Here is a 72,089-nt window from a genome sequence, read left to right on the forward strand (position 1 = left end):
CGGTCGGCACACTCCAACAACCGACATCGGCATATCAGAAACCGTCAGTGCAAAAAGTGCATAATGGTCACATACTATGATCAGTAGTGGGTATAACCGTCCATCCCACGATTATATAATACCAAATAAGTGAAACCCACGTGTCTGACCGTAACAAATGATTACCAACAACTCGTCTATAAAAGAAGGTAAATAAACCACATTGGTAAAATACTTCTAGGCTAAGACTCTACCTCTCTGAAAATTTTATCTACTGTTCATCACTCTCCACTGATTTAAGCATCAGAGGGTCTCCGTCGAATACAATTTCAGTTAGTGCGGACTTCTTTTGCAAGTGTTCTTCTCCGACAACAGTCTCAACAGGTGATTGGTCGTAATAGATTGGTGCGTTGGGCAGGGAGAAATAATAAAAAATTATGACAAAAATTAAAGCTTAAAACAACTCCACAGGATCTGCAAGACAATCATTCTGTCGGAAAGATCTCCCTCCTTCACTTCCAATGGTAGAGCCCAGTTCTTTGCATCCTGTAGTCATTAGAGACGTACAAATTGTTGCTTTAATGCAGCAAATAAAAGTATTGACGGAGATGGTACATAGTCTCCAATAACAACAAATGCAACAACAGCAGCCATCGGCATCGGAAGAATCAGCACCGTGCCAAATGCCATCAAGGCACAGTCACCGCACCGTGATGATCACCTTCTCTACCCCCTGAACAATGATAGGCTGGACGATTCTGTGTCAGCCTTAGCCATCCCGACACTCCAGCATGCCAGACACAAAGAGCGATGATCTCCTCCCTCTCACCATCATAGTGCAAAGAAGGGGAAGCGTCCTCGCTCATCACCAAGTTCTTTCCCTTCAAGTTCTTTTGAAGAAGATTCTGCGCCAGGAGCATCCCAACGATAATGACTCGACGACTATGAGCGTAGACTAAGGGAGTTCGACCATTGACTTACACAGATCCAAGTGGAGGGCCATGGGTTCTCCAATGACCTAGGCATCCACTTGACGTCGCCTTTCACCCTACGTATTGAAGATGAGCTTATTCCAGTTCGTTTCAAGATGCCGCGGGTGAAGCCATATGATTGCTCCACCAACCCCATCGACCATCTGAAGAGCTATAAGGTTCTCATGATGATCCAGGATATGACCAACACCTGACTTTGCAGGGTCTTTCCGACAACTCTTTGGAAGGCAGCCCGAGCTTGGTACACAGGACTTGGTCCGAAGAGCATCCACACGTTTGACCAATTAAGTTAACAGTTCACAGTGCACTTTCGTACTAGTAGAAAGATGCCCCGCACTTCTGCTAGCCTCTTCTTCATCAAGCAATGAGAAGGGGAATCTCTTAAAAACTATGTGGCGTGTTTCAACGCCGCCACATTAGATGTCTACGACCTGAACCAGGACACAGCAATAGCGGCTGCGAGCAAGGGACAACACCGATCACACTCACTTATTCCCATGCAAGGGACAACACCGATCACACTTCACTTATTCCCTTCACTTATTCCCTGTACAAATACATCTTGGCAGAAGAAGCGGTCGCTGCCCGAGATGATAGGGAAGGTAGAGGAACTTCCAAGAAAAAGAAGACCGACGAAGGATCGGATCAGTGATGATTCCAAAAAGAGCCTTCTCGATAATGATCGATGTCTGGTACGAGGAATCCAAACTGCAAGTACGACAACTATACTCTGCTTGTGGCTCCTCGATCTTAAATCCTCATGGAGATCGAGAAGGAAAGCTATCTCTGAGGCCTCCATCGAAGCGGGCTCCATCACATTCCCACAATCGGAATAGATATTGTCAGTTCCACTGTGACCACGGATATGACATCGATGAATGCATCCAATTGAAGGATGAAATTGAGGCCTTCATCTACAGAAGGTATCTTAAGAAATTTATCCAAGGTTGACAACTTAAAATTATTGCTAAGCAACCCTTGCCACCGATTGAAGAAATTGTCAATCGACCAACTGCAAGGGAATTCACATGATCTCAAGCTGACAAAGAAACTAGGGGGCAAGTTTTGGAGAGGCATCATTTACAAACGGTCCACCCGATCCACATGCCCGATCGTGGATCACCCGATCCACTGTGGACTGAAAAAAATAGGCTCCCAGCGGCACCTGGGCCTGGGCCGCACCCCGCACGCCCGGGCCTGGGCTGGCCTGCGTGCCTGGGCTTGGGCCGCACCTCACGCGCTTGGGCGCCACGTGCTAGGCCACACCCTGCCATGCACAGCTGCACGCTGCCGCACCCTGGGCCACCGCCGCCGCTCCGTCGGCCCGCCACCGATAGCCGGCGGTCCTCCACTGCCCCGGATTCTATGCTGACTTCTCTCGTGCATATCTTGACCATCCGGACTCCGTTTGAGATGATCTTGGTCTCGTTGGACTCTATTTTTCTTCGCAACCTCACTGTGGGCTCAATATGGATCGAATCTCGAGATATCAAATGCTAACAATCACTATCTCGATTCGATATTCAGCCTCCTCCTAACTCCGAGAGCTTCTGGATCTTGTCGTCCCAATGTCCTGGGGCAATCGTCTGCTGATCATGGATAGACAAACATGAGAGTCGAGTCAGGCCACTCGATTCCATCTTCATCGTATACTGTGCTCCTTCTGACCTAAGACCTACTCGGGGTATCATCCTGCGGTAATAGGAATCTCACCTTGTGGCGTCGCTTTTTCTCCTCTCGAGTCTCCTATCTCGTGTCCGATCCACCTCCACCTGGAGCTCCACCTCGCTCTGGGCTCCGTCTGCCTCTTGAAGCTCCACCTCGCTCGGGGCTCCGCTTGGCTCCTGAAGCTCTCCGTCAGGTAATAATATCCTCTCCTTTCCTTCTTTCCCTCCAGAGCAATCCTATCACCGCGTAGCACCTTCAGGATTCCTCCACCAGCTACCATCCTGTAGCTTCTCAAATCCAGTCTGCTCAGTGAGATAAGATTTACCTGAAATTGGATATGTATCAGACCTCTCCCAATCTCCTCACTGCACCATTATGTGTCCTCCAACTGACTGTCATGATGCCTCTGATCGTACAGCTCGATCCATCCGATAAATATACAATGCCCTCACTGTTCTTCAGAGAGTCAAACTGCTCCTCTCTACAACATACATGATAGGTGCATGCAAAATCTAAAATTCAATGCTGGAAAGAAGTAGATACCTCGTCAGATATCTTTAGGACATCTCCCTTTGAATCGCTACTAGCCATCGTCACAGCAACCATCGTCCGATCTTTGAGTTGAGAGCAGTCTCTGGCTAAATGCCCCAACTTGTCACTCCGATAATACCTGATTTTGCTCAAGTCCCTCCTAGACTTGGACCGCCCTTGTCGCGATCTCCCGTCGCTTCGTCTACCGCCTCCTGCTCCTCCAAAAACCTCCAAAGCTGAGCTACCATCACCCAAACTCGAAGCCAGGTTCTCCCTCCTGAGAACTTCATTCTGGAGTATCGCCACGATGATCTCGTCCATCTTGATGGTACACTTTCAAACTAAAAAAGCAGTCATCAAGGACTCGTACGAAAGGAGAAGCGATGCCAGAAAAATCAGCATCCTGATTTTCTCCTCAACATTCTCACCAATGCTAAGGAGGTCGGTGAGGATCTTCTGAAAGTGACTTAGATGCTCCTGCACGCTCTGTCCCTCAGCCATCCGCAGCTGATAAAACTGCCTCTAGAGAAAAAGAGTATTGATGAGAGATTCGTCATATACAACTCCTCGAGCTTCGACCACAGTACCGTCAGAAAAATCTTGCTAAGCACATGAATCACCACCCCATCCGCTAAATACATACGGATGGTACTCACCGCCTATATCTGTAGCTGTTTCCAATCCTGCACCTCCATAGTAGTCGGCTTCTCCTCGCACAAGAGAGTATCAATCAACCCTTGTTAGATGAGCACATTCTTCACTCTTGCCTGCCACAAGGAAAAATTACTCTTTCCATCAAACTTGTTGATCTCCATCTTGATTGATCCTGTCTTCTCCATCTTTAGTCTTGCTCACCACCACTGCAATCTGCATCCTTATACCGCCTCGCTCTGATGCCATTTATTTATGGATGTTTGGCCAAGACACCATTTTTCAAGACCTTTTCAGTACCACGCGATGCAGTAGGAAGAAATAAGAAATAAGAAATAAAATAGAAAACAATCAAATATGTGGATCAGCCAAAAAAAGGCTCGCCTCCACAGACATGCAAACTTCACTATGAGAAAAAGAAATATTACAAGAAGAAATCTCACTCTCAACCCTCGTACACCTAATTTTTTTCTCACAAAAAGTTCTCCCTCACAAAAGCTCTCACTCTAGGAAGACTCCCTAAACCCCTGAAGCGACCACTGTCCGCTGTCCAGGAGCCTCCTGCTCCTTCTTCTCTCAGCGTTTCAGCATGTCTCTCCCTTTCTCCATGGGTTCGGGCTCTTCTCTGCTGAAGCCCATGCACGCCGCACACAAGAAACCAAGCCACCACCCTTCTATTTCATGATCACAGCCTTTTAAAGGCCTTAAGGAACATGATAGATTAGGCTTAGGAGTCCTAACAAGCCCTGGACCGTCGGATCAATACCGCAAGCCTCCAAAGCTATCTGATCGCGATCGGTCTATGGAATAGTACCATGGATTGTAAAAAACGTATAAAAAATATTCACGCAATCCATGCACCCAGCTGTGGACCGCCCGATCCACCGTGGATCGGGAAAAACGAGCTCCCAGCGGTGTCTGGGCCTGGGCCGCGCCTGCGCGCCTAGGCCGGGCGACGGGTGCTGGGCTACGCCTTGCCGCACCCCAGGCCGCACGCAGCCGCACCGCCGCCGCTCCACCGGCCCGCCGCCAACTGCCGGCAGTCCTTCGCCGCCTCGGATTCCGTGCTGACTTCTCTCACACATATCTTGGCTATCCGGACTTCGTTTGAGATTATCTTGATTTTGTTGGATTCCGTTTTTTATCGTGAATCTCATTGTGGGCTCAATATGGATCGATTTTCAAAGCATCAAATCCTAACAAATTAATTCATGATGCTTAAAATATAGTTTAAATAATCCAAAACAAATTACTTTCTGCAAATAACTAATTCATCTTGGAACATCTCCGTTAGCTTGTTTTCATGCATGTATAGTTTGCACAGGCAATCTTACTTAATGCCTCAAGTAAGCTAACACCTTGTGCCTTAAGCTTGCGCTAGACACTGCAGAATTTTCCAAGATCTTGAAGCCAGTATTGTATCAAACAACAATGGCATTGTACCAAATCTTACCAAAAAGAAAAAATGACATTGTACCCAAAAAAAGAAAAAAAAAACACCAATGACGTTGCACCGCATGACATAATGGGTGTGCAGGAAAACTTTTAATGTGACAGTCCTACGTCCTCCGGTATTTGCCGACCATCACTCTCGTAAATACCGGACCATCACTCTTGTCGGTCAAAACAATTAATGGACCAAACATGTCCCCTGGCTGAGGTGACTGTACGAAGATGCCCGGAATTAAATGTACCATTTTTTTTTTTGGAGACTGAATTAAATGTACCAAATGCTTGTAAGGATTGTAGATTAATAAGTTTTGGAGGGCAAAACCTTTAATTCCAAGATTTTTTTTAACCGTGCTGTCGGTTGAAAGAAATAAAATATAAAAAATCTGATAGTTAGATAAAAGAGAGCCGTATTTGAATTTTTCTGGAGAAAATGACTGCTGTTTAATATCAGCGATCCACCATGGGAAGGAGAACAAAAGAAAGATTGGGTAGATAGGTGGTCGAGAAGAGATGAATATAGCAGAAGAAGAAAACGGACGCGGTTCTTCTTTTATATTCTTTTTCACCAATGTCAGTGAATCAAATAACTATCGGTGGTTAAATCCAGTCCATCGGGCCAAAGATTAAATGGATCAAAGCCCAAAAGGACCACGGTCCAAAGACATTTCTTAAATCGTTACTCGTTAGTTGAAAAAAATATATAGATGCACAATCCATTGGCTCTCTTTAATTAATAAAAAGCGGTCCCAGGGGTGAGACCATGTGCTCGAAAAAAATCATAAATATGTTCTAACCGATCATGGAACACAAGATAAGAAGACATTTAATTATAGACAGCCCCTTCTATATTATCACGTACTAATTATCAAAATCTACATTGCAATTGTTCAGTTCGAACCACTCTCAGTAGTCTAATTATGAGACAACTGAATTAAATGCCATCTAGCAGCTGGTGGATGCCATTTCTATGATGGTTCGGTACCGTCAATAATGATGAGAGGAGCCTGCGAAAAGTTGGTATATGTCATCACTATTCTCAACGGCTCCAACATCGCCCGGCAAGGGGACCCAAAACGATCATCACCTGGATTACTGGCCCATTGATAGATCATGTTGATGCTGATCCTATTTTGGTGGACCCCAACCCCCCACCCTCTTTTTTCTTTTTCTTCTTCTTTTTTTTTTGTTTGAGGGTATGAAAGAAGCACTTTACTCATATAATAAGAGGATACAAGCTAGACCACGTAAGCAGGCTACGATAGGCACAAAATGAAGACAAAGGAGAAACAAACGAAGACAGATAATACATAATTTACAGAGGATACGTCACCCAAAATGAAAAACTTAACAGGCGTGAAAGCTATACAATTTGAACGACTGTGAATCAAACATGATCTGTCGATATTGCTTTTGTGCTTTGGTATCATTTTGAAGCATGAAGTGATGCTATGGTTAAGTATGGAACAAAATTTGAAGTATGTGTAGTTGAAGTTGCATAGGCATGAGAAAGAAACATGTAGCATATATGTTGGAGCATGCTGCAGTTGCCTCTCAAGCTTGGCTCCATGAGGATAATGCTTATCCCAGTAGTTGAGTACAAAAGAGGAACCAAAGTTTAAGATTAAATCTTGCATAAAACCTTGCAGCAGTTGTGGAGAAATAGGTTGAAAGATGAAGAGTATGCACTGCAGTGAGAAGGAGGTTGTACACTTTGAAGAAAGGATAGCCAGCCAAAATAGTAATGGCCCAGTGAACCGTATGGAGATGAAAGACAGATGAAGGACCTTGAAACAGATTGTAAGAAGAACAAGCCTGAATGTCAAACATCCTTTTTCTAAAAGCTCCTGGCAGCAGATCCATGCTCACATAATGTAGTATTAAAGCCCAAAGTGTCTGATGAAGTAAAATGACCATGAGGAGGCTGTGAACATAAGTTCTGACACCTATTCTCCAGATTAGTAGGCAGCAGCATAAGGGCAATAAATACATCCAGAAAACCACTTCAATCAGTGACCTTTGATTGCAGGAGAGCATGTAATAAAGAAACAGTAACCGTGAAATATGGTTAAGAAGAGTGGCAACCTTATAATTAGACTCAATAAGAGTAAAGTACTGAATTCCCATGTAATTGAAAGTGGGGACCGTATAACAGCAGAAGCACTGTGTACTAGGTGATGTAAAATGAATCTGACTTTGGGCATAAACCTCTTGCTGCTCCCACTAAACGAACCTTCATTTCTGCAACGTACAGCATATAACACATATAACAGAAGGAAACAACCGTAGGAACTCGCAGAAGCTGTATAAAGAGGCTTGTCTAGCTTATGTATGTCTAGAGAATCCAATACCATAATCATCTGCATGAATTAAATGAAGACAGACAGCATCAAAATCGGCTACAGTGGACTTGAGAAAAGTAAGTTATGTGCTGAAATTTTTCGAGGCAACTCATGTGTATAGAGAGGCGAATAATGCTGTAGACAAAGTGCCATCCGACATGGCTAATTATATGAGTTCAATGATTTGGGAGTCAGCTTGGATGGTACCATCTCAGTTTAAAGACTTATACTCCGATGCTACAATTTGTGCTTATAATAGAGCCATGTAATTGTACCATCCCGCAGAAAGAAAAGAAAAGAAAGACAACCAAACTACACAATTTCAATGAAAACCAAAATAATTTGATAAAATAATTTAGAAAAGAAAATATATAGGGCCGCATATTTTCATCGCAAATATACACTATAGCAACATAGTAATTTGATAGCCTTGTATGGTGTTATTGTGGATCTCATAAAATTTTGGAATACTTGATTTAAATCATTAATAGTGTCTCCAATTTTCTAAAATATTTTGTAATAATATTTTTTCAAATTTTATTAAATTATAATTATGATAATTTAGATTTCATCTAAAAAAAAGACTGACGAAGAATATTATTTGGATTCTTTGCCTCTATATAAATAATCAAGATCTTCTTAACAAATAATTGACTTGAAACTAAATGCATGCTTACATAATAATGATTAGTCCATGATTAGTCCTAATAAACCCATGTAGCAGTATCATCAGTTTACATAGACCGTGGGCTGGATTAGCTTTAATATCATTTATCACAATTTAATTTTTTTTTAAAAAAAAATAATTGAAAAATATTATTTGAATTTTTTGATTCTATATAAATATCTAAAATCTTTCTAACGAATAATCGATGTAAGATTAACTATATATTCGCACGGGTCCTCAAAATAACTGTTTGTATGACAAAATCAAAGGTGAAATGAACAACCTATTTTATTTCATGTTATCAATTTTCAAATTACTAATTAGTCAGGCTAAATAATGACAGTTGGAGAAAGCAAAGCATTACCAGTTCTTATGCTTCAATTGAATCAATTCAATGGCCCTAAGCTCTAAGGAGACATTAGATGGCTCCATAATAGCTTCAGGCATACGGAGTTCAAGTACACCCGGTGTCCAATTCTTGGCAAACTGAAAAGAAGAAAGCGACACTAAATAATGGCATCTCCATACTCAGAAAGCTAATATGCTGGGCATGTTATTTTAACGTGTCGAAATTTTGGAAGAATCTTTAAGAGATTCCTAAACTGCATGAGTTCCAAAACTATTAGCCACGTTTCTCCTATGACCCTTTACCAAATACCTAAATTTTAATTTCAATAAAAAAATCATATTAATTCTTTCTATGGAACAACTTGGAAATCTTCAATCTACTTTTTTTTCCAAATTTTCTTTGTGAAAAGAATATGAATGGGAATTTATAACCAACTTCTTCATGCAACCATAACCTGATTGCTCTAACCTCTGCCTGTTGGGTTCGTAGGTCAAGTGCAGGCCGGTCAATCTAAACTCATCTGTATGTTGGGTCGGATTTGATCGAATTAATTAGGGTTTCTCTACTCATCAGGTTATAGAGGGAGTTACATAAAATGTACTTATGCATGTGTATTAAAAAATTGTGAAAGTATGAGTTGACGCTTCATTGATCTAATGGCATAGAACTAAAAAGAGAGATGACTATCCAAAAAAATCGCCCAGCCTCTTATATAAAGCCTCTTATATAAAGCCCAAACTAAATGGGCTTGGATGTTAGACAGCTCAGCAGGTTGGGACCAGTTGATTGGTTGACTATTGTAGATCGAGTTCAAAAGATGGGTCAGGTTCACGTCAAGACTATCAAACTTTATATATGAGGTCAACCAGAGCAACACTGCATGCTAATTGTCACCCTAAGGAAGAGACGATGTATTAGAGCTGGCAAAAGATGCTTGACTTGTGTTTGATCTATCTTAAGCAAGTTTAAATTTGGCCTAAACTATTTGAGTCATAAACGGATCAACTTATTTAATCTATATAATTATTTGAGTCGGCTTTGAGATTTTATTTTTGATCTATTAATCAGTTTATTAAATAGATTGGGCCAAATTATAAAAGCCCATCTAAAGCCTACCTAAGGCTCCAAAGGCCATCATACGCTGAATCCAATTTAAAATTTGAAACCAGTATGCATATTTATGTGCACATGGTCCACGACTGCAGATTCGTGACTCACAATTTTGATCCAGACTCTAAGTTTTGAGAGTTTTTGATCTCTCATTCTTTATCTTTTTTTTTTTTTTGTTTGTTTGTTGAGTTTCAGAGTAAAAGGCAGTAGAATCATCGGACAGGCCAAAAGGCTTGAGATCCAATTAGAGGAGCGATGCCCCATCAAGAAAGCCAAGATAGAGCCGAAGACTTGCTTGTATTTATTGTTGAGAGTTTAGAGATGTCGAATGAGTCAATTAGTCAAGAATAAGACCAAACTGTCAGAGAAGAAATTCGTGCTAAGGGCAATTAAGCAAAGGTTAGAGTAGAGAAAGGAGTTTAGAATGGAGATGACGATGTGGCTGAAGATGAGGGAGAGCTCCACGAGATAGAGAGTGGTTGAGAGAGAGGTTGAGGTGGTTGGAGAAGTCGAGCGACTTGTTGTGGGGTCATCAAAAGCTACAGTGATGACATAGTCACTTGAATCGAAGATTTTTAGAAGTCACGACGGATCTCCAATGAAGTCCTCCCCCTTCTCCATATTTTTTCTCTATATTTTTTTTTTTATAGCAGATCTGATCAAATTAAGTAAATTGATTATCTATTTTATAAATAGGTTAAACGATCGGATCGAGTAATCTATTTATGAAATAGATGGGTTCAAATTTCAAAATTGATTTTTTAATAATAAATCATGTTCAGTTTTGAATTAATTTTCTAATTCAATCTGTATCTAATCCAATCTATTCATATTCGATCCATTCGATTGCCATCTTATACTATGCATAGAATATTATTGGTGCCTACAAGCCTTCTGTTTTTCTGGAAAACTTGATAAGGAAAATGCTTCGTGTGTCTCAAAACCTCTCAGAAACTCGTTCGGGGATTTATCACCAAGTGTTTTCTGAGATGGTATCATTCATTTTTCATTTGAGCATGGAGTTCGATTTTGGTTCGACGATCCAGAGGATGACCACTATTGCTTCGCGTGCCCCTCGCGTAACGCTCGCAAGCGCCGGGCCGGATTTTGTCCACGATACGCGGAGGTAGATGATGGATGGAGAATTTTGTTGCCTGTTTTATTCGTGGTAGTAGCTTGCGATAAAATTTAAAAAAAAATGGTGTAGGGTGGGCTAAAAAGATACACGAGCCAGCTGCATGACAGCGACTAGACATGACAGTGACTAAATTATCTTATAAATTTAGTAATGATATTTTCATGAAATAGCTCTCCCACAGGGGAACTGTGTTCGCTGCTACAACTTTTTGCTGTTCATCCAGTCAAAGAATAAAGTGACATCACTACATTTTTAAATTTTACATAAATTAAAAAATATATGAAAACATCAATATAAATAATTAATGTCATTTATTTTATTATAATTTCTTTTTATTTTCCTTTATGATAGGTAGTCATGGCTTTTATATATATATATATATATATATCACACGTTACTTTTATTTCAAATTTCAAAAGCCTGGGGGTCCATGTGCAAATTGAACATGCCGGAGATCACCAACGGTAGGTAATGGGTTGGAGCAAGTCGACTGTTGGGTTATTGGTGCTGCTAATGCTGATGTAGTGACGATGTCATGAGATCCATGTCGCAATTATCGTGAGAAATTACATCTCCAATCTAAACCTGCTCTCACCAACCTCACGTCTGCTACGATCTACCATGATGACTTGGCTCCAACGGATGCTGGCCTGGCCCGCATCCGGAGGTCGGATCCTTCGCCCGACAACAACCATATCCGCCACCGATCAAACGGAGAAGGATCGGATCTAATGGCAAGATGAGTGGTTAAGCAAGTCCGACGACAACGATGCCATTATTGTATGCATTATCCGGTCCAGTTGTTCTGCCTAACGAGCATTAGACCATGATCCCAACTGCTCCATACAACAATCTGTTAATATGTAATGATTCTACCACCTAGCAGTCCTGATTGTTCCACTTAGTTTTTTTTTTAGAAACAGCATATTTTTATGGCTAATGAATGGAAAATCTTTCCCCTATAGTATATGAATTAAATGTTTCATTTCATTTTCTCAGTCTAATTTTTTTGAGAAATACACTACACCATTGGTCTTGTTCTAAGGTACAAGGTAACGAATTTGGATCCTCTCTAATTTGAGAACCTAAATTGGTGATCTAACTTGCAAGCATGGCCATCCGTGTATTGCAGGATCGATTCTGATGTATCAAAACTTGTGCAGGTAGGAGCGCTTATTATGTAGAGGATGAGTCCCGTTGCATCATGGGCCATCCCATATACATGAACAACCCTGATTTGCTGAACCAGACGTTGTACCTCGGTACCTTCTATTTGTTAAGAATACGGGTTACATCCAGCCCGTTCTCCGTTGCATAATTTGGCTGTCGCCTACTTACCAGAAGCTGGGAGATGATTCATTCCTTTCACGAAGGAAAAATCTGCAAACCGTGATGTGAGCTGAGAATTATACGTGGCATTTGTCTGAATGGTTTTTGTACGCCTCAAACTATGCCGTGGCTTTGTTACATGGCCGATTTTGATTCGCCTAAAAGGAATCTAGGATCCGGTCTTTGTTTTGTTCCATTTGCGGTCAACATTTGCATGTCCAATAAAATTCGCCAAGTGTTCTAAATTTTTAGAATTTATTTCGATGATTTTTTTTTTTTTGGAATTTTCTACGACGGATTTGCAGATCATGTGGTCGCGCTCGCACAGCGGACAGGCTGAGTCCCTTCGGCTGCTAAGAGTACATACATAACATACATACATATAGAGAGAGAGAGAGAGAGAGAGAGAGCGCCAAAAAAAAAAAAAATGTTGACCAAATATGAAGTGGGCGGTTGGTGGGTGGGCTCGGGTTCAAGGAACTGGTGGTGGGGACCGGCGGCACTGCTATTGACTCAAGGCTCACCAACCCTGGTGGTGGGACCCAGCCGGTTGGTGAGGCCGAACCCACCCAGACTGCCTTGCCTTCCGAGTTCCAACCTGTCCAATTTCAATTATATTATATATACCCCGCCGGATGAGCTTCCCCACCCAAACACCAGGAAAGGAAATCGCTGGGGGAAGAAAAGAGAGGAAGAAGGAGAGCAATCAGCAATTAATGGCCACCACCGAGAGCCAGACCCAGAGCCAGAGCCAGGGCCAGCATGGGCAGGCGGGCAGGCATCAGGAAGTGGGCCACAAGAGCCTCCTCCAGAGCGACGCCCTCTATCAAGTAAGCAAATCGAGACATGGATCTCTTTCTAGATCTCTTCCGGCCGGACCTCAGATCAGATCTGACACTTGCTGTTTGATTGCAGTACATACTGGAGACGAGCGTGTATCCTCGGGAGCCCGAGTGTATGAAAGAGCTCCGCGAGATCACCGCCAAGCACCCCTGGTTGGTTACCCCTCTCTCTCTCTCTCTCTCTTTGTTCTTTCTGTGTTCTATATATATATAAATATATATATAGATCGATGTATAAAACGAAGCAGAAATTAATTAAGACGCCGGTATGATCGATACAGGAACATCATGACCACCTCCGCCGACGAAGGGCAGTTCCTCAACATGCTGCTGAAGCTGGTCAACGCCAAGAAGACCATGGAGATCGGCGTTTACACCGGCTACTCCCTCCTCGCCACCGCCCTCGCCCTCCCCGATGACGGCCAGGTATACATACATACATACATCTAGATCTGCATTTCGCATCCTTAATTTAAATTTTCTCCTTGTTTCGTTCGTTTTTGATCCTCGATTATAATACAATATTAATCGATTGAACAAATAAAGATCTTGGCGATGGACATCAACCGGGAGAACTACGAGCTGGGGCTGCCGGTGATCCAGAAGGCGGGGGTGGCCCACAAGATCGACTTCCGCGAAGGCCCCGCCCTGCCGGTGCTGGACGCATTGGTGGAGGACGAGAAGAACCACGGTTCCTTCGACTTCATCTTCGTGGATGCCGACAAGGACAACTACCTCAACTACCACAAGCGCCTGCTGGACCTCGTCAAGCTCGGCGGCATCATCGGCTACGACAACACCCTCTGGAACGGATCCGTGGTGGCGCCGCCCGACGCCCCACTCCGCAAGTACGTCCGCTACTACCGGGACTTCGTGCTCGAGCTCAACAAGGCCCTCGCCGCTGACCCCCGCATCGAGATCTGCCAGCTCCCCGTCGGCGACGGCATCACCCTCTGCCGCCGGGTCAAATAGATTCCTCTCTCTCTCTCTCTCTCTCTCTCGCTTATTGCTCTTCTTTTTAGAAGAAGGAAGAAACAAGGGAAAAACCCCATCCATCATCCATCATAATTATTAATCATTCCATCTCTTCTCCCGCTCCTTCCCCGCTCTCTCTCTCTCTGCGCTTTCTTTCTTTCTTTCTTCTTCTCTTTATTTACTTGTCGTTGATATTTTTTTTACTTGTCTTTTGTTTTTAATTGAAAGCATGTAAACATATAAAGCCACCGCACCGTTGACATGTTATGAACGGTGGATGGCCAGCGCAAAAAGTTTGGTATCCTTTAAATAGCAGTTAAATGAATGATTCGCAAGGAGGTTCTCTGCTTTTTTGTCGTTATCCCCCACTCTCTCTCTCGCCTGTAGACCACTGGCCTTTTCTGGACCGTGTCATTCCGCATTACCGAAGCTGATGGCCGCAACCAGGAGGCGGTGGGTAAGCCGACAACAACCATTAAGAACTGGAATTACTGGCCAAATCTTATCGTAACGGTCGTTTACATAACGTTATAACGGTTTTCGTCTGTATCAGGGTTAGTTCCGTAATTGCAACGGGCCTTAGAAGCCCATCTCATGGAGATGGAGATAATAAATGATAACCACATGTTCTCGGAAAACATTGTTGTCAAGTGGGCAGGTTGGACGTCCTCGTCCGCTGCCAGCATTCGGTACAACAACCCATTATTATGTGGAAGAAAGATCTAGTCAAAAGATGGGCCGGGATAAATTTAGCAACGTCCCTTGATGAAGCTTCTAGGTTGTGGTCCTCAGAGCGCGCCCTCTCTCTAATTCACCCAAAATGGAAAAAGAAAAAATACCAACGTTATTTTTTTTTGTTGCTATGGCTCGACGGTCAGCTTGGACGGTCATCATTCACATAGGGTCGATATAGTTAATTAATCCATGATGCCTAAAATATGGCTCCAATAATGCCGAACAAGGTCACTTTCTGCAAATAATTAATTCATCTTGGAACATGCCTATTAGCTTATTTTTTGCATAGGCAATCTTACTTAATGCCTCAAGTAACCTAACACTATGTATCTTAAGCTTGCGCTAGACACTGCACAATTTTGCAAAGACATAATTCAGACAACTGTACCAAAAAAAAAAAAAAGACATAATTCAGACAAATATTAATGCTGCAATATGCCTTAGTCTGCTATCAAAGGGCTGCTCTGATCCATAGGATTCATGAAATGGGTGCGATCTAGAAGCCAGTATTCTATCGAACACCAATGACATTGCACCGCATGACATAATGGGTGTGCAGGAAAACTTTTAATGTGACAGTCCTACGTCCTCCGGTATTTGCCGACCACCACTCTTGTCGATCCAAATAATTAATGGACCGAACATGTCCACTGGCTGAGGTGACTGTACGAGGATCGATGCATGGAATTAAATGTACCAAATGCTTGTAAGGATTGTAGCTTGATAAGTTTTCGAGAGCAAGACCTTTAATTCCAAGATCTTTGTTAACCGTACGTGCTTCTCGTTGGAAGAAATAAAACATAAAAATCTGATATTTGATGAAAGAGAGACGTATTTGATTTTTTCTGGAGCTTTGGAGGCTCGAACTAGAGAGAAAATGACTGCTGCATAATACCAACGATCCATCATGGGAAGGAGAACAAAATGAAAGGTTGGGTAGATAGGTGGTAGAGAAGAAACGAGTATAGCAGAAGAAGAAAACGCACACGGTTCTCCCTTTATATTTTTTTCACCAATATCAGTGAATCGAATTACCATCGGTGGTTAAATCCAATCTATCGGGCCCAAGATTAAATGGATCAAAGCCCAAAAGGATCAAGGCCCAAAGATATTCCTTAAATCATTAGTCTACCTTGGGAGGTCGTCTGCCGGTTAATACGGGATGGGAGTCATGGTATCCGATCCTTACTAGTTACAAGAAAGATGATAATTGCCAGATATGCAGCTAGATTTCTCAACTAGTCTGATTGCCTGTGGAACAAAATGATGAAAATTCAATATGGAGATTGAAGCCAGGGATCTTAGATTCACACGAATTGCAGAAGCTCCTTCATCTGGAGAGAGATTTGTATCTGTGCCCCAACAATGGTGGCCCAAGTTAGGTGGTTTATTGGTGACGGGATCTCAGTCAATGTGAGCCAGGATGCTTGGGTATCCAGTCTCTTCCTCTCTCACTAGCTCACCTATGTCAGCATAAAGGTGGACGACGGTGTACGGGCTAGTGAGCTTATCACTGACAATGATAGAGGTTGGAGGACTTATGATATCATCCACCTCTTTGATGGTCAGCTTGCTGATAGGATCCTTGCTATCCCTATTCCTATCCATCAAATTCATGATTTGAAAGATGGGGCCGGTCATACTGCCCCAAGACTCCTGTCTCTAATCTTGCTGCGGTGTATAAGCCAGCACTGGTGTGGAGAATGGAGCTTGCTTGGATCTGGAGAGTGACGATCCATCCCAGGGTCACTTTTTTTTGAAAGGTCGCTTGGGATCAGCTACCGACTCGAACTCTTCTCAGGGATAAAGATATGGAGATTCCGTCCGTCTATCCGATCTGCAGGTTGGAGGACGAGATGATGAAGTATGCCATACTTCACTATCCGAAAGTGTGTTTGATCTAGGGGATGACAGGCTACCAGTCCTTAGGGGCCACCGGTAGCTCCTGCCTCTCCTCTTTGGATGCGATATGTCAGAGTACGATTGAGTGTCAACCATCAGACAGTAAGATCATGTACATTACTTATCATATTTGATTTTTCAAGAACACCTTCATCTTCGAGGCCGAGGTTGTGCTTGCATATTGGGTATTGGAGAGAGTTTGCTGTCTTATGGAGGAATACTGTCAGTTCGATGTTGCTGGACAGTCCCTTGGTAGCTCAAGATTTTGGGACTCCTCTACTATAAATGCATCGACCCATAAGATTCTTCTCATTTTCTGAGAGCCTTCTCTTTAGGATTTGCCAAGGTCAACTTCGATGGCAGTATCAGAGATGGCAAAAATATTGTGGACTATGCCATCCAGGGTCCAGGTGGTAGGCTGCCAACTGCTGGGGGCTCCCCTCTTTTTGAGCCTTTGGTCTCCAAAGCAGAGCTTTGGGCTGTCTAGGTAGGCATCATTTGCACACATCAGGAGCTGCATATGGAGAGAATCCTTGTGGAGGATGACTCTACCACGGTCCAGGATGGTATGAAGCTATTGAGAGTTCATCTGCTCCTCCGTGATATCTAAAATTCTCTCTGTCAGTGCTCCATGATGGTCGTTCGTCATGTCTATCAGAAGACGAACAGCACTGCAGATTGGATGGCTTCCTTTGTTGCTAATCACACTGGAAACTGATCTTGGCACTACAGAGATGAATGCCTCCGAGCATTGCATGACATCTTGTTTGCTGATTCTTTGAGCTGCTCTTACATTAAAATGATGTGATCGCTTGCTTGCATCAATATATATATATATATATATATATATATATATATATATATATATATATATATATATATATATATATATATATATAAAAGATGCACAACCCATTTGCTTTCTTTAATTAATAAAAAACTATCCCAAGGGTGAGACCATAAGCCAGAAAAAATCATAAATATGTTCTAACCGGTCATGGAACGCAAGATAAGAAGACAATTATAGACAGCCCCTTCTATATTATCACTCACTAATTATCAAAATCTACATTCCAATTTTACAGTTCGAGCCACTCTCAGTAATCTAATTATGAGACAACTGAATTAAATGCCATCTAGCAACTGGTAGATGCCATTTCTATGATGGTTCAGTACCTTCAATAATGATGAGAGGAGCCTGCGAAAGGTTGGTGGATGTCATTATGTCATCATTATGCGCAACGGCTCCAACATCGTCCTGCAAGGGGACCCAAAACGATCATCACTTGGATTTCTGGCCCATTGATAGATCATGTTGATGCTGGTCCTATTTTGGTGGATTTGAGAAAAATAAGTTATGTGCTGAAATTTTTCAAGGCAACTTATGTGTATAGGGAGGCGCAGAATACTATAGACTAAGTGCCGTCCGATATGGCTAATTATATGAGTTCAATGATTTGGGAGTCAGCTTGGGTGGTACTATCTCAATTTAAAGACTTGGTATACTCTGATGCTACAATTTGTGCTTATGATAGAGCCGTGTAATTGTACCATCCCGCAAAAAGAAAAGAAATACAACTAAATTGTACGATTTCAATGAAAACCAAAGTAATTTGATAAATAATCTAGAAAAAAAATATATAGGGCTGCATATGCTGCATATTTCCAACTTAATACACACTATAGCGACACGGTAATTTGACAGCCTTGTATCGGTGATGTTGTTGCAGATCTCATAGAATTTTCGGAAAATTTGATTTAAATGATTAATATTGCCTCCAATTTTCTCTAATATTTTTGTACTGGTATTTTTCCATGAGACAAAGATCTATAAGATTGGAGTGTTCCATAAGAAACAGTCTTGTTGTGGGATGGGCATCAGGAGCATCGAACTCGAAAGTTTCATACCGAATACAATCAAGAGAGTCTACTGCTTAAGTACTACTGGCTCCTCCTCTTCCACGTGAGACGCTTTTTGCGGGGCAAAATCATGAGGGGCGGGGTGCTGACTGGGTCAAAGGCCTGGGCCCCGTTCCAGAGTGGATAATACCTCACGCTGGGTGGAGGGAGATGGGTCAGTACGACCGGACACGTAGACCTCAACAATTGACGCCGTCTGTGGGATCCCGTCTCCTACCTGCAGCAGTAGATTCTCTTGCTGGAGAGCTCTGTTGTGGGATGGGCATCGAGAGCATCGAATTCGAAAGTTTCATACCGGATACAATCAAAAGAGTCTACTATTTAAGTACTACTGGCTCCCTCTCTCCTACGTGAGGTGTTTTTTAGAGAACAAAATCGTGAGGGGCGGAGTGCTGACCGGGTCAAAGGCCTGGGCCCGTTCCAGAGCGGACAACAACAAGTCTTTTATATATATATATATATATATATATATATATATATATATATATATATATATATATATGAAACACTAGTTTGTTGCATGGCGTAAAGTTGTGTCAGACTCCTTTTTGATCATATATTTGAATGTTGTAGCATTTTCTGTTACTCACGCTGAGGGTCAATTTAGTCAGATGGAAAAGTTTTTACTATCACATGGCACCATGGTTCGGCCATTGAGTCACAATGGTTTAGTTCACCAGCAAGCCAAAGAAACTGTATCATGCGTGACTTGGGGCACCCCACAGTAGTTTTTATTTTTTAGGGGGTGATATAAAAAAAAATAAAAAAAAGAAGAAAAAACCAAAAGCTCTTCTCTATTTAAATCTACCGCTGTAGCTCCCAAGAGTGCACCATGCGCAGCCTTTGAAATTGGCTGCAATGATCGAACGAGGATGCATGGAATTATCGGTACAATATACTTTGCGGGGTCATAAATGGACATAAAATCTACATACCAAGTGAACACGACTATCTAGAAGTTTTGGAAAACAATATTGAAGCAAGTATTGCTGCATGAACGATTTATTTATTTCCAGAAGAAAATTCTATTCAGTGGCATGAAGTCAGAAAACCAGCTATGCAGCCTTACTCGTTCCAGAAGATAAGGTATGAGAAACCAACCTCATTCATTGTGCTACATGGCATGACAAATTGACCAGGGCGAAGCATTTATTCAAAGCATCTTCCCTGCGGTATTATTTACTGGCGATCGAAATCTCTCCCCCAACCACCGTAGCTTTATAGCGGACATCATGGATGTGGCCATGGCCATTTCGTGAAGTTAATAATGGAGGAGCTATGACGATGCTGGAGATGATAGATGTGACGTGGGATGTTTCCAGAAGATCCAATGAGGAGTGATGGGAGACACCTTCCAAAGAAAAGAGGAGTGGTGGGAGACATCCACCAAAGAAGAGGAGCGATGGGGACCTAAAGAAATGTACGTGGGTTTGGAAGGAATTTTTCGTATAGTAATTCAAGAAAAATTGATTTCATCGTGGGTTTCCAAGAAATTTTTTGTACAGTAAAAAGATCTGGACCGCCAGATAAATATCCATGGATCTCGGATCTAGATCCAGCCCGTTAACAGCCCTGCCACGCAGAAACATATGGTGGGCAGGCCCAAGGGACGGGCAAGCACCCTCCCGCAAACGTTTAGCCATGGGGCAAAGTAGACCACCTTCACTTAGAACCCTGTAAAATGACCTAATAGGGACGCCCCTTGAAATCTGTGCGTCACCTAGCTTCTGCCTGGAGATTTGCATCAAGAAAACAAATATGGAGACTACCGAAACTCAACTTCATTTTTTTCCCCCCTTGACAAAGTCAATTGGGATTTACTCCTGGAACTTCTTACCGTGAGCGGGAAATATGAATTCCAGCAGATTGATAATATTAGTTTCCAACAAATGAATATATTGAACTTCTTCGGATACACAAGATCTAGATTTTCTTTTTACATCTTCCTTTATTTTTTGGGTGGTTGCAGGATGCAGCACTGGATCCTAGACTCTACTGTTTTTTACAGTCTAAAAATGAATGTGCCAACAATACTTATTAATGACCATAAAAGACTTTCTTTTCCTGGGTGTCGAGCAAATTAACAAATCTGCCTTCATGATACTGGCAACTGATTTCCAATACTCAGATGATGTGACATGGGTTTTATCTGCAGAGCAGGGCTGATGCTGAGCAAGCTGATAAAACAATCCACGGGGACTCTCATACCCCAAACATTGATCGACTCAAGTCTTCGGCATTTGTTTACAAGCATGTTGAGACCACTCTCGGTCACATGGCGGCAGCTCCAGAGACTGATAGTCTGTATAACCAGTAGCACCAACAGATTAGCAACAAGTCAACAGTCAGTAACAAGTTCAAAATTTATTACCATAACTACATCAATGATCTCCAACTGCTGAAGTCCCAGAAATGTGCTGTCATCTAATCTTATTTTCTTTAAAATAGGAGAAAACTGGCAACATTTTGGTTTTCGTTTTGTAAATTATACTCACCTTGCACCTCAACTCTAAGTTGAAAAACTGATGACACTATCATATCATAGTTCATATGGCAAATGCTTTTCCTATCTTTCTCCCTTCATGACCATAGGATAGTTTTGTTTAGAATTTCAGAGCTGCATCCATTCATGAATGGATAATTACATAGTGATCAATGTGTTACATGGTAGTTTATCACATGGGACAAGACAGGGTTGAGGATATATCTGGGAATAGAACATGATGGATAGCCTCATCACTTAATTGCAAGGACGGATATTCTTATGAAATTCGACCTATCTTAGCCAATCTAGAGAAGAATCCATGGCAGGAATGGATAACATTCGTGACTTTGTCACAATGCGTTCACTTGCATAGAAATTAAGGTAGCTGAATCTCTTCTCAATCTTTATCAAGAACATAATCAGCATGTTCTTAACTAATCTGTATGATACACTGCAGAGATCTGACCATCCTGCATTGACTAAAACGAAATCTGCTCATGTCAACCAAGCACCACCTAAAGTAACATGGAAGGCAACAGCTTCTCAAACTACTACCTTGTGCAATACCGAAGGATTTTATGATCAAGAATGAATCATGGTCTGGGCTCTATAGATCAAGCAAAAGGCTTCAGCAGACAAAATTTATGGGAGGGCAATGGCACTACAGTGGGAAAAACTCAGAAGGGCAAGTTGCAATAGACTCAAGTTCACTGTACCGGTGGATACCGCACCATAATAGGTATATGGTACCATACCAGAACTGCTCTAGTATTGAACCAAAAGTTGGCACATGAGGAGTTCTGAGTCTCGGTATGCTGAACCAACCTTCGTACCAAGCATAGCACTATGGTATCAATATCGGTAGTGGCATGGGTCTGATGCTAAGTTTGCTAACATTGGATTCAAGACAAGAAGTTGCATATGCCGTGCCAGTGCATGAACAATTTCGTTCACCTTGATATCGATAATAAGTTGCTTCTCTACTCCTAAATCAAGCATATGCAGAATTTGAGCATCATCATTATAATGGAATGCCAGATAATAACTAGAGCTCATATTCCAGCATATTGGATACTTACTTTCAATTGTGGACAACTTTTCGCAATTGCATACAAGGATTCATCAGTAATAAATGTACCACCAATATTCAGGTTTTGTAAAGACATAGCTCTTGAAACCTGTATAAAGCCAGAAAGCTATATGAACAAGAGATATGGGAAAAGCAGAATCCTAAATTAATAATATTGTTGCAGAAATTTGAAAAAGGGAAAAATGAAACAGAAGAATGAACCTATTAAAGGGAGAAATGGGGGGGGGGGGGGGGGGGGAGGGGGTGCGGTATCACTTAATAAGCCAACTGTAATGTTAATGAAGTCATGCATGGAATGGCTCATTCACGAGATCATACAGGCATCTGTATTAACAAAAAAGCACATGCATACATATTAGCATGCCCTAAATGATTTATTGCTATTAGGAAGTTACATTTCCTAAGGTTAACGTGGATTCATTGTTCAGTAACTTCTTGCCTAAAACTGGCCAAATGTGTGATGCCTGTTTCTTGGAATTTGGCAATACTATGGCATGTCTTTTCGTTTAATCGTTTAAAAAGCATATTGGAAAGTGAGTTCAGCCGCTGCAGACATGCTGCACATATAACCAGCTGTGCAACTAATTTTTAAAAAACCAAAATTAACATGATATTGTCAGAAATGGATTGGAAAAGTTTGCCAAAACATCAAATGAAACTTTCGGTAGGAGTGATTGGCAAATAAGCATTTATTAATCCAATCCAAGTAGTTGGGTCAATGCTTAAAGGTTTTGGCTATGGTTTATTCTCTTCGAGCATCCTCTTTTCCCTCTTTTTCTATCCCTACACCTGCCCATTACTTGGATTCAAGTAATGTAGCTGGCATGTCATTGGAAATGCCATATGCAGGTCTAGTCATATGAGCTGAGAAATTCTTTCCCCCAATTTTCCACCATCAGGTAGACTTGCTCATCAGTCTTCTTTTAATATGATGAGCAACTTTTTCACTATTTTATTGTGCTTGCTTGCATGTAGTGTTACCCAGAACAAGACAAACAAAGATCTGATTTTCGGTTCTGGAGTCATAACATGCTAAATTCATAGAAATTTTTTCAAAAAAAAAAAACATAAACATAAGCAATGAAGAAAAAAATCAACAAATGTCTTTACATTGTACATAAAGAGCTCATTGGGTCAACCAAAATGGTACTGACATATACAGGCTCGATATTCAGTCCATCTACAATTTCATGCTAAATAGAAGAAAATATTAGTGGTAACATATATAACAAAGTTATGACACAGTGTTTATGCACAAACATAGGCTTTAAGCAATGTATAACAATAATATGCATGTTTATTGGACATAAAGCTCAAAATTCTAAACAGCAATTAACAGGGAAAGGCTGTTACCAGCTGAATTACGCCTTTATCAGTGATCCCAGCCAGTCCCCACAAGGATATAGATGTCAGATTCCTGACACACTTTGCCAAAGAGATCTTATACAATCCTTCATCAGTAATCTGGCAACCCCAGCAACTCCGAGCACTATGAAATGGCAAGCAAACTAGAATAAGCAAAACATGGAAGCTATGACGTAATACACAACAACAACAACAACAACAAACAGGAACTCCTTCAAATCATAGTCTTAGATGATAACAAGTTCTCAAAGCATGAGTTAGGTGTATATATATGAAATATAGGAATTCCAGCGGTCTGACTTTTTAAGAGGTATGATGCTCGTATAATTTATGTAGTTTTTTTGCTAGAAAGAAAGATGATTGAAATAGAATGCAAAAACTAATGACAGGCTTGCACGCATGAACAAATTGTTTCAGGATACAATCAAAGAAAGTGTAATCCATTAGAAATTTGAGTCATCTAAAAAGAAACAAAAAAAGGTAGAACAGAATTACAGCAATGCCTGTAACAAAATGATTATCATGGGCACTTCGTCATACAATATGCATGAACCTACAAGTTCACTGTATTTGGTCAAAACAAGAAAGAAGAACAGAAAATAAGAAGGAAGCTCATCAGTTATATAGCTAGATGAAACCAATTATATGAATTACAGTGGATACAAAAGATGAGAGAGAATAAAAGTTAAAAGCAGAAAACAATGGACCAGCAATATCAAATCTTTCAGGAAGGAAGAAGCATCAATTTTTTTTTTGGGAGGTAATTTATGTCCCTAATTTTTAAACTATATCGGGTTTTTTTAAATAGTCCCTAAACTACAAAAACTTAAGTTTTAGTCCTCAAACTTTCTGAACCGTTTTAATATCCAATAACTTTCTTGCACCGAAAATCCTATGCGACAGACACCAGTACTTATGTGGCTGTGGCTCCATTCATTTGAATGGGTTCCGTTCTTCTTCTTCTCTCCGCCCCCCACCACCACACCAGCCCGCCCCTCCAGCCCCTCTCCGGCGCCCGAGGTTTCTGCCCCATCCTAGCGCACCCCCGTTCGCTCCGGCACCGATGGGTTGTGCGCTAGTGCTCCCCCGCCCCACCCCCATGTGCCCCCACGGTTGAAGGAGGCCTGGGGGATAGCGGTGGGAACCGCGGGTGCATGCGGAGCCAAAGGCAGAGGATTGGCCGCCAGTGCACTCCGGGACCTCTAGATCGGCCGCCCCTCTTCCGTCGCTCCAAGCCTCCCATCCTATTGAGCCTTGGGGGGGGAGGCGCAGAACCCACCTTCGGTCACGGGGGGTAAGGGGGCCAGCGGTGGGAACCACGGGGGCGGGGCGGAGTTGAGGGGGCACCAGCGCACAACCCATCTTCGTTTTTTTTTTTTTTTTTTGAGTGCTTTGTAATTTGTGTGGGGCACTGGTCGAGTTTGATTGTCCACGTAAAAATCGGTTAGGACGAAAGAAATAAATCGATGAAAGAAAATTACCGAAAATCGTTGGAAAAATATTATTAAAATAATTTTAAAAATTTGGGGGTTAAATTTTAAATTTTTGTAATTTAAAAATTATTTAAAAAAATTTGATATAGTTCAAGGACTGGAGACATAATTTACGTTTTTTTTTTTTAATTTGAACTTCAATTTGTTGGGAAATGTTGGTACCCATAGGAACAGACGTATCGGAAGAAGGGCTCAAGTTTCAAAGAAAGGAAGGAAGAAAGAAAGAGACGCAAACGCAAACAGAGAGAGAAAAAGATGAGCGAGTACATGTTGAGCTCCTTGAGGTTGTAGGCGGCGCAGACGAGGCGGGCGGTAGAGGCGTCGTCCATCTTCCACCCGGAGAAGCTCAGCCACTCCCTGCTGGCCAGCGACTGCTCCACCCCTCCCCGCCACTTCCGGCACACCCCGCTCGCCCTTTTTTTTTTGGGATTCATTCATGTCAAAAAACCACCAAAAAAACAGCTATTAGTTCTAAACCACTTACCACAAAATTAATGAGAAGGAAACAGAAGGAAAGAGAAGAGGATGAATTGATGAAGGCCTCTTAGTTGGATGCTCACCGTGCATGGTCCCGGAAGGAGGAAAGAAGGGAGAAGATGTGGGCGAGGAGGTCCACCGGCAGCCGCTCTATCTCAGCCTCGGCGACCATCCCGCCCTTTCCCTCCATGTCTCCCTTAGGCGTGGCCGGGGGCCGGAGGAAGAGAGAGAGGAGAAGAGGAGGGTGGCGAAGGTTCCGAGATTACTTAGGACGGACCGGGGATTAATTATAGGAGTATACGAGGGGTAGCATATTTGTGTGGTCATCTTGCTGTCATCGTTACACCAAGTTTACGACCGTGCGATTGCTTGGAATGGAAGGTGGGAGGGAAAAGAGCGATGAGTCGGCGTTCCGGTCAAAAAGCTTTGTGGTAACTTATGAAACGAGGGTAGATCCGCTGCATCTTGTAATTGCGGTACTCGTCAGCTGGAAGATGATCGATTGACGCGTATGGTTTTTGGATAGGTTGGCGGATGCTAATTAGTTATTGAGGGTGCCGGCTGTTGTATAGGATCACAACGGTGAGGCGTGATGAAAATTTTCTTCAGATGGTTCGCGGAAACGGCAACGGCAATCTAGGCTGGGACGGCAACCATTGGAGTTACGCAATTGTTGGTTTTCTGATTACTTTTTATTATTATTGTTCCAAAGTCAAAACTTCCAATATACCCATGCGACCATACGTTGCTCCCTCCACCTGGACCGGAATTCAGATTAGGACCGATCGAGCCACTACTCGCAGAATCGGAACACTAATCAGGATTAAAATCAAAAGCCAAGGCTATCCAGAATCGAACGCTACATGTCTTATTGCTTGGAGGACAAGAGATTGTACCGTTCGAGCTAGAATCCGGTGGCAAGGTACATAATTGTAAAATGCTTTCGACATAACGCAGAGAAGGCGAGTTAGTCTTGAAATTGTTCTTTCTCAAAGGTTAAAAATTTCAGCATGCGATATTCTCAAAAACGATTTTTCTAGAAAAGCTCAAAAAAAAAAAAAAAAAAAGGGACAATCGCTCAGGTGTCCAGGAACGTTGACATGACTATCAGCAACCAGTCTGATACATAGAGAACGGTGGATTGATGACTTCTTTTGCGCGTATAACCAATATCCAAAAACATCTTCATATAAAAAAAATGTAGAAATCAATGCTATGGGCTCAGTAAATGTGAGCCAAATATCACTGTATTTAGTCAATGTTTGTGCACTCATGCAAGATGTGCATGCATATTTAGGATCATATATGGGCAATCACTAGTTTAAGAGGCTGATGTGGAACAATTAGCTCTGAATTGTTTGCAGACTATGGATCAAACCAAGCTACAAGTCAGTTCGGATGTGTGGAGCCAAAACAAGCAAGTTTCAGAATATTGAGCATAACTTTCAAACTGTGAGTCAGATTTCAATGATCCAGAAGGCATTAGAAAGCTTACTACGAGATGGTGGAACGCCATAGTCCGTCAAAAAAAATAATTTCTTCATTTTTCTTGCTATATTTGCTTTAGTTCTCATATTTCTAAATTCAAGAGGCGCACTTATCTTGTCCTTTTCCTTTAAGAATTAGAACCGAACGATAGAGACAAAACACAATAATAAGCACCATTCCAGTTGTACACAAGTGGAAACACACTAGAGCCGTGGATATGAAGCGGACTTGCATGACCCAATTGCTTATTTGAGCAATTTCCGCTGATCAATTCAGATGAAATAATATGGATGGACGTGAGGCTCAAACATAGTATTCTGTACCATATAATAATCAATTCCCAGGACCAAGTTCCTGTTATCTCAACGATTCGCACTTCTTGTGGACAAGCCAACGAAAATTAGGATTTAGAAGGGAAATAAATAAATAAATAAAATAGCAAGCCGCCAGGGAGTCCGCCAAGTCCCAGGACCCTCGGGATTCCATCTCCCTACAGCCTGGTAGGCGGAGCCCTAGCCAACCAACGCACTTGTCCTCCAACCTCGCAAATTAAAACCATTAGAAAGAACATGATCGCAGAGGTATGAGACTCATTTAAACATCCCACCAAAAAAATTACCTTATAACCACGCAGAGAAGAGAGACAGAGAGGGACGCTATAATTGACGGTCCAAAACAAATGAATGAATGTTGGAGGTTCCAACATCTGAATGCCATGGTTTCTAACATCTGAATGAATGATTTTGCTGTAAAAATGGGCAAAAAATGAATGTTGGAGGTCCAAGGCAACAAAAAACAAAACATCCTTCAAATTATGCAAGCTTTTTGGCTCGACCAGTAGAAGGCTGCGTTTCATCCTTCTTCGAGCCTGAAGCTTCTGGTTTTCGAGCCCAAGCAGGTGCACGGTCTGGCTCGTAACGATAGTCATAAAAGAGTTCCTCCCCTGCACTTATCCTTTCTTTGGCAAATATACCTACCCTATGATCACCTGCTACCATGATGACCTTGGCATAGCAGTTTGGATCAGGGGAATGGTTGGCGAACTTCAACTTATCTCCCTTCCGGTATGCATCGAGAACAAACTGCAAAGATGTGTATGAGCAAAGTATGATAATGTAGATTAACACAAAGCATTTGTTTTGCAATTAAGTTACATGCCTGATCATTCAGGTTGAAAAGAAATGATGAATTTTCACGGTCATATATCTTTCCACGCTTATCTGCTTCTCGATGAGAGATTAATTCTCCAGTGTATTCCCCGAGGTATTCATGTTTACCAACACTATTCTGAAATAACATCAAAGACAAATTGGTAAAATAAGCAGGAGAGAAAAGCACAGGCAAAAAATGTACCTTAAGGAATGCTCCCCAGCCAGAAACATCAGATCTTCCAAGTAAGACCTGCAAGCATTTTAGATAAACAGACCCTTCAGTTCTCCATAACTTGAAATGTCTGAGCGCAAACAATAAAAATAATTCATAAAATAACTAAAAACTTTCTTAGTGAGATAAAGGTGGAATAGATGATCAAAGATTTAAATAAAATTTATCATAAGAATGAAAAGAACAAAAATTTAAGCATGCATTTTTAAGCTCCTAACAATGGCAGAAGTCAAAGTAAAAGGTAAACAACATTTTTCCTGATAAAGTTTAGTCACATCCAATTAGAAAGTCTGTCTAGCTATTCCTTCTGCTCTACAACTCCAATTTATCCAACAAGTTACTGCCTACTGGCACCAGGAAATTTGGCATAATTTGGGGGAGCATTGATATCATATTAACAGGCAATCTTATAAATGTGCTCAATACCATAAAAGTACCTTCTAGTTCTTAAACATGCAAATTGAATTAATTTAGACAGAATTTTTTTCTCTGAAGCTCTTCAACATGTAAATTGGCTCCTTTTTTCAATAGAATTGAAAACAGCGCAATTCTACTTTACCAACATGGTTTACTACCACATGGAAGTTATGACAGCCTTTGAAGGGATGGAGTCATCAAAATCCTATTAGTTTTAAGTGCTCAATGCTATAAAAGTACCTTCTACTTCTTAAAGATGCTAATTGAATTAATTTAGATGGAATTTTTTTGTCTAAAGTTCTTAAAAATGTAACTTGGCTCCTTTTTTTAATAGAATTGAAAACAGTGCAGTTCTACTTTACCAACATGGTTTACTACCACATGGAAGCTATGACAGCCTTTGAAGGGATGGACTCATCAAAATCCTATTAGTTTTAAGTGTACACGTAAAAACAGTTAGTAGAGTGCAAATGAAACAAGAGCGACAGTTATGGATCACAACTTAACCTCTCTAAATGTGTAACAATAATCTAAACTACTGAGGCAAAATAAAAATAGTAGGTTCATTTCCCCATTGAATGCCTACTCCCAATCCAATAAAAAATATTCCCAATAACAAGCACCTCTGCAAGCATAAGAATGCATCAAACTGAACAAAACAAGGAATGACTAATTACTAATATTTACCCTTTGTTGTTGTTTGAGGAGAAGCTTCATATTCCGGCATTCATAATTATCTCCTCTTTGATTTGGACCTCCTAAAGTACCATCGCCACACCTGAATGCAAAAGAATTACAAAATAAATGAAGATAAGACTAAAGAAACAAAATGCATACGTTCAAACATTCAATAGAATCAACTAATAGATTGAAGTTTTACAAATAAGAGAAGAAAAAAAAATTCAAGTATTTGCTACTAAAAAGATAAGAATATGTCACTGAAGCAGAGAAAGCCAAAGCTAGATTTGGGATCAAAAGAGACATTTAAGATCGGAAACATACCCAACCCAGCAATTTCTACAAACATCAGGGTCGCATTCCCTATCAGCAGCAAAGCATGGGCATTGACGGCTTCGACACTGGCTCTTGGCACAATGACAACCTCGAAATCGGTTCTTACAAATTTTAGGACACCTAAAAGCAAACAAAAGCAAATATATAAATAACAGATGTAGCAGATGTCACATATAAATTGCCATAGTCTTTGCTCTGATCACCCAAAAAAGGACTCGTGGTATTTACTTACAAAGAACATAAGTGTGAAGATTTATCATGTCCAACAAAATGCTAGTAACACAATCAATTCAAACACTAGATCTATGTTACCTAAATTCTTCATCTCTGTCCCTAATTCTGTTCCATGAACAAAAATCCTGACCCAGAAGGGGGACAAAAACTCAGGTTTCTCCATTGAGAGTCATGTTGCATCTGTTTAATATGTTGTACAAGTACTTAATCAGATTTGTGAGCCAGGTACAGGTCAGACATCCACAAGACCTCAACCCTATAGCAACTTGGATCAAAGGCCCTCAAACCTTCTGGGTAGAATAGCAGTGCTACATTTAATACATAAACATATAGGATTGTATGAGCCATTGGATCAAAGGGATCTAGGCCTTTTTATTAGCTTGTTGTTGCGTGTGACATAGGCCTCATAGTTAGGTAGTCATTGCTTTTCAGAAGAAATAAGCAGTTCATAATAAAAGTCAAAGGTGCATCCCAAACAGCCACCATAAGCCCAAAAATTGTCAGCCCAAACTTGTGTAATTGTGCTGCCTATACAATCAAAAAGCCCCAAATCTAAATGGACCTTAAACTGTGTCTCAACAGGAAAATCAATGGTTTTCTACCAATTACAAGTTTTATGTTCGATGTAGTACTCATACTAGAAATTACGATCAAGGATTGCTCTATCAATCACAATCTACTTCAGAGATACCTTTTGAATCTTTTTTTTTTTTTAAATAAGATAGAACACTTATACAAATCTAGTATGAATACAACCAAAAAGATCAAAAAACAAAATGTCACGGAATGGCGGTGACCCAATCAGTTGTGGCCCCCATGCTCGTCCAAATCACCTCTCCAGAGTACTCAACAATATAGAAGGCGATCCAATCAGTTGCACTGTTTGTTTCACAAAAAATATGTCTAATGACCACTGAAGGACGATACCACAGCATCCTCCAGATGTCATACAAAAGTGAGTGACTAGTATTAGCCCTCGACTGACCTTGAATCCATTCTACTACTATGGCTGAATCACCCTCAATGATAAGACAGTCTGCACCCAAAGTCAACCTTGCATAAGTGATGCATGCCCAAGCCACCTACAACTCACCATCCGATACTGTGGAATCAAGGAGATGCCCGCCACCCGCGGCCACCAACTTCGAATCTGGCCCAAAATATTTTTCAAATCCAAAGGTTCAATATCTTAATTTGGCAATTGCTCAATTAGGTTGGGTCAGGATCATATTAGAAATCCCCGAACATCTGGTGAGCCGGCTTGGCTTCAAGAAGGCTGGTGTAGACATGATATAGGGCATTAAGACAGCCCAAACTAAACCTGAATATTTGCACAAAACAAATCTTATCTTCCCTTTATTGAAGATGGAAAGTTACATGCTTGCTCTTCAAAAGCATTCCATATACCAGGTTGCAATGTCTATTGAGCCAATATAGTAGATGTCTCGCATATAAAATAATTTAAAAATGGAACAAATCAGAATATACAAAAAATCTAAAAAGGCAGAAGCAAACCACAGATATTTCATTATGTCTTATATTGAGCTAAATAAGAAAGCAACTCACCCACAATATTTTTCACAGCACGTGCCATTTACGAGGCAAGGGCATTGCTTTCCACAAGCAGATTGACAGCCACAAGGATTATACTGCCGATAAGGCTGATCCTTTCTCTCTGTAATTCTTTTTCTTATGGAATGGTAACCAGCGGATTTCCAAGTGTATTTCAAGCGACGAACTCTACCTCGTCTTCTCAAGAATCTTGATCTTGCCTGCAATTCATTACCCTACAAGTTATTACCAGAATAATAATCAACAGCATTATATTAGACCCCACATAGATACAGAATTATGCTCGTCTAAAGTTTATACACATACAGGAAGAAGACAAACCATAGATTCAGTGTAGTCAACCTTGCCATGGCCTTGAACCAGAGAATTTGCACCATCAGCAGCTCCATATGTTCTTTTATCTTCCACATAATTCATGTATTGAAAAACCTCCATACATGTTTTCATTCCACTTAAAAGATTTCTAGCAATCAGGCAACTGTCCAGACAAAAAAGTATACAATTTACGATGATGTACAAAAATCATGAATTGCATAAGTCCTTGTCAGCAAGTAATTACGATGGATGACAGCTACGAAAATTGGCAATATGGCTCACTAGAAACATACCACAGATGTACTAGACTAATAGTCTGTCAACCATAAAGGTGTCCAAAATTGTTAAACATCATTACAAATAAAAACCTAAATTTGGAAAGACTGAACTTGCTACTGCTGGATCTAAATAGGAAACTATGAGTTGAATCTATTTCAGCTTCTATAGATTTCTTACATCACTCATAACTCAAACAATTTCTTTAGGCAAAGGAGCCATGTGGATCATTTTAATTAGAGTTAGAGATAGGACACTAATGTTGGCTGTCTCATATACAACTAACATAGATAATGAATTTCAGACAATTTAAGTTAACCATGTTACTCCTTCACGAATTCCAATCAAGGGGCCTAAGACCTGTAACTTTCTTCATGACATTTCCCAATACTTCAATCCACGTCTATTTTTTTTAGTCAGCATAACGACATTACATCCTATCACACCAAATCCAACACCTTTTAATAGATCATACCTTATGCAACAAAACATGTCCACACACTCTCAGGAAAAAAAAATCCTTATTCTGTTTGTCTTCGAGATTTTCTCAAACCTACTAATTTATAGACTCGAGCTTGATCGTTTACAATATGTTTATCTACCTAGTTCATTCTCCTCACCTTTAGAATGATCATTTGACACTTGTATTGCCTTCCACTTTCCTCACCTCCAGAATGATCATATTGTTCTTCAAATTATCAATGCAATTCCTTAGAGAAGCCCATATAAAAGTCAAATACAATATGCTCGACAAGGAATCTACTACCAACAAAGGATAATAACTAAACTAGGTTAATAGGATTGATCAGACAATTAATAACACTGGCAATTTTTCAAGATATTTCATGAATTTTTTTGAATTAAAAACTATTTTTTTTTTTAAAGGTGTTCTCTTGGAAAAGTGATTCTCCAATGTCTAATCAAATCCGAGATTCTATTCTGGGAAAATTATCTCTCCAATATCTAATGGAACCCTAGAAAATAATAAATACTGCAAATATTGGTTATAGTTCAGAAAGTTTGATATTTTGTCTGAACAACTTTCATGATTACTGTTATAGTGGAGGGACTTGAATGCAAACAGCCATATCATCATATGATACCCAAATTTCTATGAGATTCATTGTGATATGATTTTCTCTAATTACATGCAACTTAGATGCAAAGATCACATTTCATATCATATAGCCCTTGGATCGAAACCCCAACCTTGGCCTACTTGTGCAATCCCTCGAGCCATAGAATGTACCAGCAAATTCTGTAACTGTTGAATTTTCCTGGTTGTGTTACATACATCAAGCCTGCTATATAACCCCTTGGAGCATACGTAGCAATCACTCAGCTTCACTAGGCCAACAGCCAAAGGAAAAACCATAAACCCAGCTGTGACCCTCCTAGAGCACAATACTCCCTCCTCTCCCTTTTCTTGTTTGATGTGGGTGATCAAGAAACCTTGGGGGTCCTAATGCAGGCATTTAGTGTGGGTACAAGAGTTAGAGATTGAGATCCAACAGTGCAAGTCAGATCTTGCCCTAAGCATTACTTACACATCAAGTGATCATCTTATGCATGTTCTATTTAACACATTGTTGTGCAGTGCAGAACATACTGATCTAGGTGAACATGATAGACTTTTCTTCAGTTGTTTTCCATTTATTATGCTCTTATTAGATGCATCGATATGCACATTTAAGATCAGAAAAATTGGTTAAAGTAATTTTGAAGCATTAATTTCAAGAAATGTAACAAGTTCAGCAAAGATCAGAAAGGATATTGCAATGCAAAGAAAATGAGTAGTTGAAAGATGTCTCCAAATTTCAAGGCAAAAAGACAAAAAAGAGCAGTCCTTGTTCATGAGAGAATATGAACTGATAAAAGATTTGAAAAATTGGGGTTTTGCAGAAAACCAGCTACTCTAAAAGGATATAACCTGACCTGTTCCTTCCAAAAATTTCCAGACCTTTAACAAAAAGGCTTTGCTCAATCACTTTCCAAGATTTACCATAAGTATTTTCATATTTGCAAATGTTCTCATCGACAAATTCCTCTTTTCTTGAACTTTCATCACAATCTGTGGCCAGTGACTCTTTCACTATCTCACCCGTAGAATCATTTTGAGTTTCAATGCAAGCTGAATTGATATTGTCCTGATGTGATAGTCCTTTTTTTCTGGAACTTCTGATTATTGGAGATTTGACAACTTTGTTCAGTGAAGATGAAGTAGAATCTTTACTGCCATTACGTGAATTTGATCTAAGCTTCATATCATGCGGCCAGAGGCATCCGCTAACAATGGAATCAGAGTCTGGAGGCATCATTTTCTTCTGCTTTTTCCGCATGCATACAAGAACCCGCTCAGCAATTCTTTTGTTGTCTTTCTTCCGAATACCAGATTTTCCACCCTGTTTAATTTTCAAGGGCGAAGAGAGTTGAACAGACATGGTATCCTGTCGTGGGTGCACTTCAGATTCGCTACTTTCAGAAACAACTCTTGCATTGGAAGAAGCACTTTCACTTTGATGAGATTTCCCTTTCCTTCCTCCAGAAGAACCTTGACTTTTCTTTTTTGGAGACAGTGATGCTCGAGCGCTACCAGATGACTGTGTTGGCTCTTCAAAAACACGTAGCACCTCAGAATTCACTGTAGCCATACTCTCTGATTTTGGGACCTGAAAAGCAGTAATTTACAGCATTTTTTAAATATGCAACATTGCATCTCAAATAAATTTAATTATTCAAAAATATATATATGGCCAATCATAAAGCATCAAAGTTAAATTGCAATATTGTTAAGTATATACCAGTCTGTAGCAGTGACTGCCACAAGGTGTGACATCATCTGAGTTGCTCCAGGCAAGTTGTTTTTCTGACTGATAGAAAGGACTATGTAACTAATAAGAAAATACAAGAGGTTGACAAATCAAGTTTTCAGTTCAACTTCACCAACTTACAGGAAATACCAAATCTTGAGAGCATCCATGCAGTCTACAGTCAAAAACCTGCACATATTAACCAGGAAACAGACAGACACCATTATTGGAATCAACTAGCATGCACATAATTATAACTTAGGAAGTACTAGATGGAAAAGCAATTGCAATGGTACTTACCAGACATCGCCTACAAAAAAGGTTATCAAAAGAGTCCAATGCTGCATCCAGATCTTTTTCTGATAATGCATCTTCAATTTGAATATCAACTCCACCTTGTCCCTTTTTATCAGACTCCTCAGTTTTCTCTATCTTTATAATGCTATCATATCTTGCCTGTATAAGATGTTTGATGATGTTTCATACCTCTGTGCATGCCAGCATAAAATGAATGGAAAACCGCTAAACCCAAGTTTACACCAAACTCATTCTCATCACAGTTTAGGAAGAGAACGTAAACTGGGGCCAGAGATTTAATATAACCATGCAATAATGGACAAGATCACCCACTTGATAAACATACCCTGATTTCATCAGTATTCCTTTCAAGGCACTGAGCCAATGAATCCAGCACAGCATCTGATAAACCAACTTTTTGGATGGTCATCCTGGATGAGATGGTAAAAAAAGCAAATCAATGATGTGGATATAATGGATGAATGAGAAAACATAAATCCTGTTATTCAAGGCCATCACATGATGGATGAGTCCAAAATATTAGAGGCCCGGTTGCATAAATGCACTTGTAGATGTCAGAAACTTTTGCTTTTTTCTCAAAGGAAAAAAAAAAATCACATTAGATCTTGTTAGGGCAACATCCTGCTGCCTATCAACAGATTGCAACCAGTGTAGAGTTAGTGTGCGTCTAGTGGAGTTGTTTCTGTTCCTTTATTTGATACTTCTATCACTTTCCCAGCTTCTTATTCTATATCATGACTATGGAAATTATGGCATAACCTTCTACATAATATCTTCAATAGTCAAACAATGTCTTGATGTTCTTCTTCATAAAATCTTCAATAGTCAAATAAGTAATGTACCCTTCTCAACTTCATCGCACGATAACAGCTACACATATTTTTTTTCAGAAAACTGCCACCTTAGCCATCTAGGCTCTTGAAATGATGTTTTGCATCAAGTTTAGGTATCGCATGATGGGATTGATTTATGCATTAGCATTGAACATTTTGAGTTGGTACTTCCCATGGACTTGGTAAATTTTATTTAATATGTTATGTTCCATAGAGTTGGTACTTCCCATTGAACATTTCCGAGTTGGTACACCTAGGACACAGATCCTAGCTGGCCTTACAGCTGCCTATCTGCTGCCTACATTCTTTTAAAATGTTGGCTACAAGTTGAACATATCGCTCACTTCTCCCCTGATCGTCTGGTGAAATGGTGTTACATTCTTTTGTATATTGTATTATATATCAGACCTTGCACAAAGATCAAGTCCCTCAATAATCAGTCTTGATTGATGATTTTCATAAACAGTAATTGGTTCATGTTACTTGTTCAATGTGCAACATAGACAACTTAGTTATCATTTGTCTTTGTGTATGGGTATTTTGCAAAAAATTGCCCACCCTTACACAACCCCAAGTTAGGTTGGGTTAAGGTTAGTGGTTAAAGTTAGCCTAAACCCAACTCAAAAATAAATTTATGCTTCTGTTTCAGATAAAATACTTGAATGTTTCACAAATATATCCTTAGCCCCATTGAGTTATGAAACTGTGCAACTACACCCAAATAAGATCCCCACACCCCCAATACTTACCTAAGAAAAAGAAAATTAACCTTTTCCAATCTTAAATTACATATACAACCTGAAATAACCTGATTAATGCAGCCCTACCAGCCCAATGCAACCCTAGCTTTTAGCATAAGATGTGGTTGGCTTTGTTGGGCTGGTTGGAGAAATCCCAGCCAGAAGTCAAGTTGGATACAGTTATGGGTGGAAGATATAAAAGTTTGCATAAGAGAGCCCTTAACACAACCCTATCTACCAGAGTTGTAGTCCAAGCAATACATGTCATCCTCATATTTAAGTGGAGTTTAATGAATATGATTCCTGAAGTATTGAATGCACATATTTATTGAGTGACTGTTGTACTTTTTTTATGTTGAATCACTAGAGTATATCCATAGGGCCGGAACAAAGACTCAGAAAATGTCAAAAATAGGTCATTTCTGCAAAAAAATAAATAAATAAATAAAATTAAAAAAAAAAGTGACCTGAATCTGCAAAAGCTAAAAGAGTGATATTGTTGAGAAACTCCTCAAATAGATGCATGAAAATAAAGCGGCATATAACAATTTTAAAGCAAAAAGGGAAACCAAACAGATAGCAGAAAAAGCAAATGGAGCAACAAACTTGCATTGCTAAAAGAGCAAACTAGGCAAAGGTCATCATCTTTAAGTAAATTGAGCAACAGAAAATTTTGGACCTATAACATAAACAAATTTTAAGGTTATACCAACCGAATAATATAATCATCAGTACTTCGAAACTCTCTCTTCTCTTCTTCATCTTCAACTACATCCTCCTCACTGTCGCTGCAAATCAAAGCTTCACCACAACTTTGATCATAATAAATTCTCCTACGACCAACAACAGACTGGTCCTCTGCCATTCTTTGATTTCTGAATGAAGTATTCTAACAATCAGTAACTCTAGCAATAAGTTAAACAAACAAATGGACCAGTCACTAAATTCTCAATATCATAGATTAATTCTCTTGAGCAAACTTCTGTTTGAGTTTCACAATATTACAAATGCATATTAACCAGTTAGTTGGTCAATGGGGATTTGTAGGAACTTAATCAAATAATCAGCCAGACAAAGCCATTTAATGTCCAAAAATAAAAGAGGAAAAAGAAGTTGAATTGCAAAATAAAACCTCAGGTGTACATACTAGTTCATTATATCTACTAATAATGATAGGTTGCATCAATATTGCAATATTTAGAATGCCTAAGTCAAGAATCATTATTGATCACATTAAATAGTTATGCTACAATATACACAATTAAGTATTAAGAAATCAGACATAAGCATACTCCAAACCTTAAATATTATTTCTGCTACTATATTTAAAAATTTTCATTGATTGGCAGATAGATAAATACACACATCCATTTCTCTCAAAAATAAACACAGACATACATGCATACATTATACACACACACACACACACACACAGAGAGAGCTGACCTATTATCTCTCAATGAGAATCAAAGCCTCAATCCTATCAATGCAACATAAATGACTATAGATATAAATTAAAAATCTACAATGTTTTAAAAAAAAAATTTATGACATTATGAAATGCCCTGAAACCAAATATCAAAAGCTCAATGGATCTCCTTCTCAAGTGTCCCAATTAGACAAGTTTAACAACATGAAACAATGTTTTGATTTAATTTATGGTTTAGAAACATCCAAAACAATTGAGTTTTGGTTGCATACATCTTTAGATATCTAGATCAAGACTATTGGTATAGATTCTGGCCTCCAAAGTTAAGCACGTGAGGACCCTTGTAGATAAGCAGGTCAAGGACACAATTAACAACTTTGTGGCTCGTAGCTTTGGATGAGGTCCTGGGACGTTATACATAGAACTAGAGCTGACATAGCCCATATGGCTAGGAGACATTGTAGCACAAGAACTCTCAGGGCTGACCACAAACTGGTCGTGCTGCTTGCGATTGGATCCTTCCTCCAACAAAAATGTTAGGGCATAAATGAGAGAGCATGTGAGGACCCTTGCAGGCCTGTGTTTGGTCCAACATTTGCTGTGCATTAAGAACTCTTGCAAGCTTGAGCAAGGCCAATGACCCCAATTATAACTTTGTGGCTAGCAACTTTGGATAAGATCTTGGGCCCTTACAAATGGTATCAAGCAAAGGACCTTGCAAGAATTTGTTTAGTCCCAGATCAGGTGTGCATTGGGGACTTCTTGGGAACTTAAGCATGCCCCGGAATTCTAATTAAATATTGCATCTAGCCTCTTTAGGTGAGGTTCTTAGTTGTTAAAAATGATATCAAAGCCAGCCCAATCCATGGCCCATGTGGCTAGGGGACACTACGACATGAGCTTTTTGGACCTGACCACATGCTGGTCATGGTGGTTGTTACTAGACCCCTAGTAAAGACACCATGTCTTAAATGAGGGTTGCAGACATGTATTTACCATATTTCATCCGACATTGGGCATGCATTAGGGAGGTCTTGGGTACTTAAGCAGGCCAAACGATCCTAATTGATCATATTCAGGCTAGCCTGTTCAGTAGAGGTCCCAGGTTGTCACAAAGGATGCTATAACTATTATAATCATCCACTTTGTGACCTTCTAATGCATAGGAAAGCTACATGAAAAGACTTGTTATTTTTGACTTTAATTATATTAAGTAATGCACATGATGTTCAATAATGTCAATCATCCCATCAATTTTAATTTGCAAGCAATTGAGGCTTCAGTCATTTTGGGAGATTACTAGGTGAACATAAAATATGTATGCATAAAACATGACTATAATATAAAGAAGGCAGATGGAAAGTTTTACAAATAACATCCAAATTATCTAATTCCCTATCCATATGCTTCAAACTTGAAAGGGACAAGTATGTCTAGCAATTTACTGGACATTAATCATGTCCACAATAGCCCATGTGATTACAATCTAGCTATGTTACAAACATGAAAGGAAAAGAGAAGGAAAAAAAAATTGCCCTTTAAATTGATGGGGAGAAAAGGCAACGGTATTTAAGTAAAACATCTTATAGAAATTACACCAAAGGCTTTGCCTACGAGTTTAAATGTGCTCCAACTCTAAACTATTTCCTTTCAAGGAGTCATGCGCCTGGCTTTTTCACCATATTTTCCAGTACACCCCTAGCTAACTTGGAAGTGGAAAAGGATCATGCAACCAAGGAGAATCCCAACAGCTTCCCTCTTGTGCTCCACATGAAAATTACTTTCTGTATGGGGTTTGCTAAATGATTCTCAAGAATGAGTTATTGCCCATCAATAGTTCATACTTAGAAATGAATAATTCCCAATTGCAAGCATTATATGATGTGTCATCAGATCATACCTAATAGTGATCATAGCATGGTACACTTACAAAGATCAGGTTAAAATATAAATTGCTAATACCAAGTAAAAACCATAAATTAGAACCATCCAATTATTTTACACTATCCAACCCAAAAGTGAAAGCTTTGATATGTTCAAAAATTAGTCACATTTTTTTGGTTTCCAGAATGTTTAGTTTATTCCGATTTTAATCCCACAGGTACATCTAGTTTTATTATATTATATGTGTCTGTGTGTTACAATTGGTTGTCAAGAATAAATTTTTTTCGTGTACATTTTAAATAAAGTTTCCTAATTTAAGAAATTATATAGTTTATTTACAAAAGGATGTCTTTGGGCTTTCAAAGCCATGATTTCAGAACAATTTAAATTCTTCCATTATGAATCACGTAGAGGGAAAATTTAAAAGGCTTACTAATTTCATAGCCAAAGACAAAAGAGCAAGAAAAGGAGTTTCACAACCCACATTGAACTGTAAGTTGTATCCACCACCACAGTTCTTTAGTCATTCCAAACATCTCAAAATTGCCAATCTCATCTTGGATCACTATAGCATCCACATAAAGAAGATCTTCAAAAAAGGGAATAGCAGTGCAGGTGGTTCTCGCCACTGCAGTCAAATGTACACAGCTCAAAACTGTGACACCGAGGTCATAATGGTGCAACATTATCATTATCCTGGCAATCCAGGATTCTGAGAGGGGTAAACTAGGACAAACCTCACCTTTGGCACTTCTTTGCACAGAAAGGCTGATCTCGGACTCAAACCCGTGCCGTTGCACTTGTTGGCCCAAGCCTTTTACCAACAAGCAATGGCCCCTTTTTATATAAATAAGAATTAAAGTTAACCAAAAATTAGAAGAAGCACAGTCATTAACCAACTTGCATTCATGAAGCACTGGATTTAGCATAAGGCCAACATAAACACAGGTTGTCCAGTCTACATAGTTAATTGGATTTAGCATAAAATGTTGCAAACATAAGAAAGTATTAATCAAGATGTAAGTATTGAATAAACACTTGTTGGTATAGAAGCAAGTAAATGTACTTGTATAGCACAAATGCAAATAAGCCATGAATCAGTTTATGGGATAAACACCCAATTCTTTTATAGTTCCAGTTGTATCACCTGTCCAAGAAAATCCATGTAGTATATGGAGGTAATTTTAGCACTTCTGGCAATTTGATTGGACGAACTGTACTCTTTCCTCCATAATTGGTCCCTATAAGTACAATTGACGAGGCATATGAACTTTCTTCTTGACAACTACTGCTATCTTTTTCCCCTCCAGATAGTTCAAGACTACTTAGCATACAAAGTGCATCGTCTTGCCTTTTCGTTAACAAATTTACATCTATGTTAGCATTGTTTGATGTCGTATCTCTCCTAAACTTCGACAAATTACCAATATGTTGCATGATGCTACTTAGCTTCTGCTTGTTCTCTTCCATTCTTTCCTGAAAAAAATGAAAATATGAAATGAGCAATGCTGCAATAAGTTTTTAAGCTCAAATCATCAACTGAAACAAGAGAATATTCAGCAATATTAGTACTTCAACATTGGTACTAAACAAGAAGGCATGTTCACTTGGTTTACCTTAATATATATGTAACGATCAGCAACAACTTGTTTCATCAAGGAATCAATAACTGACAAGACATCCAGAGAAGTATGATTTCCTTCTTTAATTCCAATTATCTGCATTTCATGAACAGCCAAGCAAAATATCGGTAAAAAATTACACCATGTAGGTTTTTCTAGAAAGAAGGGAAAAGTTGCAACTCATATAGAGCATAAATAGGCAAGCAGTATGTTCCAAAGTAGGGGCCATCGAACCGTCCCGAATCAAGCACTTCAGGGTATACTAAACCGAACCGAATGGTTACCGAGATGGTTCGGCTAGTCCATTCAAAAAACAATTTTTTTATAAAAATCTCTCTACCTTCTCCCTCTCTCTTAATTCTTCTTTGAGCTCTCTCTCAATCTCTCGATTCCTCTCTCCCTCGCTCTCCCAATCTCTACATCTCCTAGTTCCCCTCTCCCTCTCTGCCCCACCCTCTCTACTGATCTCTCAATTCCCCTCTCCCCCCTCTCGCTCTCTCTCCTGATCTCTTAATCTCTCAATGCCCCTCTCCCTCCCTCTCAATTCTACTCTTCCGATCTTCCTCTCCCCTCACACTTCTCTCTCGATGCTCGGTCACCAATGACAACTCTGAGACAACGATAACTCCCTAAAGACAATGCCGACTAGAATTAGGTTCAACAACAACAAGGTACACCCTCTCCCCCCTCTCCCTATCCCTCCTCCTAGTTCCAATACACCTTAGCTCGGTACGATACATACTCGTATCATGCCGAACTAGTCACCAATCGATTCATCCCCCAATACTGATTTGGCAAACCTTGAACCAAAGGGTTAAATACCATACTTAGTCCCATGTTGGCTTTGTCCCCAAATGGTATACTACTAGGATGACACCCTCCTTCCCCCTCTTTTTCTCCACCCCCAAAATGGTATAGTACCAAGATAATTAGTCTCTAGCATCTTGGTACCATACCAGTCCTATCGAGATGCAATAAAAGCAAATCAAATCTGCCCTCCTTCCCCTCCTTTCCCCTCGCCCTCTCTCTCTCTCTCTTTTCCTCTATCTCCCCCTATTTCTTTATTTCTAAAGGCACACCCATGACTAAACCCACATGAAGAGACCATGCCTCCCACCTCCCTCACAAATTGTTCGCTTTCTCCACTTTTCTTTGAAAAACAAGCGCCCTGGTTGGGTTGTACCCAGTATCAGCTAAACCAACTATGGTACCACTTGATCATGGACTTTGTTACCCTACACTCATTCTAGGTGACATTTTATCAAAACAGTATCGCACCGACAAGAGGGATCAATACTACTAGTGCCTAGAACCTTGACACCATCATGTATTTTACATGGCAAACTTAAAAAACTTTATATATACTTATCCACACAATTTTAAATGTCCAATCAATCAATAATTTCAAGCATCAAATCAAGGTGCCAATATGATTCACAGTCAAGACACTACCCTTTCTAAAAGGACCAAGACATGCAAACTACAATCTAAGAAGCATGGATAGGGACACGAGATATAGATACAATATGATAGAGACAAACCGATATAGAAAATCTTGAAAAAATAGGATATGATACAACTAGGATATGACTATAAATAAATATATATTATTGTACATATGGTCAAAAAGAGATCCAATAAGCATAACTGGTTTATCATAAAACACCATATAACAATACCTATCACGAATTATAAGATACTTCATAAAATATGGTTCCTACTTATAATAAGCCAATAGCATAGTAACATATCTCAAACAATCATGCCCACCATCAAAATCTTAACATGAATTGGAAAAGGAAAGTAATTCTTCTCATCCAACAACAACAAGCCAACAAATTATTTAAAAGAAACATGAGCCCTGGGAAAAAATAAAAACAAAGAGCATCAAAATTCAAGAATCCAACAAAAAAATTAATTTATTTATAAAAATAAATTAAATAGAAAATAGAAATCTAGCAATACAACAAAGAATTCTATTGTTCAAGAAAAAAAAATGCAAAAACATGAATATAATGAATGCCATACAAAAAATTCAACATTAATAAAAACATTTGTAGATAGAACATGAAACATTATTCTGTCCCAAAAAAGAAAGTTCTTTTGGAGGGAAGGATTTTAGGGTTTCCTCAGCCCTCCAAGAGTTTGCCATGACCTCTAATAATTATTTGATACCCATGAATGAGAATCAAACAACCAAGGTAAAAAAAAAAAAAGAATCTCTATCAATCATAGAGATGAATCAAGGGAAAGTGCAAAAAAATAAAAAAAAGGAGAACGAATGAAGACAAAAGAGAAAGAAAAGAAAAACAATTACCTTGTTTGCTGGAAGCCACTACTCTCCCATTGATGCCCTACCACCGATGTCCAACTACTGCTGATCAGTAGCTATTGGTGGTTTAATCTCCTTCCTCACCGTGCCTCTCCCCTCTTGTATCAAAATTAGGGCACACAACAAGAGAGAATGGGAGGCCATCAAGCCATCTTATTGTTGTTTTTAAGGTATTGGAGCCAAATGCAAATTTGGGTTTAAAACCCAAGCCCTATAACCCATTATTTAAATTACAAGTAACTAGGAAATGTACGAGAAATGTCCAGGCATATCCATAAAGTATCCAATTCAAAAAAATAAGTATTAAAATATTCAAGATACTTTGTTTGCTTATCAGACATATTCAGGCCATATCTGACCTGCATCCATATCCGATATGTATCGGATACGGCAACAACATCCTTTTAAGAGTATCCCATGCTTCCTAAGCTACAATATGCAATCTTACTATCTCAATGGCAAATTTTGTCACCAAATATACCTTTCCTTTTATTCTGGTTCAATTAAAAAAAGAAGAAAGTCATCTCTTATTTCAACTAAAAGTACACATGGAATAAATTGATCATAAAGGATCTTAAACACTAACTCTTAGTATAGAATCAGCCCATTAAAGAAATGAACAACAAAAATATACATAAGTAACAAATTAAATAGATTAATCAGCCACATAAATCATATGATGTCATGTTTCTATTTATAGCATTGACCTTTTTTCAAGATGCATGTCCTATGTGTCTTCTAGCTTGAATCTATTTAAGCTTTATCAATTGCATAAAATGAATATGATGGCTCATATTAATGGTTGAAAACCTAGGGAAATATGAGCATTTAAACTAGTTTCATCCAACATTCGCCGAACTAGAACCATGACCCATACTAGTCACCTACCAATATGGTACGATACAATATTGATTGATCACATCAAAAGTAGTGCTGAATCAATATATTTATGGGTAGTTAAGGATTTCCAGAACAATCTCCCCAAAAACAAAATTATTTTCACTTGCATTAAAGATAAGCATTTCGCCTCCAAGAATAAGTTACAAAGATGCCTTGATCTACCATAAAACAATTATATCCGTTGTTTGCTTAGGACACCTGCTGAGAGGAAACACAATCCACAAATAGGACTCGGGTCCGTTATTTGGCAGCCTTCTCCTAAAAGCTTTCTCTTGGAAGAGGTCTAAAGTTCAAACCCTGGTGGTGGCATTCCCATCATATTTCCTAGAAAAAGAAAAAGAAAAAGAAAGGATAACACAATTTGATCTAAGACCCTAAGTTAAGGGGACTTTTTTCTGCAGATATGTAATCACCCCCATACTGATGAGTGTTGTAAACTAGGCTTTCATTAATCCACAACTCATAAGGTGTCAAATTAATAAATTCAGCCAAATTAAAGCACACTCCCAAAATAGAATGAAATCTTTGTGATTCATCATAGATCAAATAATATCAAACAATATCTGGTTTCACATATTGAAAGCACCAAACTCTTAAGGATTCTGAAGTGTAATCCAATAAGAAAGATTATGATTAAAATATCTTTTATTACACTTGTGCCAATGATGGACTAGGAATACTAATAAATTATGCCATTTCATGACTTCCCGATCATACGCTCCTAGCAAAGAAGATAAGTTCTAGATGTATTGGTCTATTATATATGGTAATCATATATGGTAAATTCCAAATAATTTTACTACATAAATTAGTTAGCAATTGCAAAAGGTTGGGTAACATCTCCTTTGCAAGCAACTCTTGCTTTAGTTTCAATTTTGAAAAAAAGTAAAGGACCTCTATCGCCACGATGATCCAATTGGGGAGAAGGAAGATTTCATTAAACCCACTCAATTCGAATCTCACAAAAAAAAATGCGCATTTACATGATAAACATAGAAATCATCATCAAAATTAGTCTTCTTTCTAGTTTTTTTACTTTCTCATTTCTAATTCACAAGTTTCATTTTCATTAGAAGCAATAGAAGGTTTATGTGATATTAAAGTACTTCTTGATTTCACAGCAAATATATTTTCAAAAAATTCAGCATTTTTAACTTCTATAATAGTATTTACATTTAAAATATCACTTTTAGTAACAAGAAATCTATAAGCAATACTATTATGAAGAGGAGAATTTTGAAATTAGGGCTCAATTCCCCTTTTCTTTCTCTTTATTTTATTCTCTCTACACATCATAAACTGAGATACATGATCCTTATTTATAATAATGAAGTCCATCCTTGCATAATTCGAATCGGATTCCTCTTCTTATGTTCTACAAAGATGTCCATCCTTAAGCAATGTGAGTTGGATTCCTTTTTCTAGCTTAAATAGAACTAGATCTCTAAAAAATATGATAAATAAAAAAATTACAAAAAATACTAAAATTTTAAAAGAAATAGATCTCGACTAGTACATCAACTTTGCCTTCTATCACTCCACTAATTCTTCACGAATTGAAAGATAACTCCCATTCAAAGTCTCATTCAAAAAGAAAAGTTTCGATTGACCAATCCATTTTAAGGCTCAAACGATAGAATTTTGATCTGATTTAGCCCCCATTGAGAGCTAGCCCAAAGTTGTAGATCTCGAAAAAAATCTCATTTTAAAAAAAAAAGATCATCGCAATCGAGCATCGTATAATCAAATTATAGCCTCCTCAAGTTTGGCGCACGATTCAACTTCTTGATTTGGTGGATCTTGCTCCTAGATTCTGTCTAGCTCTACTCGTAATGGCGAACGAGATCCACATAGAGCTCCTATAGTGGCGAAAGTGATCCACATCAAATTTGATGATCCTTCTGGATAGCCGTAGTGGTCAAAGCAGTCCACATTAAGTCTGATGATATCCACCTAAATCAGAGCTCCTCTTATTTAAAGGACTTAGCTCTTACTAAATTACAATTGAAAATGGAGAAATGCTTACTTTTCCGCCTTATGGATAAACCATTTGGCTTTGCTTGGAGATGGTATACAGTCTTGATCTTTCTTGCTAGATAATAGATCTTGATTTCTAAACGTAGGAGACAACTTCACTACAGGCATTGCTGGTGCTTGTGCTTGTGCTGAAAGTATCACTAATCTAGAAATAATCTCAGTGAGTTGGATAATATTCTCCTCTAATTATGTGAGGCATCCCTTCATCTCATCATTCATTGAGGTAAAACTAGCAATCATACCATCTTTATCCTTCGATGCACTTCAAACATGGATAGCATTTCTCTCGATTGTTTGTATTGCTCGCACATCTGGATCTCTCATAAATGTAAAGGACTGAAGCTCTGATACCAACTTCATCCGATCAGAGAGCAGGAAGATTTTTTTTAACCCGCTCAACTCAAATCTCATAAAAAAGTTTTAAAAAAAAAAAGAATTTTTGAAAGTAGGGCTCAAGTCCATCTTTTCTTTCTCTTTATTTTATTCTCTCTACACACCATAAACTAGGATACATAACCCCTATTTATAATAGTAAGATCCGTCCTTGCACAATTCGAATTGTATTCCTCCTTTTATCTTCTAGAAGGATATCCATCCTTGAGCAATACGGTTTGGACTCCTTTTCCTAGCTTAAACAGAACTAGATCACTAAAAAAAATATGATGAATAAAAAAATCATGAAAAAATGTTAAAATTTTATAGGAGATAGATATGACTTGTACATCACCTTTGCCTTCTATTACTCCACCTAATTTTTCATGGATTAGAAGATAACTCCCAATCAAAGTCTTACTCAAAAAGGAAAATTTCGGTTTGACCAATCTGTTTCGTCTTTTGAGGTTCAAACGATGAAATTTTGACCCAATTTAACCCTATAGGAGGCTGGTTCGAAGTTGTAGATCTCGAAAAGATATCCAATTTCAAAAAAAGATTATCTCAATCGGGCATCGTATAACTAAATTATGGCCTTTTGAAATTTGATGTGCAATTCGGCTTCTTGATATTGCAGCTCTTGATCCTAGATTCTGTCTAGCTCTACTCATAGTAGCCAACGTGATCCATATCGAGTTCTCATAATGACGAAAGTGATCCACATCAAGTTTGATGATCCTTCTAAATATTCATAATGCCCAAAGTGGTCCATATCAAGTCTGATGATCCACCTTGATCACACGAAGCCATTTCATAATGTCAATTGTTTATCTCTATCACAATATTCCTCATGAAATATTTTCTATACATGGTAGGTGTTCTGATGCTGTAAACATGAAGAGCTTCTAATGAAAGGAAGTTAGAAGCTTAGGCTAATGGCTCAGGTTTAAAAATAGTTTAGACATTTTCCTATTTTGGATTTAATTACAATTGAAAATTCCAAGCGCCAAAACTTCAAAATGGACTATCAAGTTAAGGTAACTTAGTATGATTTTATGTTGGAAATTCCAAGGGCCGATACTCCAAAATGGACTATCAAGTTAAGCTAACTTAATATGATTTTATGAAGCCAAAAACATCTTTTTTATGTGTTAGGTGCTTCTTAAAACAAAGTTTTCATGGACTAGAAGGTTAAAATGGAATTAGGGACATAAATATCCTTCTTGCCTTCTTTAATCACAAGCTTCATTTAAGGGGCATGATTAATTTAGTTATATCACCATATCAGATTAGATCATGTACTCTTGTTTTCTTACACTTTGAATCCCAATGTCTTGTACATGTAAATAGGCTTCAAGAAAAATATAATGAAATTCCAATTCCCTCCCTCCTCTTTTCTTCTGTTTACAAGCATGATGATTTGCCCTCAAGTAAAAGACTCAATCTCATTTAGACCTTTTATTTTTGCATAATACTTGTATCAATTTCAGTTTTCAGCAAACTAATTCAGGTTTGAAAATAACAAAAATTAGATATGAGGCTTTTCTTGTGGATTTAATGTTCCCAACCTAATCTACATATTACAATCCTATCCTTCAAAAATAAGGATTAATATCCTAAAAAAATCTCTAGGCCCCTTTTGACATTGCTTTTGGAGGGCCAAAAGCACTTCTTGGAGAGCTAAAAGCTCTTTTAGATAATTTCAGGTGTTTGATAGAAATTTTGAAACAATTTTCAGGCTCATTTAAAAGCTGAAAAAGGTTTACAAGGAAAAAGCTCTAATTTGGAGCGTTTGGGTGAAAACTCTACTTGAGATGCATTAGGAAGCCTTTTCAGACAAGAGACCCAAGATCAAGTCTAGACAACAATTTTTTTAAATAATTTATATTTCTACAATACTTTATAATAATATTTTTATAACACAATACAATGTAATAATAATATAAAATTATATTATATTAATATTATATTATTGCCATCATTATTGTAGTAGTCATATTGTAATAATATAATAGTATTATACTATAAGAATATTATAATATAATATTTTATAATATACTAAGATAATAATATTGTATTATTATATTATAGTAATTATTATTTAATATTTTATAATAATTTAAAATTTTATTATGTATCATATTATTTAGATTGAATATCAATAAAACCATTTATAAATTAAGAATCTTTTTTTATAAAAATTTTTGATAATACAAATAGCTAGAAAATTGAAAGTACCGTGTAGTATCTTTTATTATCATTTTCTGATACTAAAAGCACTTTCTCAAGTTCATCACCAAATAGATATTAAATTTCCATAGCATCTCGAAAAATATAGTTTTCAAACAAGTAGCTTTTTGTTAAAAGCTCTACCATCCAAAACTCTACAGACAAAAGCTTAACTACCTACAATAATGCCAAATTGTGCCTTAAGGTTCTTAGAAGTTGCAATATGCAAGCTTTCAAGGTATGCACAAGGCATTTAGTATTCCGACACCTACATGGAAGAAGAGGAGAAAATACAAAGGAGGAGAAAGAAGTGGACGAAGGGGAGGGAAGAACCAAAAGGTTAGAGAAGGAATTAGTGGGAGAATGTGGAGTGGACGAGGAAGAGGAACGAGATGAGAAATTTTATAAAAATAAAACTAGGGGGAAAACATATCTAACTAACATTGGTTGCTTACATATTTCTGCTACCCATGGTCTGAGTGCCCTTGTTCACCATTCTTTGTCAGTAGCCAGCATCCTCTACAATGCCTGCTCCTCCTTGCTCCCTCTCTCTACTCTCATTTTGTGTTTGCAGACAAAGGGTTTAGTATGAAGCGGTTTTTAAAACTGCCAAATCCGCACATACCCACCCAAGTTGCAAATGCAGGTAGTTTGGGCATGTAATGTTCATTCTGGCTCTATGTCTGGACCACCTAAGCCCCATGAGGGGGGCTAATAGGCTGCATATACACATTTAGCTGCACAGATTACTATAGTAGTGCTTAATCAAGAATATAAGAATCTGTATTCTTTAATGAGAAGGGATAAAAAATCCAAGTTACTGCATGCCATTCAGCATTTTCAGGGCTAGGCCTAAGGGGCGTCTAGTGAGTAGCTGTGAAATGTGATTGTTAATAGTGACTGGTTCACCTAGAAAAATCTATTATCATTGGACTGTTCTAATAAGCTTTTATTTTAAGGCATTGAACAACAGCCAATCATATCATGTTTAACAATCATGAGCGCATGGAAATCAGGCATGTGTCTGATCATGTATTCACATGGGAATATCATGGATGGAGAATAATGTAATGTTGCTCTCACATTTGTGACAAATTCACTTGACATTGATTGCAAATTTATGTAAAGCAGCAGTAGATGATGGTCAAGCTGATGAATGGTTTTTCCTTCATCATGCAAAGAAAGCAACTCTCATGACTACATCTTGCAAGAGAATGTGAAGTTTTTGAGTTTATTAAGTAGCAATCCTTCGCAAATGTTATCAAACCTCATGCTAATCATCAGCCCATGACTTCAAAAAATAAATAAATAAATAAAGCCATAAAACAAGTTCACGTCGAAGCCAACAAGATGATTGAATTTAAGCTTCATGTAGACAAAATAAATGGCATAAAAGGAGACAGTCTAGGTTTTTATTTCCTTTATATAATTTCTAATAAGAATTTGATGGTTGTAAAATTTTACCGATCACCTGCACATAGACAATGGTAGGATTCCAAGATCATAACAAATCAGGAAATTATACAACTTTTCTGTGTATTATACTTTCTGTTCAGAATACTTCTCTTCTCTTCAGATTTTGGGGGTGGGGGGAGGAACAACCTTATCTTTCTCGGGGAATGTTATAAAGTCTTTGCCTAGGGATCGATACAGAGTAACGAATTTGCATCTGCATAACACGACAACGTTACTGAAAAGATATCACGCTTAAGAAGTGATCTGGTGGTCCCAATACAGTGGATCCAGCCTGCTTTTGGGAAACCAAAATCCCCAGCTGCTGAAATAAGATCATCCTGCGACAATGTGGTTCCCATCACGACAAAAACCACCAAAGAAAAAATCGCACGACGCATCCACATTGCAGTAAAAATCCAATCTCTCGGCAAATCCCAGGCTTGGAGAGGGAAGGAAGTCAAAAAATCGAAAATAGCAAGCACAAGAAATCACCCAAAGGGGAAAGAAAGGGGAAAAGCGTCGAGGGAGAGGAGTGGGAGAAAGTGGAGAACCTGAAGGCTGGCGGGGGGCATGGATCTGCTGGCGGAAGCCGATGACGAGGCTTTGGACGCCATGGCCCCAATCTCTCTCTGTCCCCCTCCCTCCTCTCTCTCTCTCTCTCTCTCCCCCTCTCGGAGAAACCCTAGCAATAATGGCCCACCTCGAGAGCTGGAAGGGCCGGAGACCGCCGCCTCCGTGACATCCGAAAGAAAGAAAGGAGGAATTAAAATGAGCGAGGTGAGGAGGGAGGTGGACGTTGAAACGTTATCAGGCGGAGTGGGGCGGCCAGAAATAGAATGAACTCCCTCCTTTAAAGTTTGATTTTGAAATCGTGTCCGAAGGAATAAAGAGGGGTTGCCTTCCTGTCCTCGTTACTTCAGCAAGTGTCTTGGCCTCTTGGATTAGGAGGGGTTGGACTTGGGGGGTTGTACCGGCAGTCGTGGTAGTAGTAGGTTAGGTTACCCGTAGCCGTCAACAATGGGTTGCATCGCGTCCGCGGATCCAGAGAAGAGTGCTGCCTAAGTTGGAAAAGTATATATCATGTAACGAAGGGGAAGCCGTCTATTAATTCCTGCCGATGATCGATTTAATAACGAAGACACGCATGTTAACGTGTTGGGCAGGGGTCGGAATTGTGCACGAGCGAAACATGGCCAAACGCGAGCGTTCTGATGGGACTGTTCCAACGGCCTTCCACCCGCTTTTCCTTTTCTTTTTTTTTTTTTTTTCCTTTTTTTAATCCCTCTCCCTCTCTCTCCCTACTGGGAAAACGCTAAATACCGTATCACTTGCAGACTCCGAGTCAATTCGAGTCCATCGATAGGCAAGTCGGTCTTGTTTTATTTGGGCACGGCGAAGCAGAACGATGGATGAACCGTGTAGCTTCCGCACCCAACGGATATCAAGGATCAGTTTCATGTTTTGGAGTATTATATTGGACATATGCCTGCTTTCTCCACCTGTAGATGATGCATGTTTGGATGCCAGGGCATGTGAAATGACAGGTGGTTTGATTTGGGATTTGAATCTGAATCTTTATCTTTGAATACTTAAATATAATATTTGAGTATATATGTGTAATGCTGTCTGTGTGACTGTGGGTACATGCGGGACATGCAACCGCATGTGTATAGTATTGGATAGCGACCAAACAGGCACGTCCAAAATTTTTAATAAATTAATATTAGATAAAACTACTAAATTATAATATTCCAAATTAAATACATAATAAACATCTCCGAGAAAGCATGCCAACGGTATGAGATTTTAATTCACCGCACCTGAATTTCTCAAGAACCATATGATTGCATTTGCTTTTTCAAACATACGAAGAAAAGTTTTTGCAAGTACAGAAATTTAGGTACAGAAAAATTATAAAATATGATATGATATTACATGGCCATAAGTATCATGAAATTTTGATATGATTTAAAATTTAAATAATTATGTTCTTTCTACCCTAATAATCAGCAACTTCCGTATGGGACATCAATTTTTCAAACATTTAAAATCGATAGCAAATCTCTTACTGAAATACTTACTATCTTGTTTACAAGCGTGATGAGGAAAACTCAACTTGTTCGTGTACATTTTTGGATATGCTATGTGAGCAATTGTTCTTCATTTTCTTTACAATCAAAAATAAGTAATTTTATGAAAGTTTATAATTATTCTTATAGAAATGTATGAAATTCTTGCAGCTCACTTGTCACATGCCCATATATGTTACTACAAGGAGTTGATCTGGCTCGGACGGATGAGCTGAAGTTGAGAGAGAGAAAGAGACTATCACAGAACAACTGATCAAGACCTCCGGATCAGATGCTAGCTTCGACTCCACAGTCGATCTTCCAAATTAGATCATACAACACACTAAAGATGGAAAAATCTTCACACTAGGAGGTTCCCCAACAGTAGACCCTCTGATACCTAAATCAATCTTTTACGTAAATGAACAAAAGATGTTTGAGCTTATAGAGAGGATTCAATGAACATGAGTATGAAGTGGAACAGGTTTTCGCTATGGAAGAGTAGAGAGTGATAGCGTAAAGGATGTTGTGTAGAAGGTGGAGTCCAAAAAGAGAGTCATAATTACTTAGAGTTTTACGGATCACGATGAAAATCGGCTGAGTAAATGTTCACTTGCTTCTTCTCTCTTATCTAGAGGGTCCCAAGGAGTTAGATTTTATAGAATGAGGTAAACATTTACCATCTTCGAAAATGCAAGCCATTTACCATGGAGCAAAGATCGCAAAGACATGTTTCGGCTATTAGTAACGGCTTCGTCGTTATGAAGTTTGATGAGATTATGTATTTTACTGAGTATAGGAAAAAGTGGAGCAACGAGATGACTGACCGTTTATTGTCTAGTAAATAGAATACTTTAGAGCTTTTCCAACATGATCGTAAAAGTCTATGTGGCGGAAATTGAGAAACTATTCTATTACTTCTATCGAAGACAGGTGTCAGATTGCCATTGGGTCGCCAGACGGCCTGCTTTAGGATATATCAATATATATTTTTCATGTTTTGTCAAATATTGCAAAGTGATGAAACCGTTATGATCCATCAATTCAAGCCTTACTTAGTACTTACCATGAATAAAATTACATAAATATTTATCTTTTTACCAAGTTATAAAGTTCTCGATGCTCGATACTTGAGTGAATGACCTAAGAGAATTATCATATTTGATATGAATCATTTTGCCAACTTTAGATATGGTGGAACAAAGTTCAAGAGTGAGATCCGTCATATGTGAAAGCTGAATCATGCATAAATTTTTAAAAACTATAAGTGGATCATATGATACTTGATTATGATAATTTTTTTTTTTCAAAATGAATAACATTTTGAGCTGCAACATGGCACCACCCTCCAAAGTATATAGTGTGGCTGATAATCAAACCTAAAATTTCATATTTTAAACTTTGAAATAGTCCAGTCGAATTAATTTTTTTTGAAAAAAATAGCCAAGCTTATTTTCTAAATTCAAAAAATATATAAAATAACTAAAGATAAAATTGATGTAAGAGTCGAGATCTACCTTACGTAGGATTTTAACTTTTCATATTTATGTCCATTAGTCATATCTATTTTGTGAAAGTTAGTTATATTCTAACTGGAAAAAAATATCGATCTGAATTATATAAGGATGGCATTACCATTATAAATAGAGACTATATATTTTAATTTATGAGGATCAGTGAAAGAAAATATGATCTATACCATATTTTTGTCAACTTTTCTACTTTTTGTTTCTAAATCTTTTTTAGAGATTTAAGTTGAATGGGTTAAAACAATTCTTCATTCTTTATGATCGAATTATTAAAACAATAGTATAATTATTCTTGCATCTAATATCAACGTAGTGTTCTTTAGTATCTAACTCTATCTTTTTCATATATCTTGATAATTTTACAATCAAAAAGGAGGACACAATCTTCATATGATGAAGCATAAAATGGAATTATTAGAAGGCAGGACATATACATGAATATAGAGAGACATGACATATACATGAATATAGAGATTCAAATTTTAAGTTTTTTATGCAAGGAAGATATGGTACATGCTTGAATTTATTGTTCTATTGAAATTCTAACAAGTCTGTCATCAAAATCCTATTTGCATTTTTTATAAAAACTGCAGGAAATCTAATGTTTTGACTTTAATGGTATAACATAACTGAATTCTTTTTATTGTCATCTTTAATTAACCTGGATCAGTGACAATGATGCAAAAATTATTCACAACTATCATCTACAAGTTGCATATTTGTCATTGCAATTTTAGTAGCCATTTCTTATCTACTTTGTTTCCTTTGTTTGTGGGCCAAACAAAATATTTGTGGAGAATGTGGATGAAAGGCAAATGCCCAAAATATTATAAATTAATTTTTTGAGGTAGTAATTGGAATGTGTATAAATAACATATTTAAATGATGGGCCTTGGTGTAATAGTAAGATTGCTCTAGATGACCTATATATCACATATTCAAATATGGAATATACTATATAAGATTGCATACATCTATTCCTTCCCACTATATACTTGTAGGAACCCCTCAGGCACCCTTTTTATAAATAATAAATTATTTGAAAAAAAATATAACCGTTACATCTTTTTAACAAGAGCAAAGTTGCTACAATAATAATTTATATATAAATCAGTTCAACCATATGTATACATCGAAATGCATAAACTTAAAATAACAACACACAATAATCATTCAACAAGGGTATATGATGTAACTTACATCTATAAGTACCATCTCATGTTAAGAGATGGCATGGTTATTTTGAACCTTGACATATATCATGGGTGGCATTTTTAGAAGAAAGTCTATCACTTGTGAATATCAAGACAATATAAGTTTCAACATATTAAAAAGTAATAACTTGCTAGGCATCATTTTTATTTTTATTTTTCTATTTCTAAAAATTATTAAAAAATACATTCAATAATAATATTTTTATTTTATATTTAAAAATTTATTTTAAAAAAATAAAATAAAAATTATTTTAAATATTTTTATTGTATATTTTACCACCCAACATTGCTCCCATCCTAACATTTTTGAGAGTAAGGCTATAAATGAATCGGGTTGACTCATGTCTCAATCTGGCTCAATTCATTTAGATCCAATCCGATCATTTTAAAAAATTCATGGACCCAAATGGGTTCTACAATTGGATTTATGGTTGAGTTTGAATTTAATGAATTTGCACTCGATCCGACCTAAAATTGGTATAACATTAGGATCCAAATATGTTTGAATCTCTAAATTGTAATTGAAGGATTTATGAGTAATTTTTTCAATATAAAGATAGTTTAAAATTATTTTTATATCCTGATTTTTTCATGAATAATATTATTTATTATATATTTTATATAATTAATAGTAATTGATCATATGGTAATTAAAACGTAATTAGTTATATTTTATATAGATTTAATCTAGATCTGAATTTTTTGGATTGGATTTGGATTATATATGGATTTGACCCAATCTGAATAATATATTAGATCAAAAATTTTGGTCAGAGCCGATTCAACGTGATCCGATTTGATCTTTTATTGAGTTTGATCTGGATCAAAAATTAGAACCTGAAAGAGTAATCAAATTGGATTTGAGTCATAATCCGATCCCACCCAACCCATTGCACCTCCGAGAATGTGCAAAGAACAAGCAGCCAGCGTAAGCCAGTAGAGCGGAAATCCTCTGCGGTGTACTGTAGGATGTGGTGTACCGTACCGTCACGTACTGGTCCATGCGATCCACGCCGTGCGCGGCCGCGTGCAGCCGTCCATCGAACGATGGACGGTGCGCACGATGCACGGCACGAGTACCGCAGGGAACCGCGCTCCAACCGGGGAGGATAGCGAACTGAACACACGCACCTCCCGCCGACGATGAATCCGATTGCCGCCATCCACATCCCGCTTCTCAAACCGCCTCCTATCCTTCATCTCCTACCTCTCGTCTCTCTCCCGCTCCCCCCCAACTGCGACACCGATCCCCCCTCCCTCGCCGCCGCGACGGCGGAGGTGGACATGGTCTGCGACCACAACGGCGTGTGGTCCGCGCGGCAGGAGCAGAGGGTGGCGGTCCTGTGGGACATGGACAACAAGCCCCCGCAGGGCCCATCGTGTGAGGCCGCCGTCGCCCTCCGCCACGTCGGGGAGCTCTTCGGCAGCGCCGTCGACATCTCCACCTATGCGAACCGCCACGCTTTCGCCCTCCTTCACCAGTGGGTGCTCGCCCAGCGCCGCGAGCGCCGTCGCCTGGACGCCCTGGAGCGCAAGGTCCTCGCCATCCCCGACGAGCTTACGTGTGCCCCTTCAGCGGCCGCCGCTGCCGTACCTGCCGGGACCTCAAAAAGCACTGCCGCCAGCTCCACGAGCACGAGTGCCAGAGTAAGCTCGCTTGCATGCGCTCCCTCAAAGGTAAGAAGCACCAGCCCTACTGGGAGCGCTTCATCGCTGGGAATCGCAAGTAGGAAGAGGCCGCGCGCGAGCTGCTCACCCCCAAGACCGGGTACGGCCTCGCGTCGGAGCTCCGTCGGGCAGGGGTGTTCGTGCGGTCGGTGGAGGACAAGGCCCAGGCGGCGCATGCAGCACTTCATGCGGCGGGGGATCGACTGGCTCCTCCTCGTCTCCGACGACATCGACTTCTTGGAGATGGTCCAGCGGGTCAGTCCGCACCTTGGTGGCGGATACGGGCGGACGGCGCTGGGCCGGCACGCGTACCTCAGGGTGCCATTGGTCGCGCGTGGAGAACGGCCAGATCGGCGAGGAGGTTTTGTGGCCTTGGCAGAGCAAGGCAGGATCAGGATTTCCGACCATTGATGATTACGACGATAACGATGACCATGATGATTACAATCATAAATACGGTTACGAGGAGGAGGAGAGGGAGGAGGGTTCTTCTCTTCTGTTAATTTTTATGAGGATGATGGTGCTTCAGGAGATCTGGTTGAGGTCGTCGATAAGATTATGGTCGATAGATCTCTAGATCTCGGCCTTTTCGGAGGAGGAGGTATTGGGTGATTGTGGGGATGATAGTTTCCGAATTTTCGAGCCATTATTGCCTGGTGAGGACGTGGTCTGTCACAGTGTGGAAGAGGAGGATGGCTCCATTTGATCAAAGACGGTTAGGTAATTGTAGTTATATTTAAACTGCTGAAGTTTTTGGTTTAGTACTTTCACATATGCATTCAGCTTAGAAATGATGTATGTGGTGTTTGTTGAGAGATGATTATGGATTATGATCGAGTCCATTTGTAGAGTCTTGATGTATTTTTTTTCCTTATTTTTTAATGTTAATTTAGGTCTTTCTAAGTTCTAACTGCAGAATAAAGAGATGATTGTATGTACAGTTCTAAGCAAAGAGATCCAACTTTATTTTTAACTGTGGTGAGTATTACATAAGTTTTTATCCACCTTTTAATATGTAACTTTTATTAGAGCCGTGTCTTCCTCCTTTACCTTTTATTGTCATCAAGACTTGTTCCATCACTTAGTCTTGCTTCTTCTCATGCTTCTAAGCACGTAACTTTCCTCCATTACTTATTATATCCTTTGAACTATTAACTGTTTATAATTTATTATTTTAATCTTTAAAATAGTAGGTAGCTTTCTCCTGCTGACCAAATGGTATAACTTATAAGCCACAGACTCTACCACAACTTTTGTTGGGTCAAATGGCATTTGATCTTAGGCTGGTTGTTTAGTTATTTTGCGGAGTCATCCCTATAGTGTTCTCAATAGTTGCTTATATTTAGATGCAATTATACTTCTGTTTATTGTCATAGGCTAGAGAGGATTATCTGTAGGCATTAGATGCGAATTGCAAAGAACATCTTAAGATTTCGGGCATGTTGGTGACATTAGAAACCAAGAAGGGGCAATAGATGATGGATGAAGGCTACTGAAGGTGAGGGAAGGCCAAACCAAGTGTTTGCTTGAGTCAATGGTCAATGGTTAAACATGAAACAAGTTTTAACAAGATTTATTCATTGCTTGATGGCGGGATTGGTTAAAACACGATATATCGGTCTTGAAATCAGCCTTCGTTGGATTTTTGCTTCCTGCATAAGAATAGCAAAAAGAGCAAAATAATTCACCTAGTGAGCATTCTGGCATGAATTGATAGTCATAGAGCTGGAACTGATGACATGCCTAATTTTTCTCATAAAAAAGGACCAGATTGCAAGACAATATCACAAGAAGTTGATCCATGCTGGTTTATTGCCAGTTGGAGGTCAAATCATTCACAGTAAGCCTCCAAAGTCATCTTATGTGCTTGTACGATCATATTCTAGATTTGAGACTATGAAAGTTGACGAGGGCATGTTTGATGTGTTAGATAGTTGTAATGAATTTGGTGGAGGACTTGGCCTTTATACACCCATTACGATGGACTGTGGCCCTTGGTGCATGCTTTCAAGTCACATGTAACATTGAGTAAACATGAAATGTAAATAAGCAACACTATTTCTAGGACCCAATCCTTTTCCTGATTAAGAAAAAAATCCTGATCTTATCTTCCATGAACGTCCATTATAATTTGGCTTTACTCTTTTTAGTTGAAGCACATGGTTCATGCATACGAGGACCGTGCCACTGCCAAAGGCATCTCATTGTATTGGCTTTTATAGGGATCTTTGAGTTATGCAAGCTTTGATTCTTATAGATTTAAGTGTTAAATTGTTGTCGATCAATTTCAAAGTTATTTGCCATTGGAAAATTCTATATCATCATTTGCTATCCAACCCCCTTTGTGTATCAATGTTTACTCGACACTCTAAATTTAACGTTTCTTAATCTGTTGAACACCTGGGGCTCTCCATCCCAATCTTTGATAATTTCCAGCATCACACTATGATGTAATCATTATTGCATGTCTACTCTTGGCATTTCTACATGAATGCTATTAAGTCCAAGTGCATAACTGTTAACCCTTATTTTGCACACCATTCAAAGAATGACATCAGCCATCCTGGTATGAAGAACTACCAGGAGGTGCCATTTGTAGGAATAACTTTCTAAAGAAGTTGTTTCTGCATTTAACTTCTGAAAGTAGTTATTTGGACACCTAAGAGGAAGCTATTCATGGAGAAAACCACTAGTAACTACTGTTGATAGAAAGCTATTATTGAAATTACCATGCCCTCAATTATAAGTAAGGGAATAACTCATGATCCATGCACACTCTCATCTAATATTGACATTGACATGGATAAGGCTTCGGAGCTGCTTCATTGTGCCTTTTTTTTTTTTGCTTTTCCACTAGAATGAAGGTTCAACATGCACTAGATTATCTTGGTGTTCTTAATTATTTTTTGTTGGTGTTCCAAATTATTTAATATATCAAGTATGTGTGAACTTGGATTGGATGAAGGTTGATTTATTTCCTTTGTTTTGATCTAGTTTTTCTCCTTGATGCTTATTTTAATTTTCTTTTCAATTTAGTCATTTGGCGAATTGAGAAATTCGCATGATCAAGGCAAAATAGAACCCATCTCCCTCTCATTGACTTCTCTATCAACCATAATAGATGAATAATATTTAAATATGTAGACACTTAGACAACATTAGCAAATGTTTTGTCAGTTTTATCAACTTAATCAGAAATTGGTTCAGCTTATTGTTTATTGCATAGGATACATGAATACATTATCAGAAATTGGTTCAGCTCATTGTTTATTGCACAGGATACGTGAATACATATGTACAAAGCCATATATAAGATGGATATGTGTTCCTATGTCCAATGCTTTAAAGATTCCTGTGTTTGATTCTTTGGACATCTAGACAGCTGGCACCTATGTCATGTGCCAAGTAACCTTCTCTCTCTCTCTCTCTCTCTCTCTCATTTTTATTGTTTAAGTGTCATTCAACTCTAGAGTGTTAGTTAGAGCAGCAAGTCTTTCTTGCAACATGAAGCATACATCATCTTCCACAATAACTTGTTAAAACAGGCTTTATACTTTTTTTTCACCATATAATTTAGGAGCTTAAAATCCATCCATTATCAGGCAGGTCTCCTAAGCTTACACTGTTATATCTATTTTCCTTCTATCTGTTGGTTCACTTTCATGTTCGTTTAGAAAGTAGACGGGGCATGCTGGTCAATCCAGTTGTAACTGGTCAAATTCTGGCTGTGTTTAGCCACCCCTGCCCCCTCCCATGCCCGAAATCATGGTATCTGTGGCCACTCTTAACCCCTCCCCCCAATTCTGTTAAAACTTTTCGTTTTAACAGAAATGTTTGATGGACACACAACAAGTGCTCTTTTAGTTTAAATCGAGAAAAGAAGTATTTTGTTTGTCTTAGTTTATAGATTATTAAACTTTCATTGCCTGCAAACACAGGACCTTATAAATGATCTTGTATTCTATTATTTTACTTTTTAGATAATATTTATGTTTTTTTTTGATGACCTTAAACTGAATTGGTAGTTAAAAAATTTCAATTGTCGGTATTATAATAAATTTTCAGTCATTTGTGTAGTCAATGTTGTCAAATCTGCAGACTGCTTTTATTCTTTGTTATTGAGCTCTTTATTCTTTTCATCATCTTAAATAAAAGAGGAAGTTTGACCTTCTAGCTCCAGAAAAAGACATTCATACTGAAAATAAAATATTAAAAAAATCTCGAATTGTACTGCTATGCATCCATCTCCATTTTTCATTCTTACCAGTCCTTAAATAAATAATTTACTTTGCTGAAAATTAAAACAAAAAAATGTTTTAATTTATTCATCTGTCCATCCATCTTCATTTTTTTAAGCTCATTAGTCACTATCTAGAAAAATCTTTTGAATGAATCATGGTAGAATCTCTCATCTTCTTTCACTTTCTTTATATGTAAATAAATAAAAATGAACCTATCTATATATAAGGACTGCAACTTGTAATTAATCCAGTTAAGTGCCACAGCTCATTTAATTATTGTCAAGCACATCATTATTTGCATTTGTGTCTAGATAATACGAAGAAAATTATTCACTTTGACATTTTCAGTATTCTATGTTGGGCCCCTTGGAAAATAATCTTGCTTTGACTCTGTTGCTTATGACTTGAGAACCATATAACATAGTTTGGTTGCTGATGCATTTTGTGTTTCTCAAAAACCCATCGAATCATGGTTTTGCCATACCACCATGTATCGTTCAGTATGATGCGTACTGTCCCATATCAATACTAAACCAGTATAATGTCTCGTACCATACTGACATTCAGTATGCTGCCTTGTATTATACTGAACTGCATATCGGTACTGTAATAAGATGGTATTGGTATAGGGTCTGGTATCAAGACGGTGAACCTTGCATCGAATCCTTTTAATGGTTACTGGGTTTGAGTAGCATTTGTTTGTAAGGAATTGTAGAATAAAATCACATGGTCAGAAATGTGATATTTATGGAGCAGAAGAAAGAGTGAACATATGAAACAATTCTGCTTGGCAAATAGAGACAGATTGATCATGTAGAAGATAATTTAGTGGATGTCTTGATGAAGATTAGGAGGCAACAGTGTGTAAACTATAAAATCCAAACTGACATGTGCCAAGAGTTCAGTGAAACTCAAAAACGTCTTTGGTATCTTATTTTGAAGATGGGCCCTTCTTGCACCATAGGGGTGATTAAAGATACCAGGGGCAAATGGAGGACAGACAGAATTTAACTGAATATTAAATTGTACAGGGAGCATTTCTTAATGACCTAATAGTGGGAGGTGACTCAGAGAATGCCACAGCATAATACCATCATGAGACGTGCCAAGAGTGTGGTGAAACTCGAATGACTACAGTATCTTATTTTAAAGATGGGCCCTTCTTGCACCATAGGGGTGATTAAAGATACTAGAACCAATGATCATCTTTTATTTTCCTCCAGTCATATCAATTGAAAGCATTAAATGGAATGGAGGATGGCCAGAAATTAACTGAAGATCGAATTGTATGGGGAGCATTTCTTAATGACCTAATTTTGGGAGGTGACTCAGAGAATGTGACGGCATGGGAAATAAGCAGTGATAAACCTTTGATTTTGCCTGCTATATGAATGAAACGGCTTGCTACTTTTTGTGGTGTTAATTTAATCATGATGATTCCCATATAATTGCCGGTGACCTTACCACATGCTATAAAGTAAGAGAGAGGGAGGGATTGAATACACATGATTGTATGTAGCACTCTACCTTTCTCATCTCACCCTTGCATGTGGGACCTTGCTTTTGTACTTGTTATATTCTAAATATCTTAAAAAGGACAATTATAGTCCCTATGAGAGAGAAGGAAGAAACTTATTTCATGCTTTGTTTAAAATAAAAAGAAATCTTTGCTTTTGTTTGACTGTTAATGTTGGTAACTTCCAAATTGTATAGACTATTTGTTTTCCAAACTATATATCATATTGCAATCACAAAAGTTCTTCAAATAGTTAAAATTTCCTCTCTTATGAAGTTGTAGAACTTATATGAGGAAAGGCCTATTATCATTTAAGGATGGCTCTTTTTCTGATATAATTTGAAGACAGCCTGTTATCCTTTTACAAGAAGGAAAAATGTAAACGCACTAAAGCAGTTTTCTTACTGCTAGTTCTATTTGGGCAATTAGAATGAGTTTCCCCTTGTTGTTGAATATAATCACTTGGACGAGTTGGCTTAAGTTGTTGAGCCTAATATGCTTTCTCTGTATTTAGACCTAGTCCTCATTATCATAAAACAATGCCTCAATTTGTAGCTGTTGCAGCTGGTACATATGAAAACCAGATGGATGGCAAAAAAATGAGGCAATATATTGGCTGATAGAAGTTTCACAGTGCCATGTATGACTTAGTTGGACTGAGAAACAGTCAGAAAAATGCATGGTTAGGAATCTGAGGCCTTGTAGTTCTTTAATGTAGACGACCTGAAGCATTTATTGTCCAGGACTGACGTGACTAAAATTTCTTTAATGGAATGTTTTCCTATCAGAGGTAAAATCAGAAAAAAAGTGATGCAGCTATTGATGCTTGTCAATAAAGTAAAGAATGGAAGTACAAAAACCTAATATGAACATCGTTGTAATGCAAAAAATGGATATGAACATGGTTTGGGAAATTAGCTGAACACTGCCGTAAAAATTGCACAAGAAATATCAGTAAAATAAAGCTCCAATCAACATGGTCATTATATAATGTTTGGACTATGGTTGTCATCCAAGTAGAGTTGTGACCATTAATCTTTTTCATTGTAGCTAGTACTATGTGCCCTATAATTTGAATACTTGCACCTTACAGAATTCCATCCTCTGTTACATGGCAGCCAAAGAATTCAATAAACTCCTGATGTGTCATTTGGTGGTCAATGTTTCTCTTTTTAGTGTTTCCTTTTGCTTAATACTCGTCGAGAGCACTTCTGATGCATCTTTGCTATTTTTATCTTTCATAGGTATTGGATTTTGGAAAGGCTCTCGAAAGGGTTCGAAATGATAGTTAAGTCTGTATTAGGCTCAATATTGTCACTCCATGCTTATTTGTCTTATATCTTCAACGCTGTCTGGTCAGCCTTTATCAGGTAAGAGCATGAATTGGCTTCCATGGTACTAACTATTGAAGGAAAGCAAAAGACCACGCTGCTTGCCAACATATTTCCCCAGTAAGATTTGAACGGATGAAGATCGCATCAAACAAGTTGAGGTAAGACCTCACTGCAATAACCAAAATAATTTGTCACAAGGTCCATCTTATTCCTTGTTTGTTTTGGAATTTATCTTATTGCTATCAAACGAAGTGTGAAAGGAGAGTTCTTAGTAATTTAGTTGCATTATTGCCATTCTTTGCTGTTTCTTTGGTCACGCATGATTGTCGACAAGTTGATCATATACTATAACGTGAAAAATTTCGTGTTTGGTAGGAGTCAATTTATGACTGGCATCTAATAAATATGCGGGTAAACCTTTATCTTCATGGACACCACACGGATCTGTATTGTTGTATACCAAAATGTTTAATGACCATGATAACAAAGGAGTGAACTTGAGATTGAGTCACCAATACATGCATTATTGGTGCTATAATTTTGTTTTCCAGCTCAAAATGGAAGCAACAAGCAATTGTGCTTGCTCTTCTTTTCTTTTTCTGTCTTGTCTCTTCCTCTTATCATCATTGTTGTTGCAGATTTCCGACTTAGGCCGGATTGGTTGGAGTTAGGTGGCGATCATCAAGGTGATGACAATCAGATCTGCAAAATATATTCTTGGTCGGTATTGGTTCTAGCGGAGACCTTCTAATACTCAAGTCAGAGATTTACAGAACAGATAGAAAGCAGCATCTCCTCCGTTCGGGACTCCAAGATCGACCCAATCGCATCTGCCTTTCCTGCTATAGACTTCTAGAGGTTGGCTGGGATGGTTGCTACTGGGGTGCCTCCTATGCTGGGCATGCTTGCTGCATGGTGTTGACCGCTGCAGCCAATATTTGTACCTAGACGATCAGCATATTAAATTGGTCCTGATTTACTCTCGCAGTCGATTGGAGGACTGCGGAGGTATCTCCAGTTGTGGAGCCGAGATATGAGTTTCGATCGAATTTTCGGCTGATCGACCTACTGTGGTGTTATTAGAACGTCTTAAGAATGTTATTCGCGGTGGCATTGTTGTAGATTTTGTGCTCGTTCTCGAAAAGTGGCACTGACTCTTTTCTCTAGAGCCAATTTATTGATGTAGATTTCCAACTTGAGTCGGATTAGTTAGAGTTGGACGGTGATCAATAAGGCAATGATGATTGGACTTACAAAAATAAGTTTTTAATCAGCGTTGGTTTTGATGGAGATCTTCCAATACTCAAATCAGAAACTTGCAAAACAAATGAGAAAGAGCGTATGAGAGATAGATTGCATATTTTGGAGATCCCTTGATTATCTCTATTAATAGGTCGAGATGAGAGTCATAAAGAGAAAAAGTTGGAGGCCGTCTCAACTTCTTCGATTGTCTCATTTCGGGATTTTCGGACTGATTTCTCAGGATTTGATGATTGTGGTTGCATTATCCGGCTCATGGTTAAATGTTCCTAGCGGTCACATGATTTGAAGGGATATGCAAGATTTTTTGGTCAATCCTTTCAAATTGGTTGATCAAAGCAGAGATTGATCGAAGTAGAGATGGACAGCTGAAGTATGATGATTATAGGAGATAGGGGTCGGTGGTGGATGCACGGGTCGGGGTTGATATATGGGTTGGCGGCTGATGCATGGGTCGGAGGTTGACTTTTGGATCAATCGTGATCAAGATTTGTCAGTGTCTTCATTTTGAAGATCAAAGATTTTTTACCCATAACAGTTATGCTCATGAATGTTGTAAAGTGCAAATCTAGCTTCTGCTAATGGATTTGGTCTATTTGCTAAAAGGACCTATCTCTGTGGCGATCATTTATCATCTTTAACATTGCCAATCTTGTTCCATCGGGAGGAAAAAAAAAGGCCAATCTTGTTTCCTCCGAGTGCTTGAAAGGACCTATGTTTCTAAGCCATGTTATGAGTTAATCATGATTTGACTGGCATCCTCTCAACTTCTGGGATGCTTTTTGAACCCTAATGATGGTATCTCAACCATATTTCTCAAAGAAGAAGGAAAATAAAATAAAAGAATAGGGAATCTTATTGCCAGTGCTCTGGGTCGTGGTCAATTACGGGGCTCTCAGCTTTGGGTGGATCATTATGAACTTCTATTCATTACTTTTTTTAATCAAGGTATAACGTTTAGTGGTTAGCTCAAATCATTATATTAGAGAACCTTACCGAACCCCAAATAGTACTCAAACCGTTATTGACTAAACGAGCAGTTGTCCTGTGTTCATGCTCTGGACTGCTTATTGCAGTTAATTATAGACACATGATTTTACGTATGTAAACAAATTAAAAATACGTGGGTATCATCAAACAATCCATCCTACGTAAGACAGACATATTTAAGTTTTCTAAGTTTCCATCAGCAGTCCAATTTCACTATCAGTTGCATAAAAGTCATCGTTATTACTGCTTTCAAGTTCAAAGCGTTGTCAAAGATTTCGAGTTTGTTGGTGTTTGGATGGGATCACTTATCAGGTCTCTTTGGCTAGGACTGGCAAGATAGGTAGAAGGGTGAAGAGCCGAAGAGGAGGGGAAGCGACTAGGGCTCCATGATTTGCTTTCAATAGGATTAATCTTTTATTTGGTATGAAAGATGGATAGAAAGAAAGATGGACGAAAGGAGAAGGATGGATAGATCTTTTATCCATCTTTTCATATGTTTGGTGAAAGAAGGATGGATAGATGAAAATAATTTTCTCCTTTATTTGGTATAGGAGGAATGAAATGGAGGATAAATGATATTTACATGGTATTTTTATTAGACTATCTTTTGATAAAAATATTATTATTATCAATTTATAACACTTATTTATATTAAAAAAATAAACAATATATAAACTTAATAATCATTATAATTCATAATTATATCAAAATTATATAAATATTTTAATTTAATTTAATTTAATAAATAATTTAATAAATTACTTATTAGTGAATTAATTATATATATTAATTATATAAATAATCAATTCATTTATAATTTAATTTAAATAGTTAAATAATATTATACAAATAGTTAACTAAACAATAGTGAATAAAATTGGAGAAATAAAACATAATTTTAATTGTTTAATTATAATTATCAAAATTATATACTAAAATTAAAATAATTAATAATAAAATTTAATAGTATATGGTTAATAGTATATATGAAAATATATATAAATAATATGAATGAAAAAGTGAAGGATATTATAGTTTTATTAAAAAAATTAATGAGGGATAATTTTTTCAATATAAAAATCTATGCATCAATGCTTCATCCTTCCTTTTTTTTTTTTTTTTTTTTGCATCCTTTCAATTTGAAAGGATGTAAATTGATGGAATAAGATGAATAGATAACTCTTTTTTTTATTTATTCTCATAATAATTTTTTAAATTAAATAATGGATGAAGGTTATTTATCATTCCAACCTCATCCGTCCACTCTTTTATGATCTCAATTAAATACAAGATAAAAAAAAATCTTTTGAAAATTTCTCTTTTAACACTACGGGGGTTGGGACCTACGATACCCCAGCTCTCTTTTTGCTGCTCTCCCACCCTCACTCTGTGCCCATGGGATTTCAATCAGTGCGATCCCGTCAGTGCTTTTCAAAACAGGCTTGTAGGCACTACAGGAAAAATGGTCATTAACGACGCTATTAATGGTCATTAACGACGTTTTAAAGCGTCGCTATTTCGCTTTACGACGCTTCTAAAAGCGTCGGCAAAGCGTCGCCTATGTAAGAGTGGAGATGAATAGCGCCGACGCTTTTTAAAAGCGTCGTTATTTTTTAACGACGCTTTAAAGCGTCGTAAAAATTAACATTAATGGTGCTTATAAGCGTCGTTAAACTTGTCTTAACGACGCTTATAAGCGTCGTTAAATATATTTTTAACAATGCTTTAAAGCATCGCAAAAAGCAATTTTAACGGCGCTTTTTAGCGTCGTTAATGACTCTGCGTCATCCACTCTACCAAGACGTTTTTCGAAGCGTCGGCTTTTTATCTTTAACGACGCTTATAAGTGTCGTTAAAATTATTATAACGACGCTTATAAGCGTCGTTAAAGGTTTTAAGAGAAAAAAAAATACAGATATTATCTACAAAAAAAAAAAAATACATACATTCCTGTACGAAATTATATCAATTATTCGAACATAAACCTGTACAATCACCACATTCACATTCACACCTGTACAATCACCACCATTCACATCAAAAGCAAACTTAAATAGAAAATTTAACCAAACCAAAAGATAATATTTTATATAAATAAAAATAAAGTACTAATCGTCCATTACAATCAAGAGTAATATAAATAAATATAAAAATATAATAAAAATAAAATAATATCAATCTGCAGGCGGATGGTCGTCGTTGTCTCCACGTGACGTGCCGCTATCTCGACGGGTGCCTGATGTGCCAGGAGCCTACAAGAAACATATCAAAAGCATGATTTGCATATCTATAAATAAAAATATATAAATCATTAAATTAATACAAAAATATATATTTAATATTATGTGTTTACCTGAGATGAACCATACATCTCTAATAAAGATGTAAGGCGATCAATCTGTCCCCTCATGGCCTGCATCTCGGCACGGCTCTGTCGCATCTCCTCCATCTCAGCGGCACGACTCTGTCTAATCTCCTGTATCTCCGCCTCGAGTCTGCGAACGCGTGAATCCTGAGCATCTGCTGCAGCATGCTGCGTATATCTACTAACCTCAGATAACTGAGTGGGGGTGACTCCTACTCCATAACCCCTCACTCGGCCGTAGCGCTCTGGTCCCATCAACTCTGTGAACACCTCGACCTCGATACGGCTCTGCTGCGTAAATGCTGCGGACTCGTCGTCACGCTCCGCAATGAGAGATGTAGCCCTCTCCTGTATTTTTTTTGAAAACAAGAGTTATACATTAATAGCTAACAAAATTAAATTTAAATCATTGTAAAAAATATAATATTAATAATACCGTACATATAAATCTCTCGACTCATCTCGAACAAAAGTACCATCCTGATGAGTATGAGTCATCCGGTAAAACTCCACTTGTCCGGGTTTCCTCCCATGCTCATCCTCCTACACAAATAATTTCAATTTTAAGCAAACAGTTATAATAATTTAAAAAAATATATGAGTATCATGATACAGACATGGTCCATGATACATAATGATATTAGTTATATAAATATTTCAACATAAAAATTAAAAGTTAATTATGAAAGTTTAAGGAACATACAAACTCCTGTCGGAGTCGTACATAACTCTTCGACCCCGATGTATGAGAAACAGACTGAGCTGCTCGTGCAGCTCTACCAATAGCAGAATAAGTCTGTAAAATAAAATAAAGAACTTGTTATATATATAATATATAATAAAAATTAATATTTTTATAAAATATTTAGGAAAAAAAGATAATAAACAGATAATATACCTGTGCCCTCTCGGAGAACCAATAATGAACCAACTCCATCCACTGATGAGGGGGTACATCAGGAGGACAATTCCTAGCAACCTCTTCCTCTGTCATACCCTGTCTCATATAGTCCTTCTTCAATTGTGCTCTATATTCTTTCCATTTGCGGTTGAGAGACTTCATTACAAAATCATGAGTGGATGGAGGGAGGACAAACTTGCTCTATAAAAAAAAAAGTTAAATGAAATAAATTATATAAATGATTAACAATTAATATACAGTATGAACATCAATTCATTACCTCTATAACTCGGAGGAGCTCAACTTTGTACGTTGGAAGCATGTCATTCCATTTTGCATAGCCCAACGGACATAGCTGAGGCCTCCGAGCAACAGTCCCCAAAAATGAAGTCAATAAGCAGGCAGCTTTCTTAATTGGCTGACCTAGCTGATTGCACTCCACAACAATCCTCTCGCCCTCACGCATCTGCCACACATCTCGTACTACTGTGGGTCCGCGTCTGGGGCGTACTCTCCCGGATCCGTCTGCAAAAAATACATAAAAGTAACTATATCATAAATATATATAAAATGAAATAAAAAAAAAATTACATGAAAGACAATATATACCCTGCACGTGTATCTCATCATCTGGCTGATGATGAAGGACAGGGCTCAGAATGCTGTGCAGCTGAACTGGCCTCAGGCTGCTGTGCTGAAGAAGACGTACCGGCCTCTGTCTGTGAAAATTGGAACTGCACACCAGCATATCGTCCCCTACGACGCATGATGTCACCTAGCATTTATATAAATAAAAGGTAGAATCAGTTAATATATGGAGTAAAATAACACAATAATTAATGCAAAATATATACATCATAAATAATTATTACCAGTAACAATCAAGTAGTAGTGTTTTCTTCGAATTTTGTTCTAACCAATGTCGTCGTAGCATTTAAATCATCAGCTGGCACAAAATTGTAGGGCATACAATTGTGTATAAGTGTCATCGTCATCATCCTCCACTTGGTTTCCCATATCATATAAGTCTCTAGGTTTTGTTTTGATGACAGTAAACCAATCTTTATCTTTTGCGTCTTGTACATAAAATACTTGACGAGCTTGAGATGAAAAAATGAATGGGTCATCCTTCAATAACACACCAGTGTGTATCAACCTTGAAAAATTTACAAGTGTAAATCCATTTGCATGTTGTTTCAAACCCCTTGGTGAGTTTATGTCTATCCAATCACATCTAAACAGTACTACTTTAAATTTTTCATAATAATCCAACTCATAGATATCTTTAAGTGCACCATAATAGGATTTTCCATCCACTTCCACCATAACACCGCTATTCTGTGTTTTTCTAAATTTCTCTCGTTCTCTAGTATGAAATTTAAAGCCATTAATTATGAAACCATTATATCTATTCACAATCTTGTTAGGTCCTCGAGCAAGAGCTATTAGTTCATCTGAATTATTTGTCTCCATCATCTTTGATACCTAACAAAAAATGATATGACGAAGTGCAGTTGAGTTATCTGATATTAAATATGTATCAAAAATTAATATATCCCATAATTAAATATAAATCACACCTGATTCGAAAGCCACATAGGGAATAACTCGACCAACCATCACTGTTCAATCCTTGCATTAGGACGAATGTTATGATTGGCTCGTCTCTGATAAATTAAAAATTTACTGCATAAAATATAAATATATCATTTAGAATATTATATCTAATATAAAATTTAAATTTTGATGTCATTCCTTAAATATACTAACCTGTGATGGTCAGATATTATGTCACTATGAAGTAACACATAACGATGTGCTTGTGCTAAGGATTTTTGATCAAGTACAATACT

The 72,089-nt window shown here is 38.3% G+C and overlaps 4 protein-coding genes and 1 pseudogene across 8 annotated transcripts; 2 read left to right on the forward strand and 3 right to left on the reverse strand.

Moving 5' to 3' along the window:
* The first annotated feature begins 12,825 nt into the window (after positions 1-12,825).
* On the forward strand, positions 12,826-14,383 carry LOC140852054 (caffeoyl-CoA O-methyltransferase). Its single transcript, XM_073244760.1, has 4 exons — positions 12,826-13,035; positions 13,121-13,200; positions 13,329-13,473; positions 13,594-14,383. The coding sequence occupies exons 1-4, from the start codon at positions 12,841-12,843 to the stop codon at positions 14,017-14,019; spliced, it is 846 nt and encodes a 281-aa protein (XP_073100861.1). The 5' UTR covers positions 12,826-12,840; the 3' UTR covers positions 14,020-14,383.
* Positions 14,384-20,454: 6,071 nt separating this feature from the next.
* Positions 20,455-25,788, reverse strand: LOC105052812 (F-box protein At5g67140). Of its 2 annotated transcripts, XM_010933744.4 has the most exons (5): positions 25,573-25,775; positions 25,280-25,426; positions 23,508-23,643; positions 22,144-22,242; positions 20,455-20,881 (listed from the first exon to the last, which is right to left on the reverse strand). In XM_010933744.4, the coding sequence occupies exons 1-5, from the start codon at positions 25,677-25,679 to the stop codon at positions 20,675-20,677; spliced, it is 696 nt and encodes a 231-aa protein (XP_010932046.3). In that variant the 5' UTR covers positions 25,680-25,775; the 3' UTR covers positions 20,455-20,674. The 2 variants fall into 2 exon arrangements, with proteins under 2 accessions (XP_010932046.3, XP_073100681.1); XM_073244580.1 differs by lacking the exon at positions 22,144-22,242 and having other exon boundaries at positions 25,573-25,788.
* A 1,501-nt stretch (positions 25,789-27,289) lies between these two features.
* On the reverse strand, positions 27,290-52,220 carry LOC105052811 (histone-lysine N-methyltransferase CLF). 4 transcript variants are annotated; one of them, XM_073244817.1, is made up of 17 exons: positions 51,701-52,219; positions 51,297-51,487; positions 41,819-41,920; positions 41,350-41,678; positions 37,603-37,764; positions 35,642-35,726; positions 35,299-35,454; positions 35,140-35,187; positions 34,990-35,058; positions 34,124-34,857; positions 31,919-32,075; positions 31,592-31,797; positions 29,780-29,911; positions 29,465-29,555; positions 28,331-28,378; positions 28,136-28,264; positions 27,293-28,059 (listed from the first exon to the last, which is right to left on the reverse strand). In XM_073244817.1, exons 3-17 carry the CDS (start codon positions 41,855-41,857, stop codon positions 27,790-27,792), a joined length of 2,655 nt encoding a protein of 884 aa, XP_073100918.1. In that variant the 5' UTR covers positions 41,858-41,920; positions 51,297-51,487; positions 51,701-52,219; the 3' UTR covers positions 27,293-27,789. The 4 variants fall into 4 exon arrangements, with proteins under 4 accessions (XP_010932045.1, XP_073100917.1, XP_073100918.1 ...); XM_010933743.4 differs by lacking the exon at positions 51,297-51,487 and having other exon boundaries at positions 27,290-28,059; positions 31,940-32,075; positions 51,701-52,220; XM_073244816.1 differs by lacking the exon at positions 51,297-51,487 and having other exon boundaries at positions 27,292-28,059.
* A 4,749-nt stretch (positions 52,221-56,969) lies between these two features.
* LOC105052810 (uncharacterized) lies at positions 56,970-65,993 on the forward strand (annotated as a pseudogene).
* Positions 65,994-69,031: 3,038 nt separating this feature from the next.
* On the reverse strand, positions 69,032-69,894 carry LOC140852014 (uncharacterized). The gene is made up of 3 exons (XM_073244639.1): positions 69,777-69,894; positions 69,324-69,683; positions 69,032-69,222 (listed from the first exon to the last, which is right to left on the reverse strand). The coding sequence occupies exons 1-3, from the start codon at positions 69,831-69,833 to the stop codon at positions 69,145-69,147; spliced, it is 495 nt and encodes a 164-aa protein (XP_073100740.1). The 5' UTR covers positions 69,834-69,894; the 3' UTR covers positions 69,032-69,144.
* Positions 69,895-72,089: the final 2,195 nt, after the last annotated feature.

This window comes from Elaeis guineensis, chromosome 10, assembly GCF_000442705.2.
Source record: "Elaeis guineensis isolate ETL-2024a chromosome 10, EG11, whole genome shotgun sequence".
NCBI lineage: Eukaryota > Viridiplantae > Streptophyta > Magnoliopsida > Arecales > Arecaceae > Elaeis > Elaeis guineensis.

Excerpts from the sequence above, each read along its gene's own strand:
- LOC140852054 (XM_073244760.1), top strand. The coding sequence starts at position 12,841 with ATGAGCTTCCCCACCCAAACACCAGGAAAGGAAATCGCTGGGGGAAGA. Across the intron at positions 13,036-13,120 it reads AGAGCGACGCCCTCTATCAA|TACATACTGGAGACGAGCGT; the intron begins GTAAGCAAATCG and ends GTTTGATTGCAG. Across the intron at positions 13,201-13,328 it reads ATCACCGCCAAGCACCCCTG|GAACATCATGACCACCTCCG; the intron begins GTTGGTTACCCC and ends TGATCGATACAG.
- LOC105052812 (XM_010933744.4), bottom strand. The coding sequence starts at position 25,679 with ATGGAGGGAAAGGGCGGGATGGTCGCCGAGGCTGAGATAGAGCGGCTG. Across the intron at positions 25,427-25,572 it reads TCCTTCCGGGACCATGCACG|GGCGAGCGGGGTGTGCCGGA; the intron begins GTGAGCATCCAA and ends CAAAAAAAAAAG. Across the intron at positions 22,243-23,507 it reads ATAAAGGCGTAATTCAGCTG|GTTTCAAGAGCTATGTCTTT; the intron begins GTAACAGCCTTT and ends GGCTTTATACAG.
- LOC105052811 (XM_073244816.1), bottom strand. The coding sequence starts at position 51,763 with ATGGCGTCCAAAGCCTCGTCATCGGCTTCCGCCAGCAGATCCATGCCC. Across the intron at positions 35,727-37,602 it reads ACTGATGATTATATTATTCG|GATGACCATCCAAAAAGTTG; the intron begins GTTGGTATAACC and ends CATCTCATCCAG. Across the intron at positions 29,912-31,591 it reads TGCTGTGAAAAATATTGTGG|GTGTCCTAAAATTTGTAAGA; the intron begins GTGAGTTGCTTT and ends GTTTGCTTTTAG.
- LOC140852014 (XM_073244639.1), bottom strand. The coding sequence starts at position 69,833 with ATGACTCATACTCATCAGGATGGTACTTTTGTTCGAGATGAGTCGAGA. Across the intron at positions 69,684-69,776 it reads ATGAGTCGAGAGATTTATAT|GAGAGGGCTACATCTCTCAT; the intron begins GTACGGTATTAT and ends AAAAAAATACAG. Across the intron at positions 69,223-69,323 it reads AGATGTATGGTTCATCTCAG|GCTCCTGGCACATCAGGCAC; the intron begins GTAAACACATAA and ends TGTTTCTTGTAG.